A 64320-nucleotide genomic window follows, 5' to 3' on the forward strand; every position below is an offset into this window, starting at 1 on the left:
TCTCCCATCAATGACCGTCAGGGGGTTCTGGAAAACCATAACGGCCTCTACGCCTTCCATGAAATATCCTTATCTCTTGAACCTCAACGTCGAGTCCTATTCCCTTTGTCTTACGATGCCTAGTTTGTCCGAGACTTGATCATCGGTATCTTTTATACCTAGTTCGATTTTATTATCGACAAACATATTAACTCATTTTTGTGATGTCATATCCTCGTGACCTAGTCACACGCTTGCGGGCTTCGTAGATATAATATCACATAGTGGGTCCAGAGTATCTATTCGTCACGTGGATGGACAAATCCCGCTCTTGACACATGCGTCTCAACCCATCCCTTTGGAATACCCGAGAAACACCTTTATGATTGCCCTGTTAGGGTGTGACGGTTGTCAAAGCATCCTCCGGTGACGTGATTAGATATGGCCTCATGGTCTAAAGATTAGGATACATCGTTTCTCAAGTACCGCAGTATTAAACTTTGTGACTGGATCACATTGCAATACATGTCATTCATCCAACGACATGACTCCATTATTAGTTCACCTTGGTGTCCATGATCATGTAACCTTGGTCATCTATTTTACTTGGGACGTGGGATTTTTTACATAACAAGTGTGTACTATTGTTTCCGCTTAATACAGTTATAGCATGGCATAAAATTTATTATGAACATTACATATATGACAATAAAATATCTTTATTTATTTGCCTCTAGGGCACATATCCAACAAGCCTACCTTGGATTATGGCATGTTTTTCGTGGCCGCCTCATTCTTTATGCTCGCATTGACGTGTCGCTATTGGCGTTCCGTAGTGGAGTACTTCTGCCATAAGAGGATGGCCTCCCACTCGTCTTCTGACAACCCTGTCAGCTTCGTCTTCGGCGTTGCCTGCCTGCGTGGCTTGACAAAGGCGCCATTCGCCCCCTTCGGCGCACTCGTACCTTTCAGCGGCATGGCGGCGAGGGAGATCGTCTTGGTTGGTGGAGACGGCTTGGGCAGGAGAAATGAAAGGAAAGAGTACCACCGGGTCGGGGTAATAAAATGGAAGGGTAAAATGAAATCAAATATAATTGGATGTGCCAATGAAAGGGTGGCCCGCCTCTATCTACCCGCCTTGTCGCTCGTGTCCGGCGCGGTCGGAGATGGCCTAGGAACACCGGATAGGCCGCTAGATGCCAATTTCAGTCTGGCGCGTCCAATAGCCCTTTGAGGCACGGTTTGCGGGACGTGGGTGGGATGCTCTAAACCCTTATCATTAGCGAGGGAGACGTCGTGCATCCGAGGGTGAGGGCATGGCAGTGCATGGAGGGTGCTAAGTTAATCCGCGGTGCAGAGTAGGTCGGGACGACTTATTTGGTCCCGAGAAGGGAGACCTGGTGCGCCATCAAGCTTGCTGCATGCTGGCTGGGTCGCGCGGAGAACACCTCGATCGGCCTCGGCGGGCGGCAGCTGCCGTGCATCAATGGCGCAGTAAAGTGCGGTGGGGAGGGCGGCCGGCCCGGTGAGCTAGCGCTGCGCGGCGCCAGGCTGCGCGCACGTACGGCCGCCACATAGGGAGCGGGCGCCCCTGATCCGTCTCAGCCCCCCTCCCGATCAAACCTACGTACGTACAACCTTGTTGTATTGCGCTGCGAGCTGCTGTGGTGGCGGCCGGCGCAGCCAACCACCGTATTAAAGCGCTGGCGCGGCCGCCGCCGTTGGGAGCATCGCCGATGATGATCGATCAGCTAGCTAGCACGGCAACGGCGGCGGGGATAGATCCATCGATGTGTGAGAGTGTGACGCCGGCCGCCCACGCACGCACCTTTACACATGCGCACACGCCGTGAGGTCTACGTGCACGAAATGAGTTGGTTCCCACGACACGACGGCCAACCCCAAGCAGCTGGATCAGTTGTATACAAACCCGGGTACTACGTTGCAGGTAGCCAGCCAGCGACAGCATGTATAGGTACTCTATGTAGTACGTGCTACGTGGTACACTGGTACTAGCAGACCCTCCCTCCCACATCTCTCCCGTGGGCGACGAGAGGGAACCTAGCCGCCACTCCGCCACCCGGTCCTCATCACCTCCCCTCATCTTCCCCCTCTTCTCGCTTCCGCCGGACGGCGCCAGGGTCCTCCTCCCTCGCTCGAGGTTCTCGGCGTGGGCCGAGGGCTCCGCCTTGGTGCGCGCCGCATTGGACGAGGGTGGGCCATGTTGTTCCGGTGTTTTCAGGGGTTCCCGTACACCTAGGAACCTAGTCAACCTACCCCACCCCTTGTCCATCTGTGGTTGGGGTGCTACATCCATGCCACAGGCCTAGATCCGGCAACCACTTGGTAGTCTCATTTAGGGCACTGTGGGTTTAACTTACGGAGATGGTCTGCTCGTCATACCTCGTGGTCCGGGTGCTAATTGGCCGCCTCGACCTCTCCCATCTGATCTAGTGGTCTTGATGTGCTCATGCCAGCCACTCAACAGGTGCGAGGTCTTGGATTTCGGGGTGGCGTCCTATGAAGGAGGACCGTGTGGTCGTCCCTACGACAACGACATGGCGGTGGTGATGGTCTCTTTCCTTGGCTAGGTGACTGATAGGGAGCGGACGGCGAGAGATCTTGGTGTTGACAGCGCTTCGGATTTGATAGCTACCACATAGCGTGTTGAGGCGTCACTCGGGTTTGTGAGGGGTCCGAGATACCAGAGCGGTACAAAGGTTTTACCAGAAGAAAAGCCTAGCGCTTCGACGCCAATGACGACGAGATCTGGGAGAAGACCGTTGACCGTCTGGCTCTCGACGGTGACGGCTTGATGTGTCGATACCTTGTTGAGGGCGTTGTCGTGGAGCTCCGGTTTACCTCGGTTTTGTTTCGGTGGCAAGTTCGGTTCTCCTTTTTTTTTTTTTTGACCTTTGATCTATGCGTCCTCATCATATAGTACACTAGGAGTCATAACCACACGAGAGTAGGGGCCCGGAAAAGCAAGCGAGGCAAAGAGCGCATCATCCAGCTTTACCAGATCTCTTTCCTTTCCATTTATAACCGAAATGAATGTTCATTCAAAGCTTTACATTGATGGAGAGAAGTCAATACCCGAACCATGCATTTCATCCCCCGTCCCCCTGCCCCTGCAACACACACTACCACGGGCGCTGGGGAAAGGGACAAGCTTAGCATTGGTGCGTTCTTGACTCCCTCGATATCAGATCAAATCCAATCAAAGGCGTCTTCTTCGTCTCCATGATGATATCACCACCATGAACGTTGAACGACGCATATGCATGCAATGCATGAACGAAAAATGCCTAATTTAAGCAAAATCCTGTAAATTATCTTCTAAAGCAAAAAAAAATTCAAAGATGAACGAACGAATCCTAAGCATGCATGTAAGAGATGTTTGTTGTGGTGGAGATGATGGATGCAATGGGTGGACGGCTGGATGGATGGATGCCATGCATAGAGCTAGAGATGCAGCAGCAGCAGCAGCAGGTGGAGTCCATGAATGCGAGCATTCAACGCGCCAACGAACTCATCTCCCGTCTCCCTCGGAAGCAGACTACTCCGATTAGCCACTCTAGCTCTCATGCAAGATTGGATGGATGGATGGGTGAGCTACTACCGACCGAGCGCGCGAGCTTAGCTCAACCGCAGTTGAGCGCGTTCCTGAGGTTCCGCACGGTGTTGTTGATGAGCTCGCTGACGGTGGCGATGGACTCGGCGTTGAGCTTGGACGACGGCAGGCTGCTCACCAGGATCTGGAACGCCACCGTGACCACGGACCCGGCGACCTGGCCGCCGGCGCTGGTGGACGCCCCGCCGCCGGCACCCGAGCGGCCGTCGGGCCAGATGGTGAACCCCGACGGCAGCAGCGGGATGCCCGACGGGTCCTCGCCGCTCATCACCACGTTCGCCGCCGGGATGTCGATGGGCGAGTACACCACCAGCGACCCCGACGCGTCCGTGCAGCTCTCCTGCACCACCAGCATGCTGTTCTGGCTCGACTGCAGGCCCTACGTTCAAACAGTTCATTCAAACCGTCAGATCATACCGCGCGCGCGCGGCAGGAGGAATTATGAAAGGGCCATCAACACAAATGCTAGTCTTAATTAGTGGAGCAATTCGATTCGATTCGAAATCATGGATGGATGGTGCAATTGATTACTCACCCGCAGCAACGAGATGCAGTTCCCGGGGTTGGCGCCGTTGGGGATGCGCGACACCTCCTGGACCTGATTGCCGTGCGTCAGGACGTCCCACTGTACTCCGGAGCGCAGCAATGGCGAGACATACACATGGCATCAATGGCGTCAGTACATACTGTATATATGGACAATGTACATACTGTATATATGGACAATGTACATAGTGTAGAGAGAACCGGCCGGGACCTGGCTGCGCGTGCTCTCGTCGCGGACGAAGGCGAAGATGTGGTCGCTGGCGACGGGGAGCCAGACGGAGGTGGCCGCGCTCAGCACCACGCCGTTGGGCTGCCCTGGGTCGCCGTTGCGGTGCATGGACACGCGCACGCACACGTCGTTGCCGGCGGTGCCCGCCATGTGCGTCCACTGGTGGTGCTGCGACGCCGTCATGCTCGCGCAGAAGCTGCTCACCATGCGCTGCGACAGCTTCATCATGCTCCGTCGACCTTCAGCCGTCACTGCACATCCATCTCGATCATAAGCCTCAAAAGTAAAACCAATGGTAGCTGCTGGGGTTTAAGGACAAACACGTACCTCCGGCAATGTCGGCGTGCATCCCGCCGAGGGACGAGAGGAAGCGCAGCGCTCGCACGCGCGCTGCAGCGAGCCGAGCCACCGCTGCGCGCCGAACGCGGCGCCTGTCTGCACGATGTCACGGAACAGGGGGCCGATCGACACCTTGTCCTCTATCTCCATGTGTTCGACCCAGGTCACCTGCGAACACAGAAGAAAAACACACAAGTGTCAGAACAACACATAATTGATTTGACGCTCCTATCGTGTGAGAGTCGATCGTGGATTCGTGTCTGACCTTGGAATAACCATTGGCCATGTCCGCGATGAGGCAGCCCGACGGGAGCCGGCGGGAGCGCGGCGGCGCGCCGAAGTGGACGTCGCGCTGCATGTCGGCGGAGACGTCGGCGATGGCCCACAGGCCCTGGTCGATCTGCCGGCAGTAGCGGAGGAAGCTGAGCTCGCGGGTCGGCAGCACCGGCGTCATGATGTGCAGCTCCTCGTACATCTGCACGCAACCATTAGATCGATGGCTCATTGTAAACGCGACTAACAAGAAACAATTTAAGGAGCTAGCTAGTTGATTATACCAGGATGAGAGACTCGCTCCTCCCGTTGACGCCATTCACCAGGACGTCAACGGTGCGCGCGTTGCACACGATGCTCGGGAAGAACTCCATCCAATTGCTCTGTGGATCAGCAGCAAACAGTCACGGGTCAGAATTGAAGGCGCACGTCGTTGTAGCAATCTATCATACGGTTAGAAGGGAGTCATCACCGTGTCCATGAAGACTTCGACGAGGGCGGCGGCGGTCATGCACACGAGCGCCGAATCCCGGGAGCCCTCGACGCGGAGGTCGGCGGCGCGGAAGGAGCTTCCGGGCTTGGAGAAGATGTTGTCGTAGGTCTCCACGTTGAGGATCTCCCGGCCGTCGCCGCCTGGGATCTTGACCCAGACGTGGTCACCGGCCTGCGCGAGGCGGATCACCTCGTCCATGGCGCGCGTGGCCATGCCGGCCATAGCCGGGCGCTCCATTTCAGTCACGGGCGGCGGCAGGTGGAACTGCGGCATCTCCGACGAGGAGGCGGCCCCGCTGAGGAGGTCGAGGTCCAGATTCGGCCCGCCGAGGCCGAGCCCATGGTGGTGATGGTGGTGCCCGCCGCCCATGGAGAGGTCCAGCGAGGAGGCGCTCATCTGCGGCATGCCCTGCGGCATCTGCGTGTAGGGGCGGCCGAGGAACTTGGAGGTGAGGCTGGCGACGCGGTCGAGCTCCTCCTTGAGGCGCGCGTTCTCCATGCGCAGCTTCTGCTCGTCGAAGTAGTCCTCGGCGACGGGCGGGCCGCCGCAGGTGGGGCAGATGACGTTCTTGAGCGCCTCCCGCATGGCGATATTCTCGCACCGGATCTTGTCATTCTCCGCGCGGAGGAAGCAGTTGTCCGCCCGCTCGTGCTGCGCCTGCGCCATGCGTCGCCATGCCATCGAGAATCAAGATTCCATTCCATCACACACACGCATACAGGCCAAAGAAACGATTGGGAAACATGGAAGAGGATAATTCATTTGAGCAATCAAGAAAATTACCTTCATCTGGGTGCGGCGGTTCTGGAACCAGAACTTGATCTGCCGGGCCTCCAGGCCGAGCTCCCGGCTGAGCTGCGCGCGCTGGTTCTCATCGGGATGGGGACACTCCTTGAACATCCTGCATAAACATCACCATTAATCACCATGATCCATCACGACAACCCAGCATCATTAAGATGAAGAACACGCGCGCCGCAAGAAAACAAAGAAAAGAAGAAATGGAGTAGGAGCGTACGCCTCGAGCGTCTGAATCTGGCGCGGTGTGTGGCGGTGGTAGCGCTTGCGGCGCTGCTGCTGCTGCTGCTGGCTCTCGGAGCCGCCCTCCTGGTCATCCCCGAAATCCATGGCCACCAACCTCTCCCGAAGTACGGGAAGAAGAAGAGGAGGAGGAAGAAAGGGAGGAGAGATCTTCGCACTGTGCTGTGGCCTAGCTCCCCGGCAGGCTCCTATATTTATACACCGGCGGAGTAGTAACGCCCCAAGTCGAAGATCAGCGGCGCAAAACGGGAAATATTCGGCGAAATCTTGGTGTTTGGGCAATCCTTGCAGCTTGTTTCCTTGTATAGCCCGCGCTCATCCCTCGGCCATCCTTCCGCAAGGAAACGGACGGTTTGACCACCCTCGCCAGCCTACTGATCTTGGCTGCTTGTTGCTCGTCGAGAGAGAGAGAGCCAGCGGCGGCAGCGGGCGGACAGCAGTGGCGTGGTACTGGACTAGTAACCGGTGCGAGCGAATTAAGAGACGACGATTTTAAACACGGCGCCCGACGATTTCTCTCTCTCTATACTCTACTAGACTCTGCCTCTCTGCTGGGTTTCGACGGGAACAGCTGGAGCCATTTAAGGCCAAACGGGTCGGGTCCGCAAATGCATTGCTCCTGCTCGACGCCTCTCCTCAGGACCAAACTCGGATATTTCTGGCATTTGGACTTACATATGGAAATTGTTGAGCGATATGGAAATTCTTCAACAACCTTCATAATACCTGGTAGTACTCTAAATATATGTTCATCTAATAATAGCCAATACTTATTGCTAGATATTATTAACTTTGGACTCTAGCTTTACTACCACAAATGCATGGCAATATTGTGCAGGTTAATATGTGTACACTAGAGTTTTTTCCTACTCATTGTTATCTTTATTTTTTCTCTTTCCTCCATGAATACTTCAGCTGACTCCTCGCGCATATATTTAACAATGTTTTATATTAGCATGTTTAATGTATATATTGATCGATAATTTTTGCTGGAGCGAAAGAATGTACATTCTGCCGCGGTGCACAATATTGTGTTGGTTAATTGCATGACGATTCTTACGTAATAACGTTGTCTTGACTTTGTGTCTCCCTGGAGTATGTGTTAACATTAGTATATGCTTGATTATCAATCATTTTTGTGCTTTCAATTGTGTGGGGTGACATTCACTTTGACTTAATTTATGTGAATTATTATTTTTACGTAAGCTAGTGTTATTTCAATTAACTGTTGTCGTTGTTCACTCTGAATAATTTTCAAAGTTATCGTTGATAACAATAATATGTAGTATGAACAGTCTTACATAATAATGTTTGTGAACTATAATGTGTAAATGTTATGATTGGCAATTAAAATTAAAAATGGCGTGTTATTATTTGTTTTTCATTAAATATCTACGCAATTTTGTTCGGGAAGAATGGTTCTTTCTAGAATGTAAGTGTGCAATTTTAAGTTTAGCGTGCTTAATTTATTTATATTCAAGGCAGCGCCAAGTAACTCTTCAATATTACCATGAAATACTTGCATTTCTGTTTTAATAAATGAGGAAATCTTATTTCTACCGAGTTAACATGCTATTTTAGAATTTAAAAAATCTTTCGCAATATACACTACGGTATTAAATAATTAATTGGTACTAACAATAGCACATTTAGTACATTGGTTGTAATACAAAGCAATGACATTACTAGACAAAGTCATTCCATTACTATGCACTACCTTTATATTCTTTTTTGTGATATTAGACCATGTAATGTGTACATGATATATGGTGTTCAATACAATTCATATAAAATTTGAATCTTGTGAGAAGCTTATAAATGTGCAGCTAAGATACCAAACCATATAATCTATAATTATATTGCCTACAATATTCCAGAATGTAAATGTACAACTTTAAGTTTAGCGTGCTAAATTTATTTATATCCGACGCAACGCCAAGTAATTCTTCAATATTACCATGAAATACTTGTAGTAGTTCTATTTTAATAAATGAGGAAAACTTATTGCTATCAAGTTAACATGCTATTTTAGATTTATTGTAGAATTACAACAAATCTTTCACAATGGACACTACGGTATTAAATAATGAATCGGTACTAACAATAGCACATTTAGTACATTGCTTGTAATACAAGCTAGCATCGATATTATTAGGCAAAGTCATTCCATTACTGTGCACTGCCTTTATATTGTTCTTGTGATATTAGACCATGTAATGTGTACACGATATACATTGTTCAATACATTTCATATAAAAATTTGAAGCTTGTGAGAAGCTTATAAGTGTGGAGTTAAGATACTAATCCATATAACCTATAATTATATTGAGTAGAGTTTACAAAACACTCTAGATTAGCTCCTTTGTACCCATTCAAATGGGTTTGGATGCAAACAAAAGAGGACTGTCTAAAGTTAGACTCGAGTACGGTTATATGTCTTATGTTCTTTCTTTGCCCATCCATTAAAGACCCCAAATATATTCCGACTATGTTATTGCACCTTTTATTAAAAGGTAATACAACCATTCTAATCAATTCGTATACTTTAGGATAAAATTAATAGGAATTAGTTACCTTCCACTTATGCATCGATTTGAAATCAAGGAATCTTAATGGTGGATCATTATCATCCTCATCATAAGAAAAGTTGGATAACAGTGACCGACCTATTACTGTGAGCAGTATCACATATAATTAGGATAGATATGGTAGTTTGTTATTTTTAGAGTATCATTTACTCCCTTTATTTGGATATAAAATATGCTCATATATTTGGTAAGGTTCAATATATGTTAGCATTTTAATAATGGGTTTTTGTTTTGCTTGAAACTCAGGTTTGATTTGATTTCTAACATGTATCGGAGATAACTATGCGGTAAGACCGCATTTCTTCAAATATGTATGTAAGTGCTAATTCTAAACTAGTATATTATTTTTTCTAACTACTTGTCGGAGACACATTAGGTTGAGATACAATATTCTTTCTTCATCCAATATTATACATCCTTAGGCCATTAAACTACAATAAACATAAGAGCTAAAGTATATACATAAGAAAACAATCATTTTCCTCTTGTAAAAAGTTTTCGCACTTTCTCTTCACAAAGAACATACAACATGCATGTAAAATTTGATCTCATGTCTTCATATACTAAATGATAAAATGTGATTGGAAAAGGTATGCAATACAAAGGAATATATGTAGACTTTCTTTGTTACTTGACCTCCTTGTGGTATTTAAGTTCTATGGATGTCATTATTCATGTCTATCTAGTGTAGTATCCTCCGATTATATGGTTTTTAGTGCAAAACTTATTGTAGAATGAACCAATAATGTTCAAACTAATATTTATTTGGTTGGCAAGAGGGGGTATTTATTTACGCATACACACACAACTATTCTGGGTAGTACTCACATAAATACTACTACCAAACACAAGGGTGTTGGAAATATAGGCTAGAGGCAATGATGTGATGATCATATTTCTCCATGTATTTATGAGTTATTTATATTGTCCTTGAACCTTTCTCGATTTTTTTGTCCTTGAACATCAATACTGATAGGTATCAACAAGTATGTGACTAGGTTGTGAGCCTATGTGTTGTATGACCATTGTTATAACGGCCTAACTTGATAAGGTTATGTTGACACATGTCATGGAGTAAAGATGCTAACCTTGTGGATGGAGATCACCAAGATGGATAGTTCATTTTAAGACCGGATGATGTTTGTAATTTGTGAGCCTCAAGTCAAATGTATACTTTTTGTCCTAGACTTGATATCTTCTCATGTTCACCATATGTGATTCGACTTGCTTAGAACATCTCATATGCTACTCCATAATTGGGTATTTATAAAATTAGACATCAGGAATGTCGTGAACCATGTTGCGAGCCATGGTTGACAATGATGGGGTTTGTTTGTCCAGGTTCAAGAGATTGCACCCTCTCAATCGATCAAAATCAGAAATCATGGCCATGTAATGTGACTTGGGCTGAGAGATTGGGATATGTATCATGAGTCCGGTAAGGGAGGTAGAGCTACCAATAAGGATGAAAGTACTCGCCTTGAGATCGATAACATATATCATGTGACAACACTAATGTTTCAGAATATACACTACAAAGGTTTGTCGGAATGAGTTTGCGGACACTTGAGGTTTGGCACGTTCTAGGAGCATCTACAAGCTATCGGTTTGAGTTCCGGAAACTCATGGATCAAGTAGTGCACGCAGAGCCACATGTCCCGATTTGGAGGAACCTAAAGTTATGTTCATGTGTTTGTGAACATGACGCGTCACATGCTTAAGGGATATGAACCTACATGGACAGGGTATGAGCGGACTTTAAGGTATACATTCAGTATGTCTATATAAGTGAAGAATCTCAAGCTAGAAATGGTTGCACGACATAGCCATCTCTAACCCCATGCCTAGATCAATATATATAGTAATTTGTAGCCCCATACCTAGATCAATTGACCTATCAATTTGCCAATGTTGTTCCTCCTTGTGCATATGAATACCTTTGATTCGTAGCACCTACGACGTCGGATGAACCATACGAAGGATCCACGAGAAGGAGCGGGCAGTATGACAATAGTTACATCAATGCATAGCCCTCGCTCTACTTCCACTATGAGTGTGTATCTAGTGCTAATCTCATGATCTATAATAACAACCCAACATTTAATCATGTGTTAGAAAATTTAATTTGTGCTACCATAGCATAACATGTTCCCCAACGAAGGGTTCCAAAATTGAGATAAAAAAGTAAACATAGTTTCGTATGAAACTCCCATCAACACAATATAAAATTTCACTTCAAGCTATTTTTTGGTTTAAATATAAAAATATCTATGCTATTTTGTTGACTAAATATATGCTCCAAAAAAATAGTTTGTGAGACATCAAACTGTGTGTTTCATTTACAAGGATGGAGGTTATTTGGATTGATGATATCGACTTGTCAAACACATATATTACGTGTGATCCAAGAATTAAGTAGAAAAATGCAACTTTCTATGATCATTCAAACAAACTAAAAATTCAATATGCAAAAGTTATTTTACTAGTGAATCAAACCCCAAGGTTTAGTCACAACCTTACCCTTATGAGGAACCGAGTGGAAGAATAATAATGCACTATGCAAACTCAAATGCATGTTTCATATTTTTTTCATCAATGCATTTAAGAAGTACAAAGCTTGTCAAACATGGAAGGTAAGTATCCACTAATAACATATGAGTAACCCAACGACACACATTTCCGTTACATCGATAGTGGCAACAACTTGATAATAGCCTTGCATGTGCAAACTGTAATGGCATGCGAAGTGTCATTGTTAGAATTTGGTAGATAACTACGGTTTCACTGCGGGGTAACTATATGTTCCTCTAACGACATACATTAATGAATTTATTGTTCCAAGCAATGGGAGTGTACATACAACTAACACATGGACAAAAATCTTGATGGCATATGTTGGTATTTACAGTTGGCGCTAACATCAAAATATAATTTAGTAGCAAAGTGTTATTTTGGTAATTCAATCTCTCTCTCTCTCTCTCTCTCTCTCTCTCTTTCTCTCTCTCTCTCAACATGATTCTATTTTGAATGTGGGAGCTTATGCATGTCATGATAGATATTAACTTTAGACGGTCAGCAATGTTGTGTAGGTTAATACTGGTACGATGTTTGTATTACTCCCTCCGATCCATAGTAAGTGTCCAACTTTTATCTCAACATAATCCAAATTTGAACTAAAGTCCTCGCACTTATTATGAATCAGAGGGAGAACTATAAATCCATGTCCGGAAAGTACAATGTTAGTGGGATAGTGAATTGATGAAATGCTACATTCTTATAGATTTTTACCTTTCCACGTTTATGTAATTTTATTAGAGCAGATTCCTAAAACATAAATATATAGTTTTTGTACGCTAGTATGTCGACTGTGTATTGACTGACACTCGCAGTTGCTATAGAAAACTACTTGAGATTGTGTCACGGTTCATAAATTGTGGTTGTTAATTTACATGACAAAGTTATGAATCAACGGAACAGTCTTGATGATGGTATAACATATACATGGATAATTAATATGGTATTCCTCTTGGCTCATTGTATAGTAGTTCATTCATGCAAGAAGGCTAGTTTTGTGTGTGATTTGATGATAGCATGCTTGGTCTATATTAATGCATGATGTATATGTGAATCATTTGGTTTTAACTTGATTTATGGATTATTTTTTTGTAAAAGCAAGTGTATAATGTTGATTAATTATATTTGCTTCATCTGGAGGATAATTGTGCAATTTATCACATGGACAAGATCTTTGCACGGTATAATTAGTACGATACTTCTTACATAATTATATGAGCATATTTCAAATATTATAGCTCATAAATGTTATAATGTACCGCAAAAACATTAGCCCCCTTCTTTTTAGCTTCTGCTGCTAGAGAAGCTAGCTTTTGGAAAATTGTGGGAAGAATATGTGGTGGGGAGAAACTGAAAGAAGCTGACTCCTTGTATTTTTTTTGGCTTCTGGGAATTTAGCTTGTTTGATGTGTTGGGTTAAGAAATGTCTGTAACGCCCCTAAATTTTGTATGCGACCTAAATAATTCATTACATGCCACTAAAATTTCCTGAGTGATTGAGAAATTACAATAACAGCAACTACTTAGGCAACTAAACTTTCTGCAATACTCTGTCGTAGCGATCGCCACGCTATCATAAGAACATGAAGCATTTCCACCGACATAAGATGCTCTATCCTCGTGGATATATGATCCTCGCTCAATCCTATCAAAGTGACCATCATATAGCTTACTATCACGAACGAAGTTATGCAAACACATGCATGGGGTGATGATCTTCGCCTGCGTCTCTGGCTCAGGGTAAAATGGTATAGCAAGCAAAATGCACCACTTCATCTTCAGAACACCAAATGCTCTTTCAATACCATTTCTTAGAGATGAATGTGGATGGTTGAATTTTTCTTGCATGTTCTGTGGAGGTGCACCTTGGAATTACGGAACATGGTAAAGTTGCTCTTTGAATGGGGCGAGATAACCAGTTCTATTGGGATATCCAGAGTCGACAATATAGTATTTTCCTGCGAGTAGTAAAAACAACATGACATAATCATAACATATATGTGCACATTTTTGTGTACGTAATACATATGCAAAAGGATTACCATGAGGAGGATGTGGATAATTGGTGAATCTAGGGCGAGCATCAGTCCATACACGTGTATCATGAGCAAATCCAGGCCATCCAGGAACAGCAAATGTGAACCTCAAGTCGAAATTGCATATTGCAAGAACATTATGACTTGTATAGCCTTTTTTGTTGGTGTATTTTATCTTGTCCTTCTCAGCAACTAAGACAGGAATATGTGTTCCATTAATTGCTCCAATGGCATCTTTGAAATGGGTCCAAAATCTTGGTTGTCTAAGTTTTTCATGTACGTCGGTGAAAGTAGCATCATGGGGTCTAATGTAATCACCCGCCATATGGTCCACATAGTCTAAAACCTCATTAAACTTTTTGCTGACAGTAGAAACACTACGCTCAAAACGGTCGGCTGCCTGACCGTTGGACTTAGATGCCCCCAACATCCACAAAAATAGAGCTAGTGATTCTATATAGACATCTGAGAAATTGAATGCAAGTCATATGTATCAACAAGAGTATCATGTAACATTCTGAAAACTGACCTCCTCATCCTAAAACACCTGTAGAATTTCTTATTTTCATCGTGAAGCTGAAATCGTCTTTAATCATCATTTATTTTGACCCTTCTTTTGAGCTTGAGCTGTTGTGGACCGCGAATCTGCCCCAGAAGCTAAAAAGAAGGGGCCATTGAAGGGTTGTTTTCCGTATTATTCATTCTATGTCCATGTGTTAGTATGGTTGTTTTCTGTAACATGGACATATACTTTAGTGATAGCATAACTAGAATGTGTTTTTATATCACTAAGTAATTATTAGGATTCCTCCAAAATTGTTGTGTTGAAGCATACAAAACAAATATGAACAAAGATTCAAGTGGATCATCATTAGAGTGCACTGCGACCTTGGTTAGTTCAATCAAATGATCTAAAATTCCAAAGGCACACCACCTTTTGATAAGCATATATAATATTGCAAATTTATAGTGTTGTATTGTTAGCACTAGATAATACCCATGTACTAAATTAATAAAATCAACATATTATAACCTACCTATTATGTAATTCTAGAACTTTAAGTTAGATATGGTAAAATATTTTCTTAACTATAATTTAACTCATTTAAAATATGTATGTGGATATTTAATTTACTCATCTACATGGAATATTTGAATTGAACAAGACTTTAAATTTTTCTTTACGTTCCTTTGGGTGATCAAAATTTTATAAATACATTCCTTCCTCAAGCAACCCTAGAACAATCAAACCGAAATTCACATGTACGTGTTTCCGACGCACTTAGCATATTTATCTTGTATGTGCACTAGCTTCAGTAATATACTGTTTAAATATGCAGTAGCAAAGGTTTCCAACTTTTGGATTGCTACATAGTTACAAAAAAAACTCGTAGCATTGATACACACTAAGACTACTCGAGATTTATGGTAGAAGCAAAATACATAATGATTATAGCGCCTATGGAGTAAAATCTAGAATAGATCTAAACAGCCTCGAGGTATAAATGAAGATGATTTTTATCTGCCCCCTCTCTCTGTTCCGCCGCCATCACATCAAAAAAATAGGTCAAAATAAATGATGATTAAAGACGAAGTTCACACGTGAAGGAGGGTGGAGAGGTGGAACATAAGGTCTAGGTGGCACTCATAGGTGGCATGCTTTTCCACCTAAGGATCAAGTGCCCCAATGTGTCCTTCCTCTCGTTGTATCGCTTTTTCTCAAAGAAATCCTTTTTATTTTGTATTTCTTTATTTCCATGAAGTTTCATCATCAGTGATAAAAATTCAATATGTTCGGCGTTATCGAGGAGGGGCGGCGGTCTGTTTGGCTGGAGTTGTTGATGGGATGAGAGAGAGAGAGAGAGAATCTGACGTGTGAACCTCCAAAAAAACGCATAAAGACCTAGAATTAGAACTTCTAACGACTATCAGCCCCTACCATTTTTGTGAAGCCACGGCATCATGAAACTAAACCTACTTGCTAGAAACTGCATTAGTTAGGGTAAACTGGTCGATTGGTCCTTTTTGAAAAGTTTTATGTTGGGTTGTTGGTTATTTCGAATAAAATCTAATGATGGTTTTTGGTGTGACACATCCGAAATGTGGTGGTTTGATGCTAGGAAGGATGGAGTAGTTCACATCGGGTTAACTCCCTTATTTTCAAATAAATCGATGGTCCTTTAGCATGTGCTATTGGCCTGAGGTTATTAACGAGTAGTAAACTGATGCAAATATCCTCGTAACAGATAATCATTTGATCAAGATTTTATTTACAAGAAGAATCTGAATCTATTATAGTTCACAAGAAGTACAAAAAACACACTAAACATAACAAAAAAAAATACATCGATGCTCTTGTGTCACTTAACGACAACTACTGCCGTCAGAACTAGTTGCCGCCGACGCGCCATTGTGGCCGCTCCCTTACTAGAGCGGCCTGACATTGTTGATGACAGACGTTAAGTCTTTTGACACCAAATATGTAACACACGTAGACTGAACGAGATCTGCCACTCTATGGATGCGGCGAGCAAATGATTCCCTGCTCTCCTCACACCCGCGAGATGGCTGCCAGTGAGGCGGACGAGGAGACGGCGGGTATACCTTATTCTTGTCTCGCACAACGCCACCATAATGTCGTTGCCGGTTTACTAGTCTCTAACTTTAGATACCTTACTACAACGTTGAGCCCATATCCAAGGTACCTTCCCTGTTTCGCTGCCGGAGAGGCAAGTTGAGGAGACGAAGAAGATGGTGGTAGCCGCTAGGGCGGAACCCTAGGTCGACGCCTTTCTTCTTTGAGGGCACGATGGGTATTCGATCAACCTCCTGACTATCCAATGCAATGAAAAATCACCACCAAGAGATGGCAACGAAAATGTATATTCAAAACGAAACATATGGTGGCTCGTTGGTAATGGTCTCACGGTTGGGTGAGTCCAGAAATCCACAACTGGTCTGACCACTCCAAAGCTTCATCCGCCCTGTTTCGCCCTCTTAAGTCTGCGCGTTTCTTGTGGGCAAGGCCAATTTCCTATTCGCTATTTGGGTATTCCGATTCATTATTGAAGACTTACAATGGCTCAATGGAAGATTGTGGAAGAAAGATTACAAAAACGTCTTAGTAGTTGGAAATGTAAATTGCTGTCCCCTGGGAGGAAGATTGGTACTCATTAATTCGGTACTGACAAATATGGTACTGTATATGTTATCATTCTTTCTCCTGCCGAAAGGAATTCTGCATAAACTCGATTATTATCGATCCAGATTCTTTTGGCACGGGGATAGTGAGAAAAAGAAGTACCGACTGGTTAAATGGAGTATAGTTTGTAGTCCCAAAGATCAAGGCGGACTCGGAGTTCACGACCTGGAGGTCAAGAATTCAGCTCTGCTGGGTAAATGGCTTTTTAAGCTTCTTACCGAGGATGGGATTTGGCAAACTATTCTTCGAAGAAAGTATATTGGCTCGAAGACGCTATCCCAAGTGGTTTGGAAACCTGGGGATTCTCACTTTTGGGCTGGTCTCATGGCGACGAAGAATATCTTCTTTCGACATGGTACTTTCTCCATTAAGAATGGAGCATAGATACGGTTCTGGGAAGATGTTTGGTTAGACAATGCTTCCCTAAGTGAACAGTATCCTGCTTTGTATAGTATTGTTCGTCGCAAAGGTGATACCATTGCCACAGTAATGGCTACTTCACCCCCGAATGTGACGTTCAGACGGGTTTTGCTTGGACAAAGGCTACTGGCATGGAATGATCTAGTTCAACGATTGGGAGACATTCACTTATCGCCTGAACCGGATGAATTTAGATGGAATCTTCATGCAGATGGCACTTTCTCAGTCAAAACTTTATACAATGTGATCCTTCATTCTAATATACCAGTTGATAATAATAAGAAAATTTGGAAGATGAAGATACCATTAAAAATTAAAAAATTTGGATGGTACCTTCGTCGAGGAGTTATTCTTACCAAAGATAATCTTGTTAAGCGGAATTGGCACGGAAGTTCACGGTGTGTTTTCTATCATCATGATGAAACCATCAAACACCTTTTCTTCCAGTGCAGTTTTGCGAGATCTATATGGTCAGTCATCCAAGTAGCGTCTACCCGACTAGTGTGGCAAATGTCTTTGGCAATTGGTTTCACGGTATCGATTCAAGGTTTAAGTTGCTTCTTAGGGTGGGTGCGCTATCAGTTATCTGGGCGCTTTGGCTGAGTAGAAATGACAAGATTTTTAACGATAAAAATTGTTCTTTGTTGCAGGTCATCTACAGATGTACAGGTATTCTCCGTTCGTGGTTACCTCTTCAGCGGGCGGAGAACCGAGACCTATTTACGGAGGTCTGTACACGGTTGAAGGCTACGGCGAGGGATACTTTTTTTCTACATGGGTGGCAGCATAGTCTACGGATTGGAGCTCCACCCTCATTCTAGGCGTTATATGATTCATCGTTTCGATATGTATTTCGCCTATCTTTACATATACTTTGGCTCCAGATACTTGAACGGCTGTACCTGTGTGCATCCTGGTTATGCAGAGGTTGGATGTAATTGCTTTGCATAACTAATAAATCATCCTTTATCGAAAAAGAAGTACCGCGTGAAACTCTGTACGTGAATAAGGTACCTCTTTGTCTGGCGTTCAAAAACATAGGAGCCGTTGTGCAAACCTGCAGCCGTGTTCTATCAATCTGTGTAGGCAGCCACAGATTAGAGTCCAGACACTAGGCTCTCGCATAAGACACCAATGCAATGATGGATGGGGATCTTCTCGATGAGCCGGCCGCCCGGCCGGTGCCCACACAGCGCCATGCCGAGCGGGTGTTTGGGGAAGCAGATATAGCGGTGCTTGGTTGGGTCTTGCAGGACGCGGCAGCCGGTGCAGTGGGCAGCGGAGGCGAAGGAGATGAACATTCTTGCCGTTCCTAGCTAGCCGCCCATCCCCGTCCTCCCAAAATCCGTCTCCGATTTGGCAAGAGGACATGGACACTGGGTAAATGGCGTTTGTCCACATTGCTAGAACCCGACGGCATAGTGCTTGCTCAGAATGGTCACGGGATCTTGGTACCCCTCACCAGATCGCACAAGCTGATGCTAACATGTATACAGAAGCTAAAGATTATTCAGTTTTTGACAAAGATCTACACTGATGCTGCGTTTGCTCGCTGAGATTGGTATCGGGATCTTGGCTACTCCTCGCCGGATCGCACAAGCTGATGCTAACATGACATGTGCAGAGGGTAAAGATGGGCTTGATTACATGGGGGGTAATAATTATTCAGACTGTGAGAACGATCTGAACTGATGTAGCCTAACCTAATCAGAACAGCTCTGCTTAGCCTACATTTTCTTGTCTCCAATAAATAAAACATTCTCCGCTGCAATCAAAAGGTTCGTACGTGGAATAAACTAAGCAGTACATACTCGAATTCACAGCTAACAACAGCATCGTCACAAACAGTGGATCGGAGACTAATGCAAGGCCTGACCGGCTGGCTGGCTGGCTGACCACTCGACGTCAAAGAGAGAATGTCAAATTCCTCGCCTTCCATCCTCACGTAAGCACGGTGGGACCGCGCGCCGATCTCTAGCAGCGCGTCTCGTACACGCGGCGGCACCGAGGCCCAGCCAGCGAAGGATCCATCCAGGGAAGGGAATCCGGCCCACCGCGAGGCTGGAGGGGCCCGCGGCTCATCAAAGATTTTGGTGGGCCTGCGGAAATTCAAGCGAGCGGGGCCCGCGCGGCCGTACCATCTCCGCGTTGAAGTCGTCGTCGTCCCTCGCTCGCTCGCTGGGGGCTCACCGGAGGGATCCCGTCCACGCACGCAGCACCTGCGTCTTGTCAGATCCAATTCTCGATCTGCTCTACTACCACTTGGTTCTCCACTTCTCCTCTGCCTTACTGCCGTCATCGTCGCTGGCAGCTGCGCCCGCGTCCGCGTCCGTCGGGCCAACGGTACGATGGGCGCTGCGAGCATGGGCGGCGCCAGGGGTATGCCCCTGTATACCAATAGATTTTGGCCCAAACTAAATTTGTATTAGGCCCAAGCAGCCAAGCCCATGGAACATCCAAATCTCCTCGCTCGCTGCCTCCGTTACGTATCGTTCCAACGCTGCCTCCTAGCCTCCGTATCGTTCCAACAGGACAGACAGGACACAGAGGCACAGAGCCAATCCTAGGAGATTGGCGGCTGGGCAGGGCACCACCGCGCCGGCGACGGGCGACCGGCGGCGCCTGCGGCCAGGAGGACTCGGCGACTCGCAGCCTCGTGCCCTCGCAGGTACGAATCCTCTCATCTCTTTCCTCTTCTGCTCTTTCCCATTCCGATTTAGGATTTAGATGTTCATAGTTGTCTATTAAATTCGAAATTACCTGCACTAAATTAGTATTTTGGGTATTTAGGAGAGCAGTAGATTAGTAAACTAGCACTAAAATTAGTAGATAGAAAATCAGAGTAGGCCATTTGTTCTTATCTCAATTTTTCCATTGTTTTGGTTGTTATGTAGATGTATAAAAAGAATGGTGTTGAGCCAGCTGGAAGCAGCATATATGCAATATGAAATAAATCTTCAAAAGCAAAGAAGATAGATGAAACATCCACACCAAATCAGAGTGTTGTTGAATCAAGTGCTTCTCATGATGAGGTTGAGAACAATCTTCAGTTGGCCTAGTGCAAACATCGGATGAAGAACGTGAACCGGACAACAACGCCGGAAACGCAGCCCCAATTATGGAAGATGATTTATCAACTTATGAAGATGATGAAGCAACACATGCAGATTTGTAGACCCTCAAACATGACCCTAGCAAGCAGATTCCCATCTCAAGATATGCTGTCAATGATCAAGATAGAGTAAGAAGGAGATACATTGAGATGGGCCATGCCTACCAAAGAATCACAAGTTTTTTTGTCACTGTAAAGAGTGGAAAAGATCGCCGCTTTTGCCATGTTTGGTTTGCAGAATTTTCATGGATTGAGTATAGTATGGAAAAGGATGCTGCCTTCTATTTTGTTTGCTATTTGTTCAAGGATAAAACAAAATGTCTCGGTGGAGATTCATTTGTGAAGGATGGTTTTAGGAACTGGAACATGAAAAGTAGATTGGTGAGACATGAACGTGGTGTTGGTAGTGCTCATGCTGAAACTCAGGAGAAATTTGATATGTTCTGAAAATTATAGGTGTTTGCTCGTGTTTTTCTTCGCTTTGAGAACAATTTTTTGGCTGGTGGGAATACCCATCAGCATTTTCCTGGCGCCGCCACTGGCTGCGAGGCGGTGACGGCAGGCGCCGTCCGTTCGTGCGTTTGTGCCACCGGGCCGTGGATGTGTCTCTGTTGCTCCTGCTATGCATCATCGCCGGCGCCGGCTGGTTTCTTCCCTTAAATCACTCCGGGCCTCCGGTCTCAAGAACAAAGTGACCTGGGCTGCTTCCGGGCTCCAAAGCTAAGAGCATGTCTAACAGGCTTCATATATTTTCGCCCCTTAAAACGCGAGTAGAGGGCCCTGTATTCAGTTTTCACCGGCCGAAAACTCGGACGAGCTAGCAGAACCTGTATCCCCACCGCCTTGGTCCACTCTAGTGCACGCATCCATCCCCACCTTGCTCCGAGCACGGACCAAGATGGCGTCTTCGATCTCGCTGTAGTTCGCCGTGTGTGGCTTCGGCGTCGACGAAGAACCGGCGGCAGCCGGATCAACCTCAACCACCTCCTCCTCGTCACCATCATCCTCCTCCTCGTCATCAATCTCTTCAACGTTGCACTCCCCATCGAATGCATCGATGCCGGTGTCCAAATTCACCGCGGATTCGTTGAGCATGTCCATGTAGGATGTTGTGGACTCAACATCGAACACCTTGTCTACGTCCATGGTGGGTGGCGGCGGCGCGGGCGGCGCATCGGACGGAACGGAGGGAGGAGGGGTCGTGGCCTTGGAGGGCGGTGGAGGCACGAGGCCGATGCGGCTGATTGCCTTTGTCCGCACCTTGGCCGGCGAGGCGCCCCTCGGCCCGGCCTCCTTGGTCTTCATCCTGCCCCCCTTCTTGGAAGCCAGCGGTGCTTCGGCCGGCGAAGCTGTGGCCGCCGCAGGTGCTTCGAAGAATTGCTTCGGAATCCTCTTCCTCTTCAACGGGATGGTGGCGGAGATCATGGCCGACACGACGCCGGCGTTCGACGGACCTCCGACGGGAATATCAACCACCGCGGCCGAAGGAGGTGCACCGCCGGCGGTAGGCGGCTCTTGCGGACGATCCATGGCAGCGGGATCCGGCCGGGAAGGGCGGGGCGGAGGAGATCGGGCGGCGGCGGTTGGCTTCAGCGAAACCCTTCGCGCGCAGTGGAGTGGACGATACCGGTTTGGCCCTCTATCCCCGCTCCCACCCCGCACAAGTAGGGGTCGAAGACCCGCCCCGTAATCGAAAATAGCAAAAATCGGAGCGGGGGCCATTTTTACGGGGCGTGCTAGACGGCCGGTAGAGCCGAAACCCGTATTCCGGCGGTTATTATACGGGTTTGCCCCTTTTAAGGGGTCTGTTAGACATGCTCTAAGCGATGTGGGTTCGCGGAAATGACGATGAGCCTGTTTGGTTGCTCGTACCGGCTTTTTTTTTGCTTAAAAAGCCAAAATGCAGGTGTTTGGTTATCATTCCCATCAGACTAGACGACTAGGAACACCCAAATTGCCAGCTATCAGCGAGCCAACTGAAAATTTGCACCAACCTCTTGGAAAAGCGTGCATGCCGCAAGCTCACACACATTCCCAAAAATTCAGGGGGAGAAATTTTGGGACCTCTTACCGCTTCCCATCGCTATATATCACCGCGAAATAGCGTGCCACCATTTCCCCATTTGAGTTCTTTGTCCCACCAAGGAGCTTCACCGACAAGCATGTAGGCGGTCTCCTCCATGGGAGAGGACGATGTGATCGACATCTCCTGCATGACCGAGCTTGTGAAAAGAGGTGGCAGTCACAATCACCACTACTTGCACTCGTAATGTCTACCCGCGCCTCTACACTACCATCAGGATGTCGGTGGGTTCAACTTTGATAGTGGCTCTCAGCCACCTCTTCAACACCAGACCTCGAGCTAATGGTTTTGTTCGGGTGGCAGACGACCACGAGGCGCTGTGACTTAGTACCTTCCTGGCCAACCACGAGTAGTTCTGGCTGATGATGGTTGTGATGCATGCATCCATGATGATGATGATATTGGTTGTACACTAGCACTTGATGAAAAGTTATGCCAAGCCAGGTATATTTAGTGAGGTGGTGTATACTAACCCCTCTACTCATTCCTATAAAAATCATACATGCTTATGTTGCTTATAGGTTTAGTAGCTTGTGTTTTGAACTTGGTTTGCATACTTTTGTTTATTATGTTGCATGTCTTCTGTCTTGGTAGAAATACATGTGCTGCGGGAAGATTCTAAGAGTCTGGAACTCATGGAAGGAGTGTTGTAAACAAGTGGTAGGTTACGAGCACAACTTTCATAAAGGGTTTAATACTATAGAGCAGACAGAGAAATGTTACTTATAGGTCTTGCTGAACATTATCGTTGATGACACTCTCTAGGCTTTGCAACCTGTGAGGTGATGATCAAGATTTCTTATCGTCTTGATGATATCCCGAAACCTTGACCATCACCTCACAGGTTCACAATGCCAAGGATACATAAAGTGTTAAAAGTTTATTAAGGGCTCGTTCGTTTATTCCCCGAGAGGCAGGGATTGGCCTGGATTGCGGCCCAATCCCGGTCATCCAGCCCGGCGAGGTAAAATTTCCAGCCCAACAAACTTTCATTCTTCGTTTTTCCCCTACGTATTTCTTGCCCAGCCCTCCCGTCCATTTACATTGACTCGGTCTGGATGGAAATAATCTCCACTCGACCCGTGGAACGATTTCCACGACACGAGAGAGAGCACATCGCACTCTCCTCCACCACCATCCATCGTGTGTTTGCGGGATAACCGAACGCAAACCTTGAGACATGGATTTAGATTAATTAACCGGCAGGGGATTGGATGACAGATATGGATCAACCAAATCCATATCAGGATTAGATCCTTACCGGGATTCAATCCCATGAAACCGAACAAGGCCTAAATGGGATAATCTTAACGAAAATTTCCTAGTAAGGTAAAAACATAGACACCCTAGCCAGGTAACTGATATCACAAATGAATAACTATAGGGAGTAAAAGTGGAAAAAAAAAAACACTGTAAAACGAGCCAGATCTTCCTAGTGTTCCTTGGAATAAGCCTAAATATTCTTCCCAGTAGTTTGCCCAACCAGCCGTAGGCCGTAGTTTGTCATCAGAAGGATCCACCGTGCGCCTTTTCAACAGATCCACCCAAAATCCAATCTACCTCGGTAAACTCGCAGTGGAAGCTAGTAGTAGCCACGACAGTACCAGTCCAATCAAAAAGTAGCCGTTGCCTTTTCCCCCAAATCTCTCAAACTCCCAGCCGAGATCCATAAACAAACAGGATCTTTCCCCTATTACCCGCTCCCGGTTTCAAACCTCAAAAGGAAACGAACCATCCGAAAAGTCTCCTCGTTTCGAATCCGCGGCCGCAATCAGAGGAAATCATCATCAAAGATCCCGAGATCGAGAGAGGGAGATCGAGTTGGAGCAAAAGGGGAATGGTGGAGATCGCCGCGTGTTTCATGGTACTTTGAACTCGAGATCCCTCCCCCTCTTTCCATCTATCTTGCCCCCTCCGCGCGATTGGGTTTCCTTTCTTGCTGTTCTCCTTTTCTTTGTTGATTTTAATTCTGCGCCGTGCTTGCGCGCGTGTAGGATAAGCTTGAGCAGACGACGCCGTTGGCGGTGGCGGCGGTGGTAGCGGCGGCCGCGGAGGATGACGACGAAGATGTGGCCGGGAGCGTCGACGGCGACGAGGTGGAGATGGAGCCCGTGGAGCCCATGCTGGAGCCACCCGACGACGCCGGGCCCGTCGGCTGGCCCATGCCGGACTTCTGCCCTCTCACGGTGAGCGCTCTCGGCTCGCTCCTATGCGATTGGCTTTTGCTAGGGTCTGCGCTTGTGGGTGGAACTTGGAATAATGATCCAACTTGTCTCTGATGTGTTGTTCGATCGTATCAGATCGATGGGGTGGTGAAGGAGTCGTTCTTGGAGGCCCTTCGGAAGCAGGAGGAGGAGGACGCGGAGCAGCCGCCGGGAGAGCCCAAGGCGGCGCCGAGCCCGGACTCGCGGCCGTCGAGCAGCAAGCGCCACCGCGCCGGCACCGCGTCGCCGTCGTCCATGAGCCCGTACCGCAACATGATGCAGGTGTTCCAGCAGTGCAGGCAGGACGCCTGAGACTGGGAGGAACAAAGAGCAAGAGCAAGCGCACAGTACAGTACAGGCCGTGACGTCTCGGCTGACTTCTTTGATTTATCTTTTGTTTATTTACTTCACCTAGAATAATGTTTGATCGATTGGTGTCGTCTGTCGATTCCGCTCAGAAACATTCTACAATCTTGCTCTGGTGTAGCTCGAGGGGATAGCAGTTTTGCTCTTGTGTAAAGATGGGATATACAACAAACCTCACAAGTACATAACGCCTTGATAAATTGTTTCTCATGTTGCTATGATGCTTTGGCCATCTTCCGTTGGTCATTTGCTATACCTTCTGCATACGGTCACAGCAGTGGAAAGTTTAAGCGGGGTAGACAACGGGGGCACGCACAAGATTTCTGTGAAGAAGATAACGTATAACCTTTACGAACTCAACACTTGCATACGGTTGACCATGGATTGCCAGCAGCTAAGAAAAATACCATGTATTGCCAGAGATCAGCCGCAATCACAAAAATAAGATAGACGAACTCAATGCTTGCAGTTAAATTTCTTCCCATGCACCACATTGAGTATAATAGAGCAAATGCCAGACCATAAATAGGATCTGATGCAACCGAGCTGGTGTGAAAGAAGTGAGTTGGCCAAATTTACAGACAAAGCTTCCTCATGAATGTTCTATATATTTTTAATTTTCTGTCAAAATCTGGGATACAACTAATGGAAACAAACAGCATAGGTTTTATTGAGACAGGAAAAACACATGTTACAACAAGGGCTATATGATGGACTCGCTACAAAATATACAGCCATCCTCAAGTCGCCAGTTTGGCCAAAATCACCATATCTAAGATCTTGACTTCGTATGTGTCATCGAGCTTCACAATGCCATCTGAACCATCTATTCCTATGAGTTTTCCCATGAATCCACGGAAGTTGCCATTCATGATCTTAATCCTGTCACTCTTCTTTGGCCTGATGACCTCGAGCTCAGTTGGAAGAACCGTCACAACATCTCCGTTGCCGGACGACCCAAGTGCCACACGACAAGTTCCATCCTGCAATTTCAAATGCTCAGGATAATCAGCACAGCACAGGACACAAAACAATTCACGATATCTTTGAAAACAACAGTGCTCTCTGCAACACATACCCCAAGTACTTCCCTGACCACACCAGGACCATCATCACCAGCCCTCAACACATTAACCAGAACATCTGGCAATAGCCAGTTACCTTCACCCTCACCACCTGCAGAGATTTTAGCATATAGAAATAGATGAGTTATCATAGGCTGGTTCACATACTACGGTGATTGATTCGGATGGCACGTAACTAAAACATTTCTACCAGTACAACACATATAGTAATGATGAGAGCACACCTATTATCGGGGACATTATATCCATTCCAGCATTGCCTGGAGTCATCGGTTGACCACCAGGTGTACCAGGAAGGTAAGCGGCAGAATTTGGTGTCATTGGCTGACCAACAGGTGTGGAAGGCACATATGGGCTTGGAGCATTTGCTAACAAAACAGAATGCAGAAACAATATTAGGATATGTGTTTCACAATAATGATGTGTAAATTGGTAAAAGTGAATGCTTGCAATACCATAGTTCTCTCTAGGAGTTGGAACATCATTGTAACTAACTCCTGGAGTATTCGCCCATCCTGATCCAGGTGTAGGGGCTTCATATGGCCGAGCAGGTGGAGTTCCTGGCTGAAATTAAACAAGAACAAAAATGTGGGACCTATAGATCTGATCCAGAAAGTAACAAAAATGAATAACCAACAGGTCATCAAAGAACTAACATGGTAGGCTGGACTGCTTCCCCAAGTTTCAGGATTGCCATCTTCCCAGTTATCCCTGGTACATCATCAACAAAGTCACGATCATTAACATATAAACGCAACACATAAAAGTTGCCAATATACCCTACTGATAAGATATTTGCATGGATCAGACATATCAACTACATAAAGATCGCACAACCTCGGAGGACTCATAGGAGCCCAGGCCCGACTACGCATAGGAGTTCGCATCCCGTCGTGTATAGGCGTTGCTGCAGAAAAATGAAGGATGCTGTCAATACAAAAGCATCATAGATAAATGAAAAGTATGACTACGAATAAATAGCACAAATGCTGATGGACTGGTTTTGCACTCAACCAGTATCATAAGGCTACCAAGGTTGGGAATGCTTGACCAGATTGGCTATTACTGGAACGTGAGCACTACCAAGGTCATACAAATTCTCAAAATTACAGCACAGACAGTAAGAATCAGATTGTATCCTTTCAATGACAGTTCCTATCAACAATGCAAGTTCAAGTTGTATCCTTTCAACGACAGTTCATATCAACAATGCAAGTTCAAATGCTACAGGTGGGATTTATGATTTGAGAGGACGCAAAGACATAGCAACCAGTCAATCATAGTGATAGTATATTCTGAAATGCTAAGGCTCAGTAGTCTAAACACGAGAGCAGAAGGCAATCATACCTCCAGGATCCCGCATTGGAGTCTGAAAAGAGTGATGTGGTGTTCTAGACGGATGCATCGGTGTTTCACTACCCATCGAATATCGGGGCTCACTGATGATACAAGTCTTGTTAGCAGAGTAAATAAAAAGGTTGTCCCAAATACAATCAGAGAGAGAATTACCGGAATGGTGTTGCAACAGTACTAGGTGTGTCAGCAATATCCTCTCTCTTAACTGTATTTTTTAGTCGGATTAGGAATAAATATAGAGAGTTCAGTGAAACCAATGTAATAAGATTATTTACCTGTGACAATTTTCATCAACGAATCAAGCTCCACACGCACAAGCACCCCAGTCACCTCTTTAACACGGCCACGGTACCCTTTATAAGGACCAGATCTAATTTTGATACATTTACCAACCATGGCATCATGTCCTCTTCCGCCACGACCACCTCCACCAAATCTTCCACCGTCTGCATTGAGTAGCAATGCTATATTATTATTATTATTATATCAGCTACACCTAACACAGCTATCATGTTTTCCCAAAAAACGGAGGTACTTGAAAATCAGCACTGATACAAACAAATCAGATAAATAGAAGTCCGTACAATTCATGTTAGGCCCTCTTGGAGGCAGCCTTCCTGGAGATTGCAAAATGCTTGCTGGGGATCTCAAAGCACCAAGCCTAGGATCTGCAGCATCCATACCCTGCATGCACAAAAGAAATGGCAAGTTAACCCAAGAAATTATACCAAGAACAAATTACTAAGAATACTAAAAGGAGTCCAGTACAAACATTTCCCCGACGGCCACCAGCTGATCCACCAACAAGAATGCATGATTGTGCTTTTGCACAAATGAAGCCTGCATGTTCAAGATGGTGCCTATCATATATAAACAATATCCCCTTATGTATGTGCTCCACGGGTCCTTGTGTTCCCTAATTTGAGAAAAAATATGATAATAAAATGCATTGATCTTAAGAATAAAATGCTGCTCCAATAAGACCAACTCATACATCTAATCTAATAGTAAATGTGAAAATATGCACACCTTACATGCTCCCTCAACAACCCTTACAACATCCTTAGTTGAGACCATATTTTTGGACCGATCTTGTGCTGATGTACGCCTATCAATTTTGCTTTTTATTTCTCTTAATTTAACAAGCACCACTTCAGGTCGATCCGGCACTCCTTTCAGAACCTAAAAAAAACACATGGGTAAATAAATATTTGTGGAATTCAACATCCACTCAAGCTCCTAAGAGTACACTTGCCTGGAATGCTTCAGTTTCCACTCTTATAATTACCCCAAATGACAGGTTGCTGAAAAATTATAACAAGTTCAGGTAAGAGAAAGTACCTACATAGATGACTTTATCATTGTGGCGCTAGATAGATAACTTACTCCAAAAGAACAAGATCATGCAGTTCATAATCACCGATTCTTGTAATCCCTGTGGTGATTTCAGAGCTCTCCACAACATGATCAGCAAACACACGGATCTGTGATCATCCATGATAAGAGAGAAAACGGTTAAGAAATAAATTATCTAGTAGAGATTAGACTGATTGATCTCTAAGCATAAATATTGATCTGGATAAATTTGCTCACATGTTCTTTAGTTGTGTCTGATAAAATAATTAAGACATGGCCATCAACTTTAACAACCATGCCTGTAGCACCCTCTTGGACACCCGATACCACTTTCACATGATCTCCAGGTTTGAAATATTTGCAAAGTTCTTTCTCATTGAAGGCTAATGTTCTCTGCGATTACAAATTAACGCATAACTCACCATACCAACAGATTATGCTAATGATAGTAGCAAGTGCAAACAATTACCGGAAGATCAGGATTTTTTGGCCTGATGTTGACAGTTGTGTCCTCTACTTTCTCAACCCACCCCTCTAAGTTTTTTAGATCGCCTTTAACAACAATGACAGCGTCACCCTTCATAAAGTGTCCTTTTTTCCTATTAGAAAACAGAGTAGACAAGCTAGAGCTATCCCCATTCATATCATCACCAGGTTTCTTGAACTTCTCCAATTCATCGAATGTTGGCTGAATACTCTGTGTGTGGATTGATTTTAACGACACTATTTTATGTAAGAAACCATCTTTGAACATTAAACCATCAACCATCTCAAAATACTCCCCAGAGTCTTTATCCCGCCTCCGCTCCACACGTATGTGCATTTCCCTATTTGAAGGAAAGTTAGCAAACAAATGTAAAAAGAACAAAAATAAATTAAAATAGAGAAGGACAAGAAGAACACCTGGCCTCATCAATATTAAAGAAACGCGGAGGTGGAACAAATGTTTTCTTCTTAACCACCTCCCTCCCTTCCTGAAATTGTAAATTACACATCACATTCAGAACAAGCAGCTCAATGCAAAACAGGGAATCCAATAGCAATCGTGCCAATTACAGCATTCCTTAGGTAACTAGCAACTCATATACCAGATATTTTTCCTTCACAAAAAGGACAAGACAGGACACAAGAAAATAATATAGAAAACATAACTTTGACACTACTTAGTATGATATATCATCTGCTATCACAGATCAACTTATTGAGTCCATGTCTTTGTTTCAGACATTTAATTAAGTAGTTAGCATGACAGTAGAGCAAAAAGTTAAATAGATAAATCAACAAGTCAAGTCATCAATATATTCAGATAAATTAGGTTTTGAAAGTATATCTATGACTTACCAGTTTACTAGCCAAAGCTTGTAAATCTATCCTAGGGATGAGCTTCACAGTTGCCTTTTGGCGCACGTTGTCAACATCGACAACCTGTAAAACATAACCATCTGAGTTTCTCGATAAGTGGACAACATATATTAGAAAAGCAATGTGATCATACCTTAGCAAGGTCACCTTTGTATACTCCTAGCTTCATGCGGACCCAAGTATCCCTTGCAAGATCAACATTCTTGCTCTCAACATAGAGGACATCTGCCATTTCTTTTATTGGAACTAAAGTTATTTTCGCCGAGGAGTAAATATTTCGTAAACCTTTGCAAGCCTGCACAATACAACATTAGTAGGGTTGCACTATCAAAAGAAATGTATGTCAAAAATATCATAACCTTACCTCCTTCACATGGGCCTCTTTTTCCGCTTCGACGTAAATATAATTTTTTAGATGGTCTAACGCAACGACAGACTTTATCTGGAGATCTGTCCTATCAATGAACTTTTGCATGAGACAAATTGCTGTCTCCCTCTCATGCCCAATCTGAAACCATAATGTGGTATTAGTTAAGGGAAGACAGCGCTAAGAATAGAATGGCAGGTAGTTTAATTAGGCTACAGCTTGAACCCACCGCACATTTCACCATCCAGAGCTTTGGATCTTTCACTGATGGCAAAAGAGCTTGCTGCTCAACATCTGCAGCTTCCTCTCCATACTCAATATGAGTAGATCTTGCATATCTCTCGCGTACTTGTCTTTCAATCTCATCAATATCCTCCTCTTCATCCCTCATAGGGATAGAATGACGTGATCTGGAGCCCCTACCAGCATCATCATCAGGAATGTCGGCTCCAGCGTCATTGATAAAGTCTGGACAATGGTAAATGACCAATATGTGCATTAGAAAGCTATATAGCATTCCTTTGATAAAATAGCATGATAACTGGCAAGAAACTAGTTCAGTACCAGTACAGTGCCCATCTAAAGAGTACTAAATGTTGAAATATATTGCTCGTTCTTCTGGTTAGCTCATGAAAGATGGTACCAGAGCCAAGAAGTCTCGAGTTCAAGACCCAGCCAACGCAGTATTTAATGAAAATTGCCTAATTAGTTGGCGCATGCAATTCAATATTAAGCTCCTTAGTAACAGCAATAACAAATTTACAATGATGCTACAAGCAGCACTGGCATTACATAATCTTCAATATAACATCTCAGATCAGCAGACACTCTGATCATTGAGGAGCAAGTAACATTGCAGATCAATCAATTTGATATCCTAGAACACAATCATTTCTATTAACAAAAGCAATACGGCTTGTAGCAGATGCATGGCAGATATATTGCTCGTTCTTCTGGTTAGCTCATGAAAGATGGTACCAGAGCCAAGAAGTCTCGAGTTCAAGACCCAGCCAACGCAGTATTTAATGAAAATTGCCTAATTAGTTGGCGCATGCAATTCAATATTAAGCTCCTTAGTAACAGCAATAACAAATTTACAATGATGCTACAAGCAGCACTGGCATTACATAATCTTCAATATAACATCTCAGATCGGCAGACACTCTGATCATTGAGGAGCAGTAGCATTGCAGATCAATCAATTTGATATCCTAGAAAACAATCATTTCTATTAACAAAAGCAATACGGCTTGTAGCAGATGCATGGCAGATGGACTGAAAGAGATAACAAAACGGCCATAAAAATACTAGATGATTCCATCAGGGTTCACCCATTGCATGTGCATTCCTTAAACTACTATACCTAGGGAACCATCATGTATTGACAAAGCATGTTTCTTCATGGATTTTAACACTCAACTGGAACAGGATGGCTTTGGCCTAGACTTGTCATGAATGAATTGGACCATCATTGTTAGAAGAGATATTGCTTTTTCCTGGAGGGTAGGAGGATCGTTATCTTTGTTCTACACAAGTTTCATTTCAACTAACAGTTGCACCAAATTGGATTACCTTGCCACTGTAGCAACATTTGATTACCCTTATTCATGTGAATTTCCAACATACCCTTCATATCTCAGTTTAGCAAATTATATTGTCCGACTCATTAATTATCAGAAACAGCTGTTGGCAAAGTATACAGCAACAAATGCGACTTGATGTGTCATTTACAAATAGTAGGACTTGATGCCACGTGAAGCACATTGGTATGTAATGCAAAATGCAGGAGATAAATTAATGTTAGATCTCACATTATGTCCATTTTAAGTTGGCTCCTCCCATCCAAAGGGCAACTTTTAGGGTTTTACGAAAATCCCTGCACCATATTTCTATTTGGTAGCACATGAAGATTTTGATAAGTACAATTGAGGACAAGTGCAGATTATATCAGGTGATTCTTCGGAATTTATCTATCTATATCTAGACCAGTCTACAAAAGTATGTGTTGCAGTTGACACAAACAATCTTAGATACCGAATTCAATCTGACTGCTCAAGAATTAAACTGCACATCTAAAATGATGTCGCAATTGCACATTAAATTTAATCCCTGCATAAAACCATACTAATTATCCTTTACAGCCTATCTTCACAGTGTGAAGAAATGCATAGCCTATATCTCATTTTACTCAGGATTTTGGTCATGGCATAGTGAATGCTGACCTTACTTGCCTATCCACGTGATGCACTGTCATTACATGTTGTATACTTTCCATATGCTTTTGCGATACAATTTAAATGAATAATTTCACAAATTTTCAGACAAAAACAGAGATTAGTCGCAAATCTGCTGGTATTTATTTACATTTTAGGGGACATAACAAATATATAGGACATAGCATCACGTTGTTTTCCTTACTCCGAAACAATGAATGCTTCAAATTGTGGTGTAATTTATGGATGAATAATTATTGACTACTTTTCAACTTGGTGGCAGCAGATATGTCAAGCTTAATATATGCACATTTTTACCTGCACATGATCGTGTTGCATCCACACGTATTCTATCCAGGCTTCAAAAAGACTGATAGCGGCTAAGTTAACCCTATACATGGTTCGTTATATTCCGCTTATAGGTTGTTAACATCGCTATTAGACCTGATGCCGAATATCCAGTAGTTGAAATAGAGTAACTGGGAGTAAACCTGTTAGTAGCCATTATTTTGTTAGTACCACATAATCTGCAAGTAGTTTTGGGGAGTAAGTAGTAGCACATATTTGTTGAAAAACGGTGTGCCTATGCCTCTACAGGAACTTCAAAAAACAGGAACCAAGATTTACAAGCATTAAAAAGTGCTTTTAAATAGGACATTTCAGATGCCTGAAAAAACTCTTGAATCGACTCGAGCCCAATCTCAGGACAGAACATCAACTTTGCATACAAACACGAGCAGCATAGATCAAGGAGGCTCTAAGACAGCTATGTATCAGATCTTCAAGTAGTAACAAAAAGGACAGCCCATGTCACCTACACACGCAACAAACCTAAGCACACCAACAAATCGGAATAGAAGGAAGCAAATCGGCTTAAACTTGAACAAGCCTGCACCAGCAAACTTGTGCAAGAATTCAGAGTTCCCACTAATCCAGACCGAAGTTAAAGCTTATCAGAAATTTCATCCTCAAAATAGAAGCACTCCTATTAAGCCAGTGTATGTATAGCATATGTTAAGGTCAAAAGGTCGAGTACATAAACAGAGTCGATGTCCTTAGCTTAGATGTAAGAAATTCAACATCTACTATCGTCTAATATTTTCACCACCTTTCCTTACTGCCAAGGGATGCATACAAATAATTATCATTAAGCACAAAATAGAACTAAAACCACTTATCCCCCGAAACCTAGTTCTACGAATCGACCCAATTCGGCTCAGATCTCACGCAAAAAAGAGGCCGGAAAAATACCACAGGAATAGCACGGAAACGCGATCGAATTGCACAGAAACTCACCATCCTCGCCTTCGCCTTCGTCCTCCTCTTCCTCGTCCTCGTCGACCTGCGCCTCCTCGTCGAAGAACCCGCGCACGCCGCCGCCGCCGCCCTTCTTCCTGGGCCGGCCCCCGCCGTCGTCCTCGTCCTCCTCGTCGTCGTCCTCGATGGCCGAGTCGTCGATGAAGTTGTCCTGGCGCGATCTCTTCCGGGCCCCGCCGCCCGCGCCGCCGCTGGCGGCGCGGGAGCGGGAGGCGGCCTTGCCGCGGCCCCGCGCCTCCTCCTCGTAGTCGTCCCCTTCGTCCTCGTCCTCGTCGTCGAGGTCGTACGCCTCCTCCTCGTCCTCCTCCTCCTCGTCGTCGTCGTCGCGGCCGCGGCGAGCCATGGATTTGGCGGCTAGGTTTTCGGGAACGCGCTGGCTGGCGAGGTGTGTCGAGCGAGAGGAAAGGGGAACGCTCGGCTCGGACGAGTCGTGTCGTGCTGCCCGTGCGCGGAACCGGAGGTCAGGTGAGGTGAGGTGTAGCCTAGCCCAGTAAAGGGTTGGATCTGGACCGTTGGATCTTGTCGGGGCCTTTACGATTCCGGATGCGGTGGGCTGGTTTCTAGTGGCCCAGTGGTTGGATTGTAATTGGTCATGGATTTTTGCCCTTTCTGACTGATGAGAGCAATTCCAATAGTGCAGCCAGGTATTGGCTATAAGGCCAACTATAGTCAACTTATAGCTAACTTGTACAATAGTTGGCTTTAAGGATTGATAACTTTATGTGTAAAAGGCCCACCACACATACTCACAAACTGCCTAGGAGCACGTGCAAGAGCTGACTCTTGCATGAGAGCCCATCTCTCTTCTCTCTCCACTTCTCTCTCATCCACCTAAGCAAAACAACACTATTTTAATTCTTATAGCCTGCTGAGTCAGCCTTATTGTACTTGCTCTGACTGATCACAATCCGGATATCGGTGTCAGCTGCTGCAAAGTGTTTGCACTTGGTCTCGTCGATATGCTCTTTCATGCTAGAATTAGAATTGTGCAAACACGACTGCCCTAAAGTGTAAGACATATATTGATTGGTTTGTTAAAACAGATACTTTTGAATACATAAAAATAGTATGTCAAAAAAGATAACAGTCAAAGTATTGGTACAAGACGACGATGGTCGGTGACTTCACAAGGAGGCGGGGTCTGAACTTTAGTCGGTTGTTTCGGTTGTATCGTGGAGGGTGTGGCGTATCCTATACTTTTTCTTTTTATATTTTGGTCAGTTTTGTAAGAGATTTTCCTCTCTACCTTATCGGTTTAGCCGTGTGTGGCTTTATTTATAAAGCGGAGCGAAAGTCTACTTCGAGGAAAGTAATGTCTTATCAAATTAACATAGGTCTTATAGTTAAGATGGGGAAGTAGTATGTCTACATGATATATACAAAGTTATTATGACACAATGGGATAGTAGACCACGATAGTCATTGGCCACGGAGTATTATAAATCAAATATGGTCATTTACTTGCTGAAAACACAATGGCCATATTTAGTAAAGGTCTAAATGTTTTGTCGGATTTTGTCTTTGTTTCGTAGTCTTTGTTTTGAAACCACGGATAGCTTTCTTTCACCACGTCGCGCGTGACTCATCTCATGCATTGCATTCCGCTTTTGAACTTTAGTGTGCACGCATGGACGCAATTGGTGTAGTTTTCAACATCGTGATTAGCACTTGTAACTACAATTATGATTGATGCGAGTGTGATTAGATGGATTTGTACCCGTGCACCAATCACAACATAAGTTGTACTCCCTCTGTCTCAAAATGTATTGGTGATTGACTTTTTCTGGTCAAAGAAACACATTTATTTTGACCAAGAAGACACATACTTTTTACTGCGACTTTCACTTATAGTATGACTATAAAGAAATCAGTGTAAGTATATACGAAATAAAAAAATCGCAAGACAAATATACCAATACAATTTATGCAAGCTCAATCCGTATACTTTGATATGTATTACGAGAGTGGATTTTGTACTTACACGCATGGGTGTGGGTGTTTTCGTCACCGTTCATTTATTTCTCGAGATTCGTGCTCACCATGGTAGATAGAAAGATTCATTTCTTTGTCCTCTTTTTATATGAATCTCAAAGTACAACAGACGGTGACGAAAACATCCACACTCATGCATGTAAGTATAAAAGTATTTTCCTATGTATTACTGATCAAAGTCATGCTTTAAGCCCGTGCAGAACTTTGTGTGCCTTATATTTTGGGATGGGTGGAGTTGGTAAAATGTTTGGAAAACATTGGTTTATTCAGAGCAAAACACTCATTGTAGAATAGCATTCAAACATCTCTCATAGCCACCCGGTCTATCCTTTCCACAATCTTGCACCCGTGTTATATTACTGCACGAAATCATTGATTTATGTTGTCACTTAACTAGTGTCCTGTTGGCGCAACACTCACTCACCGTTGTACCATCAAGTTTTATTTCTCGAAACTATAATTTGTGTTGTCACTTCAATACCTAAATAAAGGAGATGAAATATAAGTCAACAGAAAAAATCTGTTATTACATATCAAGAATCGGTGTTTGAATTAAAAAAAAAATTCATACAAATTTTACGTGTCAGCCTACTAAAATAAACATGCTATTGAGAAACACAACATACATTGATGTTTGTTAGGTTTGACTCTACCTCATGAAGATCAGCCATTCATATTACTTAAAATCTTTAATCTGTTGAAATCGTTGGGTTCTCAGGACATCTACCGTGCCATGCGGAGCAATTCGGTCGCTAATGGTGGGCCGATTGAAAGGACATGAAGCCCCCATGTGTGGTTTTGGTAATTGATGACAATCTCTTTGACTAATGGTTGTATTGAGGTTCTCCCTTATGTTATGTCTGTCGTGGATATGACCACGGCAGGTGCTACGAGGGGCAGCACTTCGTTGATGCGGGGGCAAGGGAACACAGCCATCTGCGGAACGAGGTGCACATGACGCAAGGTTTTACCCAGGTTCAGCCCCTCCGGAGAGTAAAAGGCCTACGTCCTGCTAGATCTATTAATCAATGGAGAATTACAATGGGGGGCTCGGTCGGCGGCTATGCCAAGAGCTTTATGGGAGAGATTGAATCTCAGATGAGGTGGCCTCTAGGGTTTAGCTCGGGGGTTTATATAGGCACCCCCGATCTAGGGTTACATGAAGATAACTCCGAATCGTATCAGTTGCTACTAATCCGGGATTACTACCCTTCTTGCAAGTAATCCCCGTCTCCAATCGCGCAGGCCTTCGTCCAGTCGGCCCACCCGGGGATTGCGGCCTGGTCGTTGCGTGGCCTGGCCCACCCGGGCCGCTCGGCGACCGGCGCGTCTTCTTGGGCCTTCACCTCCATGGCGAGTGGGACTGGTGACACACCCCCTTAGGGTATATCCCCATCAGTATTCCCCGAGCGCGATGATGATGGAGCGTGGATTCGAGGCAAGTCTGGAAAAGGCGAGGCGAAGAAACAATGTGAGTCGTCATCGGGCTCTTAGAAAATGAAGCTTCAGGCTTAATTCCAGTCTCCAATCGCCAAGGGTTGATTGGCCAATCGGTGTATGACAGTCGGCGTCGGCCAGTCGTCGTTTGCCAGTCGACGTCCACCCGTCACGGAGACACGTGGAGGACCCAACGGCTAGATCTCACGTTGACCGAGGCGCGAACCGTTGGCATGCAGTTGACCGTTGGACTTGATGTGACCGTTAACGGCTAGTTAACAGTCACCTAGCCTAATCCGGCGCCGATCTCGGTCGTTGATCTCGGGGCGGAGATTTCGGAGCGGCGTTGAAGGGTGGATCTCGTTCCTTAATTCGGGCGAGTGCAGCGATATAAAGGGCTGCTCCAGGAACTAGGGTTCATCACTCCGTTGCATTCCTCCCCCGCAATCTACTTCACTCCTTCCTTCTCTTCTCCGTGTCCGAGCTCGAGCGCTTCAATGGCGACCAAAGGGTGGGGCAAATCCAAGGTCACCAAGGAATCCCTCCTCCCGTACATTTCTGCGGGGATCATTCCGGAGTTCAGGCACGAGAGATGGAGAGTGCCGGCTGTGAACGAGGTGGAGCCGCGCCCGAGGCTAGGGGAGTTCGTGATCTTCATGAGCTTCCTCGACCGCGGGTTCGCGCTTCCTACCTCCGACTTCCTGCGCCAGCTCCTCGCCTTCTACAGCATCAAAATCTCCGACCTCGGTCCGCACAGCGTCCAGCAGATCGCGCTGTTCGTGGCACTGTGCGAGTGCTACCTAGGTTGCCCGCCCTATTTCCCATTGTGGGTATCGATCTTCCATGGGCGGGCGAGTCGGGTCAGCAAAAGCGATCCCTCGCTCATCCCGAACGGCGGGATCACATTTCGGGTGAAGTCCGGGGAAAGCTTCATCGACATGGCGCTCCCCAAGAAGGCGCAATCGCAATGGCGCCGCTTTTGGTTTTACGCCTCGGAGCACACGCGGCCTGGGGAAGTTCCCATTCCCCAGTAATCGCCCGAGCCGAGCACGCCTCGGCGCCTCAACGTCCGGTCGCTGCCGCGCGACCATGAGGAGGTGGTGAAGGAGATGCGCCTGGCGATCCAGGTGCTGAAGGACGACGGGCTGACGGCTGCCGACATGTACAATTGTTGGCTCGCTCGTCGCCTGATCCCTTTGCGCAGCCGCGCCCATTACATGTGGGAGTACCGGGGGCAGAACGACTGCACCCGCTCGACGGCGGTGTTATCACCAGAATTTGACCGGATCAGAGGTGGGCCGCGATTGAAGATGGGCTTGAAGAATATATATGGAAGAAATACATGAATCGGCCTTGTATACAAAGTTTGGGCTAGTTTGCCCGTGTATCTGTACCATAGTAGGATACGTGTCGGTTAGTTAGAGTTTGGGCTTGTGCCCGGTTGGGATTATTCCCACGTTAGAAAGTCTACGGACTATAAATATGTATCTAGGGTTTATGAAATAAACAACAATCACGTTCACCACAAACCAATCTAGGCGCATCGCCAACTCCCTTGTCTCGAGGGTTTCTTCCGGGTAAGCATCATGCTGCCTAGATCGCATCTTGCGATCTAGGCAAGACACGTTTATTCGTTGTTCATGCGTTGCTCGTGCTGAAGCATTTTTGATGGCGAGCAACGTAGTTATCATAGATGTGTTAGGGTTAGCATTGTTCATCGTATCATATGCTATCGTCGTGCAACCCTTAGACATCTAGCCGTCCTTACACCTATCTTAGGTGTAAGGGCGGCACCCCGCTTGATCATTATTTAGTAGATCCGATCCGTTATGATTGCTCCTTGTTCTTCGAGGATTAGTTTAATATCTCGCATAGTTAGGCCTTACAAACGGGTTGAAGGATCCAAGTGGCGCGTAGGGTGTAGTTTGCTAGCCCTAGACAGGATGTTCCGAGGATCAACTTCGTGTTGGTTTTTAGGCCTTGTCTAGGGTCGGTTTACGATCACCGTGCGTGGCCGCCGAGCTCAATCACGAGTAGGATGTTCCGATTATGCGGTGAAAACCCTATATCGTAGTAGGTCGTTTTAGCTTTATTTTGATCAAGCAGGACCACCATCCGATCGTACACCTCGTACGGATCATGGGTGGATCGGCTCCTTGAGCCGATTCACGAGGACAACCCGAGAGCCGATCGAGGCTCGTATTTAATGTTTACGTGTATGCCATGCAGGAAACTAAGCGAGGCATCATCCAACACCTTCCCGACCGGGTATAGGTCGGGTGGCACGCCCTTGCATCAGCATCGGACGTGCGTGCCGAGTCTTTGCGGGCCGTCGCTCGGAGGGACCGAGGGCCGCCGCGAGTCCCGGGAGCCTCCCGGCTCTACCGTGCTGCCCGTCGCCGCTCGCCGGTGGGTTTCGACCGCAACACATTCGCAGCACGCCCGGTGGGACGATCTTCGACATCAACCGCATCGCCATCTACATCCGAGATGGCGGCACTCCGATCAAGTACGAGGATCCGACCGAGGAGCTCAAGAAGAAGCATGACGAGGTCAAAGCGATCCTCGAAGCCGATCTCATCGGCTCTTTTCACGAACCCGTTCACATGGCATCGGTGGAAAGGGTTCTCACCTGAAGGCGCGCTCGATGGAGTGGACATGTCCGCCCCGTCAGAAGAACGCACCAGGTCTCTGCGTCAGGAGATTAATTTCATGGTGGCTCATTCGCTGCACCGCCATTCTGAGAGCCTGGTGAACACTTTGGAGCGTGTCGCTCTTCGGGTGATCCAGAAAATCATGAGCCATCGGTACTCTCCGTCGGGACCAGCTCTGGGGACTCACCAAGGAGAGATGCCACTCCAGTCCCGTCCACCGCTGCCATTCGCGTTGGCAGCACCAGAGGTGCCGAATTCACCGGCATACGTCGTCTACAAGATCGGTGGTGACCCTAGTGACTACCAATTCTTGCATGAGGCGCCTAAGGAGATCCCTCACGGATACACGTGCACATACGTGCCGGACCGCAATGAATCGGGCACTCACGAACCAGCCGCAACAGCAGGGGCTTCCGGAACAGCAGGAGGAACTTCGGGAACAGATCTTGAGAAGCAGACGTGGCTAGCTAAGTATGCCACTCCGACAAACCTCCAGAGCTCAGCTCTTGCAGTTGGCTCAGATTAGGAAAAGCAAGCATGGCTGGCTAAGTATGCCACCCCGGCGAATCTTCAGAGTTCGACTCCTGCAGCCAGCACCGCGGATCAAATCGATACAATCTCGAGAGACCGAGTTCGGCATGGTGCCGAAAAGGAGGAAAATCGGCTATTCCAAGCCGTACCCCAACGAGTACGAGTTGATCCCGCTACCACCCAAATATCGGCTCCCTGATTTCTCCAAGTTTAATGGATCAGATGGTTCCAGTTCCATCGAGCATGTGAGCCGATATTTGGCACAGCTGGGCACGATCTCAGCGTCAGATGAGCTGCGTGTGAGGTTCTTCGCACAGTCCCTCACAGGATCGGCTTTCGGGTGGTACACTTCACTGCCACCAGATTCAATCCGGACTTGGAAGCGGTTGGAAGAACAGTTCCACATGCGTATCACTCGGAGGCTTCCGAGGCTGGCATTGCCGATCTAGCACAAGTACGACGTAAGCGCGGAGAAACAAGTGTCGGAATATGTCCAGGCGCTTCGGGACCGTTAGGAACCGATGCTATTCGGCTCATGTGATCGAAAAAGAAGCGGTCGAGTTGGCGGTGGTGGGTCTAGCATCACCGATCAAGGACGTGGCCTCCCAAGCGGACTACCCTTCACCGGCGCACATGGTACGAGGCTCTCAGCATATGAACAGCGCCACCCAGATGTATACCAGGATAAATTCAAACGTGCGGTGGTCCTGGTTGAGGCAGATGAAGATGAAGGCTCCGCGGGAGATCAAGAGGTAGCAGTGGCTGAATGGACTCGGGGGGCAAGCCCCGTGTCATGTAAGTGGGTTAAGCCACAAGGTCCTCCAAGAGGGTTTGACTTCGATGTCACCAAGGCTGAGCAAATTTTCGACCTCTTACTTAAGGAGAAACAGCTAAAGGTACCCGAAGGCCACAAGATCCCCACGGCGCAGAGGCCGAACGGGAAGCCATACCGCAAGTGGCATAACACGTTCACCCACGCCACCAACGACCGCAAGGTGTGGCGTCAGCAGGTCCAAATGGCGATAGAACAAGGGCGACTAATTTTCAGCCCAGCACGCCATGAAGGTCGACACACACCCCTTCCCCGCCGTTAACATGGTGGAGTGCACTTACCCTGGAGGGTGCCAGCCCAGGATTCTCGTTCAATATCAACATGGTAGGACCCGGGCACCACTCGGCAAGGACGGAGACGAGGGCAGCTGCTCTCATAGCAAGGACACGAGAGGAAGCCGTGCCACGCGATCGGCTCCGTCACGATGGCAAGCGCTACATCACGAGAGGAGAAGTGAGGAACGTGAGATATCGCCGACCTCTCTCCGACCACCTCCTCAACAAGTATGTGAGTCAATATGACCAACGCCGACGATACAACGACGATGATGAAAGAGATCGTCTGGCTAGGGACGCCAGGAGACATCGTCGGCATGATCGCGACGAGGAGAGATATGAGCGCCACGCCAAGGAAAAGTCGAGAGAGCAAGACGACGTGGATAGGCACCGGGACTGCCCCTTCTTCGACACTCGCTGGGATTCGGGAATGAGCCGATTGCCTACAATCGGCAATTGCCCGTAATGTAGACAAAAGAAGAAGGATGCAGCTAACGTGTCCGTGTTCAAACGTCTAGGGCCTCTCCCGCCTCGGAACAAGCACGCCGAGTCCTCTCGGGTAGAAGATCTCGAGGAACTAGAGGACGATGATGAAGAAGAAGACAAGTATCATCGGCCAAGGTGGTGCCCCGATGGACTCAGCCGCTCCCAAAAGCGTAGGGTTCAGCGACTACGTGGTTTGGAGGAAGCCGAAAGGTTATACCCGCACACGTTGAGGAAGGCGCGGCCCGATCCGGCCGCTAAAATTCAGCGAACCCCGGACGAAGAAGGTCGGCCACAAAGGAAAGAGTGGCGCCCGGACAAAAGAAAGCCGATGATGAGACATCGGCCGGCACAAACATGGTGTTCATCCTTCCAACGGAGTTTAGTGCTCCGAGATTAGACGAAGCACTCGTGGCACAACTTGATCGCGGCCCACGGCCGGTTATCTTTGAGAAGCCACGAGAAAGAAGCTACAGTACATCCGAAGGCCCCGTACTTGCGAGGCTACATCAATGGGCAGCCTCGTCAACAAGATGTCGGTGGACACCGGAGCGGCAGTCAACATTATGCCATACTCCATGCTACGTCGGTTGGGACGCTCTAGCTCGGATCTGATCAAAACCAACGTGACGCTGAGCGATTTCAACGGCCAAGCATCTGACGCACATGGTGTTCTGAACGTGGATCTGACCGTAGGAAGGAAAACCGTCCCTACGACGTTCTTTATTGTCGACAGCAAGAGCACCTATGCTGTCTTACTAGGGAGAGATTGGATCCATGCCAATTGTTGCATTCCATCCACTATGCACCAATGCCTAATACAGTGGGATGGAGATGAAGTAGAAGTCGTCCACGCGGATGATTCAGCCGAGATTTCAACGGCTGGTATGAACGTTTGGGAGACATCAGGCCAGAGCCACTCTCGTGCATCAATTTGGACGACTCGCGAGCGCATCGACGTGACGAAGGACGGGGTTAGGCTGGTTTTATCCACCGGCCTGACCGTGTAACAAGAGCAACATCTATGGACAAACGTGGCGATGCCGATCCATGTGATCGGCCCCAAAGATCTATGAAGGAACATTGCAAAACCTTCATTGAGCAATCAACATGAAGGTCGATTCCAGCAATCGGCCAAAATTATCCTCACCATGCGTTCTGCCTGGGTTCAACGTCGATCTAATGGGCAATGGGTTTACGTCGGCCGATGAGCTGGAAGAAGTCAACACTGGTCCTAACAGAGCCGACGTTCACATATAGTGCCTTGGCTAACCACAGAGCCGATATCAGCAGATACCCGGCAGAATCGGCTCGGGGGGCACCTAATCAGATGAACATGTGCGATACATGTGCAGTGAAACATTGGGGGACGATAGAAAAATCGGCCCGTAAAAAAAATTCTCATGAGCACGGACATCGATTTTAGAGCTAAGGAACAAAGCCGATGCACGGCCATCGACTCTAGCACAAATTTCATGGGATCTACCAGTTGCGTGTTCAAAACACAAGGACCTCCAACTCTGTGTCAGAGGAGTTTTGTTTCTAAGCCGCTGTGTGATCATCTGCAATATCGGCTTTCAACGGAGAAAGGTGATCGGCTCCGGCTGGCTCTGCGTGGTAGCTTTCTCAGTGTGATCGAGCTCAGGTCCATTTGTCCGAATTGCGTGTCCTCATCACCGTTTTCGCCTTGACCGAGGCTCGGGGGCAGCTGACCCGGTAGATGCTCTGCTTTTAGAAGCCGATTGGAGTGTCATCGGCCGGTCCGCGTCGCAATCTTCTTCAAAGGTGGTGAGTTCTTGCAAAAGAGGGATCCATCATCACCGATGGGGAGTTGGCTCGGGCTATCCGGTTGCCGCAAAGGAACGGAGCGGGGTTATGAAGTATCACCGAGGAGATTTGCGAGCGAGTGATATCTCGTTTCTGCAGAAGTATCGGCTTCATCGTCAAGGCGTTTCGGCAGCGGTTCTAGGGCTCTCTTGAAGGCATTGGTCTTCCACATTGTCCACCAGAGCTCAAAGTCATCGGTCGAAAAGATGAAGGATAGATCGTGAGGGATTGATGCGTTGACATCGGCTTATTGAGCATTGACCAAGTTTACGATCACTCCGTAGTCGAAGAGATGAAGGGCGGATTATGAGGGACCGATGTGTTGCCATCGGTTCATTGAGCATTGGCTAAGTGGACAATCGGCAAAGTCAGTATAAGGGGAAATCGGCTAAATTGGCATAAAGGAAATCGGCAAAATCAAATTGGGGAAATTCTTCATTGATAAACGAGATTTCTTACATAAAGAGCTGATTGCTCTCAAAAGGAAGTACTAAGGGGATACATTGCCCCATCTACTACTACTGATCCTATGCTAAGGGTCCTATCTACGGGCCGTCGCTGCCCTCGTCGTCGCCGTCGTCGCCGCTGTCGGCGCTACTCCCGGCGGGCTCGTCGTCGCTGCTGTAGCGGCCGCCGACAGGACCCTCGTTGTCCTCGTCCTCCTCGTCAGCATCGTCGTCGTCGATGTCGAAGTCGCTGAGGTTCCCCGGCCAGGGGCAGAAGCGCTTGGCCGGCGGTTCGTCGGAGGAGGTGTCGTCCTCCTCCTCCTCCTCCTCCTCCTTCTCCTTCTCCTCAGAGGAGGTGAAGTCGTCCCAGGAGAAGGGATCGTCATCGCTCTCCTCCTCCGTTTCCCCGTCGGCGAGGAAGCGGAGGTCACTTTCCCCGTCGGTCGAGGACTTGTCGTCCTCAGACCGCGACGGAGAAGTCGTGACTGGACTCCTCCCCGGCTGCGATGGCGCGGCGGATGTTGGCCCCGTGGACCTCCTCCGGGCCCCACTCCGGCGTCGGCTCGCGGGAGGAGGAGGATTCGATGGAAAGACCCGATGAGGCAGAGGAGGAAGAAGACATGGTGGCGCAGGAGGGCTTTTGGAGTGCTAATGCGAAGGGGATGAAGAAGCGAACTATTTGGAACGGTTAAATAAAAGGGGATATAGTGGAGATTCAATGCCACAGCTAGCTTCGAGGAAGTGGTGCCCAACGAAAAAAAAAATTTGCCAGGTCACGCGGAGAAGTGGAGGAGGCAAGGCATCATGATGAAGGATATCGCGACGGTTCCGCTCTCGCCACGACATGACCCGACGAAGAAAAAACAGAGTGATTTTGGCATTGTCATTTCCAAAACCAGGGGGCATGTGTTATCACCAGAATTTGACCGGATCAGAGGTGGGCCGCGATTGAAGATGGGCTTGAAGAATATATATGGAAGAAATACATGAATCGGCCTTGTATACAAAGTTTGGGCTAGTTTGCCCGTGTATCTGTACCATAGTAGGATACGTGTCGGTTAGTTAGAGTTTGGGCTCGTGCCCGGTTGGGATTATTCCCACGTTAGAAAGTCTACGGACTATAAATATGTATCTAGGGTTTATGAAATAAACAACAATCACGTTCACCACAAACCAATCTAGGCGCATCGCCAACTCCCTTGTCTCGAGGGTTTCTTCCGGGTAAGCATCATGTTGCCTAGATCGCATCTTGCGATCTAGGCAGCACACGTTTATTCGTTGTTCATGCGTTGCTCGTGCTGAAGCCTTTTTGATGGCGAGCAACGTAGTTATCATAGATGTGTTAGGGTTAGCATTGTTCATCGTATCTTATGCTATCGTCGTGCAACCCTTGGACATCTAGCCGTCCTTACACCTATCTTAGGTGTAAGGGCGGCACCCCGCTTGATCATTATTTAGTAGATCCGATCCGTTATGATTGCTCCTTGTTCTTCGAGGATTAGTTTAATATCTGCATAGTTAGGCCTTACAAACGGGTTGAAGGATCCAGTGGCGCGTAGGGTGTAGTTTGCTAGCCCTAGACAGGATGTTCCGAGAATCAACTTCGTGTTGGTTTTTAGGCCTTGTCTAGGGTCGGTTTACGATCACCGTGCGTGGCTGCCAGGCTCAATCACGATTAGGATGTTCCGATTATGCGGTGAAAACCTGATACGTCTCCGACGTATCGATAATTTCTTATGTTCCATGCCACATTATTGATGATATCTACATGTTTTATGCACACTTTATGTCATATTCGTGCATTTTCTGGAACTAACCTATTAACAAGATGCCGAAGAGCCGCTTGCTCGTTTTCTCGCTGTTTTTGGTTTCGTAAATCCTAGTAACGAAATATTCTCGAATTGGACGAAATCAACGCCCAGGGTCCTATTTTGCCACGAAGCTTCCGAAGACCGAAGAGGAGTCGAAGTGGGGCCACGAGGCGCCGCCACCATAGGGCGGCGCGGCCCCGGCCCTGGCCGCGCCGACCTGTGGTGTGGGGCCCTCGTGTGGCCCCCCACGTTGCCCTTCCGCCTACTTAAAGCCTCCGTCGCGAAAACCCCAAGCACGAAGAACCACGATACGGAAAACCTTCCGTAGACGCCGCCGCCGCCAATCCCATCTCGAGGGATTCCGGAGATCTCCTTCGGCACCCTGCCGGAGAGGGGATTCATCTCCCGGAGGACTCTTCACCGCCATGGTCGCCTCCGGAGTGATGAGTGAGTAGTTCACCCCTGGACTATGGGTCCATAGCAGTAGCTAGATGGTTGTCTTCTCCTCATTGTGCTTCATTGTTGGATCTTGTGAGCTGCCTAACATGATCAAGATCATCTATCTGTAATGCTATATGTTGTGTTTGTCGGGATCCGATGGATAGAGAATATATACCATGTTATGTTAATTATCAAGTTACTACCTATGTGTTGTTTATGATCTTGCATGCTCTCCGTTATTAGTAGAGGCTATGGCCAAGTTGATGCTAGTAACTCCAAGAGGGAGTATTTATGCTCGATAGTGGGTTCATGTCTCCGTGAATCTGGGGAGTGACGTAAATCCCTAAGGTTATGGATGTGTTGTTGCCACTAGGGATAAAACATTGATGCTATGTCCGAGGATGTAGTTATTGATTACATTACGCGCAATACTTAATGCAATTGTCCGTTGTTAGCAACTTAATACCGGAGGGGTTCGGATGATAACCTCGAAGGTGGACTTTTTAGGCATAGATGCAGTTGGATGGCGGTCTATGTACTTTGTCGTAATGCCCAATTAAATCTCACCGTACTTATCATGACATGTATGTGCATTGTTATGCCCTCTCTATTTGTCAATTGCCCGACCGTAATTTGTTCACCCAACATGCTTTTATCTTATGGGAGAGACACCTCTAGTGAACTGTGGACCCCGGTCCATTCCTTTATACTCGAAATACAAATCTGCTCGCAATACTTGTTCTTTACTCGTTTTCTTGCAAACAATCATCTTCCACACAATACGGTTAACCCTTTGTTACAAGCAAGCCGGTGAGATTGACAACCTCACTGTTTCGTTGGGGCAAAGTACTTTGGTTGTGTTGTGCAGGTTCCACGTTGGCGCCGGAATCTCCGGTGTTGCGCCGCACTACATCCCGCCGCCATCAACCTTCAACGTGCTTCTTGACTCCTACCGGTTCGATTAAACCTTGGTTTCTAATCGAGGGAAACTTGCCGCCGTGCGCATCACACCTTCCTCTTGGGGTTCCCAACGGACGTGTCAATTACACGCATCAAGCAAATTTCCGGCGCCGTTGTCGGGAGATCAAGACACGCCGCAAGGGGAGTCTCCACTTCTCAATCTCTTTACTTTGTTTTTTTCTTGCTTTATTTTATTTACTACTTTGTTTGCTGCATTATATCAAAACACAAAAAAATTAGTTGCTAGCTCTACTTTATTTACTATCTTGTTTGCTATATCAAAAACACAAAAAAATTAGTTACTTGCATTTACTTTATCTAGTTTGTTTTATTTAGTACTCGCTAAAATGAGTAATCCTGAAGTTGAAGTTCGTTCATTTAAGCAACAAGGGGGAGAATGTTTAAAAGATGCTTGGTATAGAATTAGTGATGCCCATAATAGGTGCACTAAGAAACACTCCACCACTATCCTACTCAGAATTTTTTTACGTTGGTATCTCTAGCTGGAATAGATATGTTCTTGATTGTCTCGCGGGAGGTAATTTCCTAGGTGCTCCCGCTTTAGAAGCTAGTTGCATTATTGAGAGTTTATTTGGAACACCACCTGTTAATGAAACTAAAATTGAAACCTCCCTTGAGGATGTTATGAAAAAATTGGAAACCATAGAGAAAAAAATTCCGAATGTTGAAACTAAGTTGGAGATGTTACTTGATAAAACCGATGAACTTGATAAATCCTTAGGAGGAATTGATGAAAGAATTAGTGTCCTAGGAACTTGTGTTGACCATGATAATCAAATTAATAGGATTGGCGAACTTGAAAAAGCTATGGGAACCTTGGGTTCAACCTTTTCATCTTTACGAGCTTAGAGAGAAAGCTTATGTGGGAAAAGAGCAAAAGTTTATGTATGTCTCTAAAGTGCCTAAACCAAAGAAATATTATTATAGGCCTAAGATTGACAAAGCCCTTAGTACCACTACAGATGGGGGAGCTTATGATATCAATGCTTCATCTCTCGATAACACATGAGTTACACTTTCTGCGCCTAGGTGAAAGGCGTTAAAGAAAAGCGCTTATGGGAGACAACCCATGTTTTTACTACAGTATTTTTGTTTTATATTTGAGTCTTGGAAGTTGTTTACTACTGTAGCAACCTCTCCTTATCTTAGTTTTATGTTTTTTTGTGCCAAGTAAAGTCTTTGATAGTAAAGTAAATACTAGATTTGGATTATCGCGCAGAAACAGATTTCTTTGTCGTCACGAATCTGGGTCTAATTCTCCGTAGGTAACTCAGAAAATTAAGCCAATTTACGTGAGTGATCCTCAGATATGTACGCAACTTTCATTCAATTTGGGCATTTTCATTTGAGCAAGTCGGGTGCCCTAATAAAATCCATCTTTACGGACTCGTTCTGTTTTGACAGATTCTCGCCTTTTATTTCGCATTGCCTCTTTTGCTATGTTGGATGAATTTCTTTGATCCATTAATGTCCAAGTAGCTTTATGCAATGTACGAAGTGTTAAGAATGATTGTGTCACCTCTGAACATGTTAATTTTTATTGTGCACTAACCCTCTAATGAGTTGTTTCGAGTTTGGTGTGGAGGAAGTTTTCAAGGATCAAGAGAGGAGGATGATACAATATGATCAAGGAGAGTGAAAGCTCTAAGCTTGGGGATTCCCCGTGGTTCACCCCCGCATATTCTAAGAAGACTCAAGCTGTCTAAGCTTGGGGATGCCCAAGGCATCCCCTTCTTCATCGACAACATTATCAGGTTCCTCCCCCGAAACTATATTTTTATTCCGTCACATCTTATGCACTTTGCTTGGAGCGTCGGTTTGTTTTTGTTTTTGTTTTGTTTGAATAAAATGGATCCTAGCATTCACTTTGTGGGAGAGAGACACGCTCCGCTGTAGCATATGGACAAGTATGTCCTTAGGCTCTACTCATAGTATTCATGGCAAAGTTTCTTCTTCGTTAAATTGTTATATGGTTGGAATTGGAAAATGCTACATGTAGTAACTCTAAAATGTCTTGGATAATTTGATACTTGGCAATTGTTGTGCTCATGTTTAAGCTCTTGCATCATATACTTTGCACCCATTAATGAAGAAACACTTAGAGCTTGCTAATTTGGTTTGCATATTTGGTTTCTCTAGAGTCTAGATAATATCTAGTATTGAGTTTTGAACAACAAGGAAGACGGTGTAGAGTCTTATAATGTTTACAATATGTCTTTTATGTGAGTTTTGCTGCACCGTTCATCCTTGTGTTTGTTTCAAATAACCTTGCTAGCCTAAACCTTGTATCGAGAGGGAATACTTCTCATGCATCCAAAATACTTGAGCCAACCACTATGCCATTTCCACCATACCTACCTACTACATGATATTTATCCGCCATTCCAAAGTAAATTGCTTGAGTGCTACCTTTAAAATTTCATCATTCACCTTTGCAATATATAGCTCATGGGACAAATAGCTTAAAAACTACTGTGGTATTGAATATGTACTTATGCACTTTATCTCTTATTAAGTTGCTTGTTGTGCGATAACCATGCTTCTGGGACGCCATCAACTATTCTTTGTTGAATATCATGTGAGTTGCTATGCATGTCCGTCTTGTCCGAAGTAAGAGAGATCTACCACCTTAATGGTTGGAGCATGCATATTGTTAGAGAAGAACATTGGGCCGCTAACTAAAGCCATGATTCATGGTGGAAGTTTCAGCTTTGGACATATATCCTCAATCTCATATGAGAATAATAATTGTTGCCACATGCTTATGCATTAAAGAGGAGTCCATTATCCGTTGTCCATGTTGTCCCGTATGGATGTCTAAGTTGAGAATAATCAAAAGCGAGAAATCCAAAATGCGAGCTTTCTCCTTAGACCTTTGTACAAAGCGCATGGAGGTACCCCATTGTGACACTTGGTTAAAACATGTGTATTGCGATGATCCGGTAGTCCAAGCTAATTAGGACAAGGTGCGGGCACTATTAGTATACTATGCATGAGGCTTGCAACTTGTAAGATATAATTTTCATAACTCATATGCTTTATTACTACCGTTGACAAAATTGTTTCATGTTTTCAAAATAAAAGCTCTAGCACAAATATAGCAATCGATGCTTTCCTCTTTGAAGGACCATTCTTTTTACCTTTATGTTGAGTCAGCTTCACCTATCTCTCTCCACCTCAAGAAGCAAACACTTGTGTGAACTGTGCATTGATTCCTACATACTTGCATATTGCACTTGTTATATTACTCTATGTTGACAATTATCTATGAGATATACATGTTACAAGTTGAAAGCAACCGCTGAAACTTAATCTTCCTTTGTGTTGCTTCAATACCTTTACTTTGATTTATTGCTTTATGAGTTAACTCTTATGCAAGACTTATTGATGCTTGTCTTGAAGTACTATTCATGAAAAGTCTTTGCTTTATGATTCACTTGTTTACTCATGTCATTACCATTGTTTTGATCGCTGCATTCATTACATATGTTTACAAATAGTATGATCAAGGTTATGATGGCATGTCACTTCGTAAATTATCTTTGTTATCGTTTTACCTCGCTTCGGGACGAGCAGTAACTAAGCTTGGGGATGCTGATACGTCTCCGACGTATCGATAATTTCTTATGTTCCATGCCACATTATTGATGATATCTACATATTTTATGCACACTTTATGTCATATTCGTGCATTTTCTCGGAAATAACCTATTAACAAGATGCCGAAGAGCCGCTTGTCGTTTTCGCTGTTTTTGGTTTCAGAAATCCTAGTAACGAAATATTCTCGAATTGGACGAAATCAACGCCCGTGGTCCTATTTTGCCACGAAGCTTCCGAAGACCGAAGAGGAGTCGAAGTGGGGCCACGAGGCGCCGCCACCATAGGGCGGCGCGGCCCGTGCCCCGGCCGCGCCGACCCGTGGTGTGGGGCCCTCGTGTGGCCCCCTCGTTGCCCTTCCGCCTACTTAAAGCCTCCGTCGCGAAAACCCCGAGTACGAAGAACCACGATACGGAAAACCTTCCGCAGACGCCGCCGCCGCCAATCCCATCTCGGGGATTCTCGAGATCTCCTCCGCACCCTCGCCGGAGAGGGGATTCATCTCCCGGAGGACTCTTCACCGCCATGGTCGCCTCCGGAGTGATGAGTGAGTAGTTCACCCTCGGACTATGGGTCCATAGCAGTAGCTAGATGGTTGTCTTCTCCTCATTGTGCTTCATTGTTGGATCTTGTGAGCTGCCTAACATGATCAAGATCATCTATCCGTAATGCTATATGTTGTGTTTGTCGGGATCCGATGGATAGAGAATACCATGTTATGTTAATTATCAAGTTATTACCTATGTGTTGTTTATGATCTTGCATGCTCTCCGTTATTAGTAGAGGCTCGGCCAAGTTGATGCTAGTAACTCCAAGAGGGAGTATTTATGCTCGATAGTGGGTTCATGTCTCCGTGAATCTGGGGAGTGACGTAAACCCCTAAGGTTATGGATGTGTCGTTGCCACTAGGGATAAAACATTGATGCTATGTCCGAGGATGTAGTTATTGATTACATTACGCGCAATACTTAATGCAATTGTCTCGTTGTTAGCAACTTAATACCGGAGGGGTTCGGATGATAACCCGAAGGTGGACTTTTTAGGCATAGATGCAGTTGGATGGCGGTCTATGTACTTTGTCGTAATGCCCAATTAAATCTCACTCGTACTTATCATGACATGTATGTGCATTGTTATGCCCTCTCTATTTGTCAATTGCCCGACTGTAATTTGTTCACCCAACATGCTTTTATCTTATGGGAGAGACACCTCTAGTGAACTGTGGACCCCGGTCCATTCCTTTATACTGAAATACAAATCTGCTGCAATACTTGTTCTTTACTGTTTTCTTGCAAACAATCATCTTCCACACAATACGGCTAACTCTTTGTTACAGCAAGCCGGTGAGATTGACAACCTCACTGTTTCGTTGGGGCAAAGTACTTTGGTTGTGTTGTGCAGGTTCCACGTTGGCGCCGGAATCTCTGGTGTTGCGCCGCACTACATCCCGCCGCCATCAACCTTCAACGTGCTTCTTGACTCCTACTGGTTCGATTAAACCTTGGTTTCTAACTGAGGGAAACTTGCCGCTGTGCGCATCACACCTTCCTCTTGGGGTTCCCAACGGACGTGTCAATTACACGCATCAAAACCCTAAATCGTAGTAGGTCGTTTTAGCTTTATTTTGATCAAGCAGGACCACCATCTGATCGTACACCTCGTACGGATCATGGGTGGATCGGCTCCTTGAGCCGATTCACAGGACAACCTGAGAGCCGATCGAGGCTCGTATTTAATGTTTACGTGTATGCCATGCAGGAAACTAAGCGAGGCATCATCCAACACCTTCCTCGACCGGTATAGGTCGGGTGGCACGCCCTTGCATCAGCATCGGACGTGCGTGCCGAGTCTTTGCGGGCCGTCGCTCGGAGGGACCAGGGCCAGCCGCAGTCCTGGGAGCCTCCCGGCTCTACCGTGTTGCCCGTCGCTGCTCGCCGGTGGGTTTCTGACCGCAACAGGCGGCCGACTGGAGCGAGGACGAGTACCGGAAGGTACTCGCCAAGGTCACCACGGCCACATTCACTTCCCTCGATGACGGGCTGCAGCCTTTCTCCGAGGACAGGCCGGCGCCTCAGGTATTAAATCGTCCTTCAGCGAGGACGAGGAGAAGGATAACACACGCACAGGAATCTGAGGTTACATGCCACGGTCTACTACTCATAGATCAGCAAAACACATATATCCATACACGCAGCAGTCTCAAACTGAACAAACAAGTCACTACACAGTAATAGTTCAGAAGAATTTGCAGAATTAAAGAGGGGAACAGGGGACAGAGTTTGATTTTGATCTACCCCGATCGAACTTCGGGCTGGTGAAGGGGAAGTCGATTGAGGCTGGAGTTGGTGAGGTCTGATACGTCCATTTTGCATCACTATTTTATATCATAATTTACTGTTATTCATTGATATATTTCATATTTAGGGATGATACTTATGTTATTTCATCTATTTTGCATGTTTCGTGATTATTGGAGAATCGCACACCGGAGTCGGGATTCTCGTCGGAAAAGCACCGTCGAATGCAATATTTCGGAAGATCAGCAATTGACGGGAATTATACTCGGAAATCCTATTTTTCCGTAAGACGGAGGTAGCCAAAAGGAGGAGCCGAGGAGGGCCGCCATGGGCCCCTCATAGGCCGGCGCGGGCCCCGCCCCGGCCGCGCCGCCATGTGGGGAGGGGGCCCACAGCCCCCTCTCGGCCTCCTCTCCTTCGCGTACTTCTTCGTCCCGAAAACCTAAGCTCCGCAGGATAGTCGCGAAGAGTCACAGACCCGCCTCTACGGGGCGGAAAACACCAGAGAGAAAAGAGCTCTCCCACGAGCTGAAATCCGTCGGGGAAATTCCCTCCCGGAGGGGGAAATCGACGCCGTCGTCACCGTCATCGAGCTGGACATCATCTCCATCATCATCACCATCATCTTCATCATCATCACCGCCATCTCCACCGCTGCACCTCGTCACCGCTGTAACAATTAGGGTTGGATCTTGATTGTTTTATAGGGGAAACTCTCCCGTATTGATTTCTACTTGTTATTGATGCTATTGAGTGAAACCATTGAACCAAGGTTTATGTTCAGATTGTTATTCATCATCATATCACCTCTGATCATGTTCCATATGATGTCTCGTGAGTAGTTCGTTTAGTTCTTGAGGACATGGGTGAAGTCTAAATGTTAGTAGTGAAGTATGTTGGTTAGTATTCAATGTTATGATATTTAAGTTGTGGTGTTATTCTTCTAGTGGTGTCATGTGAACGTCGACTACATGATACTTCACCATTTATGGGCCTAGGGTAATACATCTTGTATTCGTTTGCTAATTGCGGGGTTGCCGGAGTGACAGAAACCTGAACCCCGTTGGTATATCGATGCAGGAGGGATAGCAGGATCTCGTAGTTTAAGGCCGTGGTTAGATTTATCTTAATTACTTTCTTGTATTTGCGGATGCTTGCAAGGGGTATAATTACAAGTATGTATTAGTCCTAGGAAGGGCGGTGCATTAGCATAGGTTCACCCACACAACACTTATCAAAACAATGAAGATTAATCAGCTATATGAAGCGAAAGCACTAGACTAAATTCCCGTGTGTCCTCAAGAACGTTTGGTCATTATAAGTAAACAAACCGGCTTGTCCTTTGTGCTAAAAAGGATTGGGCCACTCGCTGCAATTATTTCTCTCGCACTTTACTTACTTGTACTTTATTCATCTATATCAAAACCCCCTGAATACTTGTCTGTGAGCATTTACAGTGAATCCTTCATCGAAACTGCTTGTCAACACCTTCTGCTCCTCGTTGGGTTCGACACTCTTATTTATCGAAAATACTACGATACACCCCCTATACTTGTGGGTCATTGATACGTCTCAAACGTATCTATAATTTCTTATGTCCCATGCTACTTTTATGATGATACTCACATGTTTTATACACATTATATGTCATATTTATGCGTTTTCCGGAACTAACCTATTGACGAGATGCCGAAGGACCAGTTGTTGTTTTCTCGCTGTTTTTGGTTTCGTAAATCCTAGTAAGGAAATATTCTCGGAATTGGACGAAATCAACGCCCATCATCTTATAATTCCACGAAGCTTCCAGAACACCGGAGAGGCACCAGAGGGGAGCCCTGGGGGGCCCACACATGTGGCCGGCGCGGCCCAGGGGGGGCGCGCCCCCCTATTGTGTGGCGGCTCCGTACCCCCTCCGACTCCGCCTCTTTGCCTATAAGAAGCTCCCTGACCTGAATCTTCGATACGGAAAAGCCACGGTACGAGAAACCTTCCAGAGCCGCCGCCATCGCGAAGCCAAGATCTGGGGGACAGAAGTCTCTGTTCCGGCACGCCGCCGGGACGGGGAAGTGCCCTCGGAAGGCATCTCCATCAACACTACCACCATCTTCATCAACGCTGCTGTCTCCCATGAGGAGGGAGTAGTTCTCCATTGAGGCTAAGGGCTGTACCGGTAGCTATGTGGTTCATCTCTCTCTCCTATGTACTTCAATACAATGATCTCATGAGCTGCTTTACATGATTGAGATCTATATGATGAGTTTGTAATCTAGATGTCGTTATGCTATTCAAGTGGATTTTACTTATGTGATCTCTGGAGACTCCTTGTCCCACGTGTGTAAAGGTGACAGTGTGTGCACCGTGTGGGTCTCATAGGCTATATTTCACAGAATACTTATTCACTGAGTTATGATTTGGGTTGGATGTCTCTATGAAATTGTGGTGTGTTAGTACCTCCTATGAATGCTCACAGTGACAGCGTGGGGTGTTTATTAGTACTTGGGAATACATCTTTAAGGTTTGCCTACATGATGAATTAGTGTTCGTTATCTTGCCAAAGAGTAATTCGGAGTAGCATAGTGAAGTGCTTATTTATATCCCTTTATGATTGCAATGTTGAGAGTGTCCACTAGTGAAAGTATGATCCCTAGGCCTTGTTTCCAAATACCGCAATCATCGCTTATTTATCGTTTTATCGCATCTTTACTTCCTGCAATATTACTACCATCAACTGCACGCCAGCAAGCTATTTTTTGGCGCCGTTACTACTGCTCATATTCATTCATACCACTTGTATTTCCCTATCTCTTCGCCGAACTAGTGCACCTATACATCTGACAAGTGTATTAGGTGTGTTGGGGACACAAGAGACTTCTTGTATCGTGATTGCAGGGTTGCTTGAGAGGGATATCTTTGACCTCTTCCTCCCTGAGTTCGATAAACCTTGGGTGATCCACTTAAGGGAAACTTGCTGCTGTTCTACAAACCTCTGCTCTTGGAGGCCCAACACTGTCTACAGGAAAAGGAGTGTGCGCAGACATCAAGCTATTTTCTGGCGCCGTTGTCGGGGAGGTAAGGTAAAAGGTATTCACATCCTCCGACTACTAAGCTATTTTCCGGCGCTGTTGCCGGGGAGGAAAGGTAAAAGGCACTCACACTCCGGACCCCGGCAACCAAGCTATTTTCTGGCGCCGTTGCCGGGGAGGTAAGGTAAAAGGCACTCATACTCCGGTCCCAGGCAACTAAGTTATTTTCTGTTGCCGTTGTAAGTGCTCGAAGCTATTTCCTTTAGATCCTGCAATTGCATCTTTTTGTTTCTTGTTTTTATTTCACTAGTTAGGCATAATGGACAACAGTGAGCTTTTTATTCTATTTCCTGAGTTAAGACATGGACTGTTTGATGCGAAAATTAAAAAACCTATGGAACCTTATTTGCATGCTAGTAGCAATGATATTAGTATGAACGCTTTGAACACCATTGTTGATAATCATATAGAAAGTTCTAAGCTTGGGGAAGCTGGTTTTGATGAGCATGATATTTTTAGTCCCCCAAGCATTGAGGAGAAAATTTACTTTGATGATACTTTGCCTCCCATTTATGATGATTATAATGATAGTGGTATTTTGGTGCCACCTACTATGGAGGATAAAGTTTATTATGATTATACTATGCCTCCTATATTTGATGATGAGAATAATAATGATAGCTACTTTGTTGAATTTGCTCCCACTATAATTAATAAGAATGACTATGCTTATGTTGGGAGTAGTAATTATTTTATGGATGAGACTCATGATAAGAATGCTTTATGTGATAGTTATATTGTTGAGTTTGTTCATGATGCTACTGAAAATCATTATGAGAGAGGAAAATATGGTTGTAGAAGTTTTCATGTTACTAAAACACCTCTCTATATGCTGAAAATCTTGAAGTTGCGCTTGTCTAGTTTTCTTATGCTTGTTGCATTATGCCTACATGACTTGTTTATTTACAAGATTCCTTTTCATAGGAAGTGGGTTAGGCTTAAATTTGTTTTGAATTTGCTTCTTGATGCTCTCTTTTGCTTCAACTCTTATTTCTTGGGAGTGCATCATTAAAACTGCTGAGCCCATCTTAATGGCTATAAAGAAAGCACTTCTTGGGAGATAACCCATATTTTTATTTTACTACAGCAATTTCGTTTTATATTTGAGTCTTGGAAGTTGCTAATACTGTACCAACCTCTCCTTATCTTTATTTTATTGCATTGTTGTGCCGAGTAAAGTCTTTGATATTAAGGTTCATACTAGATGGATTACTGCGCAGAAACATATTTCTTGCTGTCACGAATTTGGGCAGGGTTCTCTGTAGGTAACTCAGAAAAATCTGCCAATTTACGTGAGTGATCCTCGGATATGTACGCAACTTTCATTCAATTTGAGAATTTTCATCCGAGCAAGTCCGATGCCTCTAAAAAATTCGTCTTTACGGACTGTTCTGTTTTGACAGATTCTGCCTTTTATTTCGCATTGCCTGTTTTGCTGTGTTGGATGGATTTCATTGTTCCATTAACTTCCAGTAGCTTTGTGCAATGTCCAGAAGTGTTAAGAATGATTGTGTCATCTCTGAACATGTGAATTTTTGATTATGCACTAACCCTCTAATGAGTTTGTTTTGAGTTTGGTGTGGAGGAAGTTTTCAAGGGTCAAGAGAGGAGGATGATACAATATGATCAAGAAGAGTGAAAAGTCTAAGCTTGGGGATGCCCCCGTGGTTCATCCCTGGATATTTCAAGAAGACTCAAGCATGCATCTAAGCTTGGGGATGCCCAAGGCATCCCCTTCTTCATCGACAACTTATCAGGTCACCTCTAGTGAAACTATATTTTTATTCCGTCACATCTTATGTGCTTTACTTGGAGCGTCTATGTGCTTTTATTTTTGTTTTGTTATTTTCATTCTCTGAATAAATTCATCCTTGTGTGGGAGAGGGACACGCTCCGCTCGTTCATATGAACACTTGTGTTCTTAGCTTTACTTTTAATGTTCACGGCGAAGGTTGAAACTGCTTCGTTCATTGTTATATGGTTGGAAACAGAAAATGTTGCATGTGGTAATTGGTATAATGTCTTGAATAATTTGATACTTGGCAATTGTTGTGCTCATATAGATCATGTTTAAAGCTCTTGCATCATGTACTTTGCACCCATTAATGAAGAACTACCATAGAGATTGTTGAAATTTGGTTTGTATGATTGGTCTCTCTAGAGTCTAGATATTTTCTGGTTAAGGTGTTTGAACAACAAGGAGACAATGTAAAGTCTTATAATGCTTACAATATGTTCATATGTGAGTCTTGCTGCACCTTTTATACTTGAGTTTGCTTCAAACAACCTTGCTAGCCTAGCCTTGTATTGAGAGGAATTCTTCTCATGCATCCAAATCCTTGAGCCAATAACCATGCCATTTGTGTACACCATACCTACCTACTACATGGTATTTCTCTGCCATTCCAAAGTACATTACTTGAGTGCTACCTTTAAAATTCTATCCTTTGTCTTTGCAATATATAGCTCATGGGAAAAATAGCTTAAAAACTATTCTGGTGAAGAATATGTACTTATGTGTCTTATTTCTTAATAAGTTGCTTGTTGAGCGGTAACCATGTTTCTGGGGACGCCATCAACTCTTTTACCTTTGTTGAATATCATGTGAGTTGCTATGCATGTTCGTCTTGTCCGAAGTAAGGGCGATTTTCATGATCAAATGGTTTGAGTATGCATATTGTTAGAGAAGAACATTGGGCCGCTAACTAAAGCCATGAATCATGGTGGAAGTTTCAGTTTGGACACCAATCCTCAATCTCTTATGAGAATATTATCAGTTGTTGAATGCTTATGCGTTAAAGAGGAGTCCATTATCTGTTGTCTATGTTGTCCCGGTATGGATGTCTAAGTTGAGAATAATCAAAAAGCGAGAAATCCAATGCGAGCTTTCTCCTTAGACCTTTGTACAGGCGGCATAGAGGTACCCCTTTGTGACACTTGGTTGAAACATATGCTATGCTATGATAATCCATGTTAATCCAAGCTAATTAGGACAAGGTGCGAGCACTATTGGAATACTATGCATGAGGCTTGCAACTTATAAGATGTCTTATACATAACACATATGATTTATTACTACCGTTGACAAAATTGTTTCTTGTTTTCAAAATGAAAAGCTCTAGCACAAATATAGTAATCAATGCTTCCCTCCGCGAAGGGCCATTCTTCTACTTTATTGTTGAGTCAGTTTACCTATTCTTTCTATCTAAGAAGCAAACACGTGTACCAACTGTGTGCATTGATTCTTACATGTTTACTTATTGCACTTGTTATATTACTTTGTGTTGACAATTATCCATGAGATATACATGTTGAAGTTGAAAGCAACCGCTGAAACTTATATCTTCCTTTGTGTTGCTTCAATGCTTTCTACTAAGAATTTGTTGCTTTATGAGTTAACTCTTATGCAAGTCTTATTGATGCTTGTCTTGAAAGTACTATTCATGAAAATTCTTTGCTATATGATTCATTTGTTTACTCATTGTCTTTACCATTGCTTTGAATCGCTGCATTCATCTCATATGCTTTACAATAGTATTGATCAAGATTATGATAGCATGTCACTTCAGAAATTATCCTTGTTATCGTTTACCTACTCGAGGGCGAGTAGGAACTAAGCTTGGGGATGCTTGATACGTCTCAAACGTATCTATAATTTCTTATGTTCCATGCTACTTTTATGATGATACTCACATGTTTTATACACATTATATGTCATATTTATGCGTTTTCCGGAACTAACCTATCGACGAGATGCCGAAGGGCCGATTCTGTTGTTCTGCTGTTTTTGGTTTCAGAAATCCTAGTAAGGAAATATTCTCGGAATTGGACGAAATCAACGCCCATCATCTTATAATTCCACGAAGCTTCCAGAACACCGGAGAGGCACCAGAGGGGAGCCCTGGGGGGCCCACACATGTGACCGGCGCGGCCCAGGGGGGCGCCCCCCTATTGTGTGGCGGCTCCGTACCCCCTCCGACTCCGCCTCTTCGCCTATAAGAAGCTCCCTGACCTAAATCTTCGATACGGAAAAGCCACGGTACGAGAAACCTTCCAGAGCCGCCGCCATCGCGAAGCCAAGATCTGGGGGACAGAAGTCTCTGTTCCGGCACGCCGCCGGGACGGGGAAGTGCCCCCGGAAGGCATCTCCATCAACACTACCGCCATCTTCATCAACGCTGCTGTCTCCCATGAGGAGGGAGTAGTTCTCCATCGAGGCTAAGGGCTATACTTCAATACAATGATCTCATGAGCTGCTTTACATGATTGAGATCCATATGATGAGTTTGTAATCTAGATGTCGTTATGCTATTCAAGTGGATTTTACTTATGTGATCTCCGGAGACTCCTTGTCCCACGTGTGTAAAGGTGACGGTGTGTGCACCGTGTGGGTCTCTTAGGCTATATTTCACGAGAATACTTATTCACCGAGTTATGATTTGAGTTGGATGTCTCTATGAAATTGTGGTGTGTTAGTACCTCCTATGAATGCTCACGAGTGACAGCGTGGGGTGTTTATTAGTACTTGGGAATACATCTTTAAGGTTTGCCTACATGATGAATTAGTGTTCGTTATCTTGCCAAAGAGTAATTCGGAGTAGCATAGTGAAGTGCTTATTTATATCCCTTTATGATTGCAATGTTGAGAGTGTCCACTAGTGAAAGTATGATCCCTAGGCCTTGTTTCCAACTACCGCAATCATCGCTTATTTCTTGTTTTACTCGCATCTTTACTTCCCGCAATATTACTACCATCAACTGCACGCCGACAAGCTATTTTACGGCGCCATTACTACTGCTCATATTCATTCATATCACTTGTATTTCACTATCTCTTCGCCGAACTAGTGCACCTATACATCTGACAAGTGTATTAGGTGTGTTGGGGACACAAGAGACTTCTTGTATCGTGATTGCAGGGTTGCTTCGGAGGGATATCTTTGACCTCTTCCTCCCTGAGTTCGATAAACCTTGGGTGATCCACTTAAGGGAAAACTTGCTGCTGTTCTACAAACCTCTGCTCTTGGAGGCCCAACACTGTCTACAGGAAAAGGATTGTGCGCAGACATCAGTCATCAAGACTATTTTCTGACGCCGTTGCCGGGGAGTGAAGCGCTGTTGGTAAGTGGAATTGGTAAGGGAAACTTTTACTGTACGTGCTGATTTTATTTACTCGCTCGTCGCTATAATTCATTATGGAGAGGTCTTCTCTTGAATTCCTCTTTGGAAAATCTACTACTACTGCAAAGGTAGTGGATGAAGCGCCAGGTGAGAAAGAGGTTCCATACAAAATACCTATGAAAATTATTGAACGAGTTGTGGATAACCGCTATGAAGGGGATGGAACTGTCCATCCTGGAGATCATTTACTGTTTTTACATGAATTATGCGGGTTATTCAAATGTGCAGGTATTGCTATGGATGAAGTTAGGAAGAAACTATTCTCTATACCGCTGTCTGGTAAAGTAGCGCATTGGTATAAATTGCTGAAGAATAGGGATTCTCTTGATTGGGAGGACATTGTGCCTTTATTTTATTCTAAATTCTATCCTCCAAGTGAAATTCACAAAGATTGGAACCGCATATATAATTTCTGGCCTCATGATGGAGAGAGTATTGCCCAAGCATGGGGGAGATTGAATTCTTTAATGCTCAAATGCCCCATTCATGAGCTTCCTGGTAATATTATTATTGATAATTTCTATGCAAGACTGTCTTTTCAAGATAAGACTTTGCTGGATACTTCTTGTTCTGGATCATTTACACGCAACAAAGAAGAGTTTAAAAGGGACCTTCTTGATCGGATCCAGGAGGATGGGAGAACGACAAAGATAGAGAGTCATGTATAAACTATGATTATAAATGCATTGAAGTTTTTATGGATACTCCCTCCGTCCCAGTTCACAGGGCTTACGCGTGTTCCTAGGTCGTAAATTTAACGATGATAATGCAACATATGTATTACAAAATATATATCATTAGAAAGTTTAGATGTTCTACTTTCTAATGATATAATTTTTATACTATACAAATGATATTATGTTGGCCAAATTGACAATCTAGAGATACGTGCAAGCCCTATGAACTGGGACGGAGGTAGTACTGATAAATTTCGTAATATGAGTGCTACTTATGGTCTTGATTCTCAAGTCGTTGCAAATTTCTATAAAGCTTTTGCCTCTCACTTTGAATTGCATAGGAAGAATTTTGATAAGTATCATGAACCTTATAAAGATAAAACTGATCCATCTATAAATAAATGTGCTATAATTGAAACTGCTGATCATATTCTTCCTGAAGCTTATATTGAAAAAACTCCTTTCCCTGCTAAAATGAAGGAGTACTCTGTTATAACTAGTGCGGTTAATAAAAGTGCAAAGAAACCTATAGAACCTGAAGAACAAATAAAGGTTGAACCTGCTATTGCAATAGTTAAAGATCTTATGACTGAAAATGTAGAAGATGGTCATATTATTTTCTGTGAAGATGCTTCTAATATTGTTTCGCATCCTAATAATTCTAGGGAAGCCAGTGTTCCTATGCTCTCTGTTAGAATTGGTGATCATTGTTATTATGGTTTATGTGACATGGGTGCAAGTGTTAGCGCCATTCCTTATGAGCTTTATACGGAGATCATGCATGAAATTGGTTCTTGTGAACTTGAAGATATTGATGTGGTTATTCGGCTAGCTAATAGAGAAACTATCTCTCCTATTGGTATTGTTCGAGATGTGGAAGTTCTATGTGGTAAGATTAAATATACTGCTGACTTTTTGGTACTTGGTTCTGCTGCAAGTAAGTCTTGTCCTATTATTTTTGGTAGACCTTTTCTAAATACTTGTGGAGTTGTTATAGATTGCAAGAAGGAAAAAAATTGTGACTAAATTTGCTGGCGAATCTTATGAGTTTAATTTATCTAAATTTGCCAAAACTCCTTATAAAGCTGATTTGCCTAATAATGATTTTAGAGTTGAACAGTGTGCGTGTATTGCTCTTGCTCCTAATAATCCTTTGCAGCAACATTTGGAGGATAGTGAGAGTGAAGTCTTTAGGGAAGAAAGGAATGAGCTTGATGAAATTTTCCTTCGTCAACCTATTCTTAAACATGACTTGCCGGTTGAAGATTTAGGTACAACACCACCACTAAAGGAAGATCCTGTTTTTGATTTAAAACCGTTGCCTGATAATCTTAAGTATGCTCATATTGATGATAAGAAATTATATCCTGTTATTATTAGTTCTAAGCTTTCAGATTTTGAGGAAGAAAGGTTATTGGAAATATTGAAGAAACACCGAGGGCTATTGGCTATACTCTTGATGACTTGAAGGGGATTTCTCCCTCTATTTGCCAACATGCTATCAACATGGAAGATGATGCAAAGCCTGTTGTTGAACATCGACGTCGTCTAATTCCTAAGATGAAGGATGTGGTAAGGAATGAGGTATTAAAACTTCTTG

General features: G+C 45.1%; 2 protein-coding genes and 1 pseudogene across 2 annotated transcripts; 1 reads left to right on the forward strand and 2 right to left on the reverse strand.

Annotated features, from left to right (window-relative positions):
• Positions 1 to 3623: 3623 nt before the first annotated feature.
• On the reverse strand, positions 3624 to 6621 carry LOC124671688 (annotated as a pseudogene).
• Positions 6622 to 24594: 17973 nt separating this feature from the next.
• LOC124671699 lies at positions 24595 to 25271 on the forward strand (the record flags this gene model as incomplete). The annotated part of the gene is made up of 2 exons (XM_047208044.1): positions 24595 to 24735; positions 24850 to 25271. Coding segments are annotated over 2 exons (357 nt in total), but the record flags the coding sequence as incomplete, so codon positions are not given.
• A 422-nt stretch (positions 25272 to 25693) lies between these two features.
• Positions 25694 to 34571, reverse strand: LOC124685240 (putative transcription elongation factor SPT5 homolog 1). The gene is made up of 22 exons (XM_047219569.1): positions 34155 to 34571; positions 30875 to 31113; positions 30643 to 30786; positions 30412 to 30573; positions 30258 to 30341; positions 29820 to 29890; positions 29386 to 29743; positions 29154 to 29309; positions 28947 to 29044; positions 28816 to 28864; positions 28590 to 28742; positions 28333 to 28476; positions 28145 to 28244; positions 27836 to 28006; positions 27714 to 27765; positions 27552 to 27643; positions 27042 to 27111; positions 26861 to 26915; positions 26660 to 26768; positions 26429 to 26572; positions 26198 to 26295; positions 25694 to 26102 (listed from the first exon to the last, which is right to left on the reverse strand). The coding sequence occupies exons 1-22, from the start codon at positions 34516 to 34518 to the stop codon at positions 25860 to 25862; spliced, it is 3156 nt and encodes a 1051-aa protein (XP_047075525.1). The 5' UTR covers positions 34519 to 34571; the 3' UTR covers positions 25694 to 25859.
• Between the last annotated feature and the right edge of the window lie 29749 nt (positions 34572 to 64320).

This window comes from Lolium rigidum, chromosome 1, assembly GCF_022539505.1.
Source record: "Lolium rigidum isolate FL_2022 chromosome 1, APGP_CSIRO_Lrig_0.1, whole genome shotgun sequence".
In the NCBI taxonomy this organism is placed as follows: domain Eukaryota; kingdom Viridiplantae; phylum Streptophyta; class Magnoliopsida; order Poales; family Poaceae; genus Lolium; species Lolium rigidum.

Coding starts and splice junctions, on each gene's coding strand:
- LOC124685240 (XM_047219569.1), bottom strand. CDS start 34,518: ATGGCTCGCCGCGGCCGCGACGACGACGACGAGGAGGAGGAGGACGAG. Junction 30,574..30,642: donor AAGAGGCCCATGTGAAGGAG/GTAAGGTTATGA, acceptor TGTATTGTGCAG/GCTTGCAAAGGTTTACGAAA. Junction 29,045..29,153: donor CAGACACAACTAAAGAACAT/GTGAGCAAATTT, acceptor GGATGATCACAG/ATCCGTGTGTTTGCTGATCA.